The 72089-nt window shown below is 35.1% G+C and overlaps 4 protein-coding genes across 7 annotated transcripts in view; all 4 read right to left on the bottom strand.

Moving 5' to 3' along the window:
- LOC145622001 (protein ROOT HAIR DEFECTIVE 3 homolog 1-like) overlaps positions 1-10833 on the bottom strand; it is an 11070-nt gene extending 237 nt beyond the window's left edge. Inside the window, exons 1-14 of one of the 2 annotated variants that reach the window (XM_081676379.1) lie at positions 10730-10833; positions 9671-9793; positions 9176-9242; positions 4162-4267; positions 3970-4040; positions 3810-3873; positions 2058-2123; positions 1886-1936; positions 1732-1794; positions 1131-1187; positions 868-1026; positions 691-759; positions 500-591; positions 1-163 (exon numbers count right to left, since the gene is read on the bottom strand). The exon at positions 1-163 is cut by the window's left edge and continues 237 nt beyond it. In XM_081676379.1, coding sequence (XP_081532505.1) covers positions 127-163; positions 500-591; positions 691-759; positions 868-1026; positions 1131-1187; positions 1732-1794; positions 1886-1936; positions 2058-2123; positions 3810-3873; positions 3970-4040; positions 4162-4267; positions 9176-9242; positions 9671-9793; positions 10730-10757 — 1053 coding nt within the window. In that variant the 5' untranslated portion in view covers positions 10758-10833 and the 3' untranslated portion in view covers positions 1-126. Of the gene's footprint in view, positions 592-690; positions 760-867; positions 1027-1130; positions 1188-1731; positions 1795-1885; positions 1937-2057; positions 2124-3809; positions 3874-3969; positions 4041-4161; positions 4268-9175; positions 9243-9670; positions 9794-10729 lie in introns of both variants that reach the window. The other variant, XM_081676378.1, reaches the window with a different exon arrangement.
- A 19769-nt stretch (positions 10834-30602) lies between these two features.
- Positions 30603-44109, bottom strand: LOC145621998 (protein ROOT HAIR DEFECTIVE 3 homolog 1-like). Of its 2 annotated transcripts, XM_081676373.1 has the most exons (18): positions 44028-44109; positions 43868-43931; positions 42116-42181; positions 41944-41994; positions 41790-41852; positions 41186-41242; positions 40923-41081; positions 40747-40815; positions 40556-40647; positions 35115-35193; positions 34515-34680; positions 34149-34307; positions 33925-34055; positions 32743-33008; positions 31934-32027; positions 31641-31823; positions 31132-31254; positions 30603-31003 (listed from the first exon to the last, which is right to left on the bottom strand). In XM_081676373.1, coding segments are annotated over exons 1-18 (1935 nt in total). In that variant the 5' UTR covers positions 44030-44109; the 3' UTR covers positions 30603-30892. The 2 variants fall into 2 exon arrangements, with proteins under 2 accessions (XP_081532499.1, XP_081532500.1); XM_081676374.1 differs by lacking the exon at positions 31641-31823.
- A 106-nt stretch (positions 44110-44215) lies between these two features.
- LOC145621997 (protein ROOT HAIR DEFECTIVE 3-like) lies at positions 44216-50914 on the bottom strand. Its single transcript, XM_081676372.1, has 4 exons — positions 50811-50914; positions 49752-49874; positions 49257-49323; positions 44216-44327 (listed from the first exon to the last, which is right to left on the bottom strand). The coding sequence occupies exons 1-4, from the start codon at positions 50836-50838 to the stop codon at positions 44216-44218; spliced, it is 330 nt and encodes a 109-aa protein (XP_081532498.1). The 5' UTR covers positions 50839-50914.
- Positions 50915-70689: 19775 nt separating this feature from the next.
- The window catches only part of LOC145622000 (protein ROOT HAIR DEFECTIVE 3-like), a 20407-nt gene continuing 19007 nt past the window's right edge, over positions 70690-72089 (bottom strand). Inside the window, exons 19-22 of one of the 2 annotated variants that reach the window (XM_081676376.1) lie at positions 72016-72089; positions 71722-71904; positions 71213-71335; positions 70690-71084 (exon numbers count right to left, since the gene is read on the bottom strand). The exon at positions 72016-72089 is cut by the window's right edge and continues 20 nt beyond it. In XM_081676376.1, the coding sequence (XP_081532502.1) occupies positions 70974-71084; positions 71213-71335; positions 71722-71904; positions 72016-72089 (491 nt within the window). In that variant the 3' untranslated portion in view covers positions 70690-70973. The remainder of the gene's footprint in view (positions 71085-71212; positions 71336-71721; positions 71905-72015) is intronic. The other variant, XM_081676377.1, reaches the window with a different exon arrangement.

Below are 72089 nucleotides of genomic sequence, written 5' to 3'. Positions count from 1 at the left end.
GTTGGTTAGATTTTTCGTGATTATGACGCTCCTTTACTCCGTGGGGGAGGGGCACGTGCTTCCCGAGGGTCTTTTTTACACTGGTTAGCAGGAAAGGCTCGTGCACGAGGGTCTTTTTTTGGCTTTTTAAATTTTCGCTTGTGCTTTTCTTTTTTTGCTCTCACTGTCAAAAAAAAAAAAAATGGTACATTGATACTTACATCTATGACTACATTGCTTCTTTAAATATAAACCCCAAAATTAAATAAACTCAAAGGTTACATAAATAGTGTACATGTTAGACTATGAAATGAATCGTAACTAGGATGCTTCCCGACCCCCTGGTTATTGTATGGACCTTTTGATATAGACAATTGTACTAGAGTTTGTAATGTTTAGTTTACGCTAATTAAGTGCCTTTTTTACCAAAAAAAAAAAAAAATTGAATAAAAATTAAAAGTGTACAAAACCATAACATATTCAGACAAGTATAATTTTTGAGGGAAATATAGACACTAACTCGCATAAACAATGAACGATGATTGAATTGAGCTTTTCTCCAAATTTAGAGGCAAGGCCAGATTGTGAGGCTACTTTGAGTTCAAGCCAATCCTGAAAAAATGGTAACAGAAAGGCCAACGAAATTTAAGCAGAGTAGTAGACCAACAAGAAAATCGAAAGTGGGGATGTTGAGTATTTGGGTTTTTATACCTGATTTTGGGTAAACTTCCTATATTTTTCATCAGCAATTTCTTGACACCGAATATTAGACACCATGACCTGAAATTTTAAATTATTTGTACAATAACAATTACATTAATAAGTTCAACAAAAAGAATCAAATCTCGTTCACATTACTAGTTTAATTTGTTTAGCATTCATGATTACTTTGACTGCAGGAAGATTAAGGTCCTTGTTCTCCTTAATAGTTTTCCAAATATGTTGCATACTGAGAGGAAGAGATGAAGCTGGTACAACTTTATCACGGTCTTCGACAAATCCTCCGGGAGCTATTGAGTGTTTGATTTGTTGCCTCAAACTATCAACCTTGATATGCCCATTATTTACATGAACTCAATTAGACAGCTTTAATTAATAATTTTAATTAAGAAAATCAAAATACTGTACTCAACCAATAAATAATGCCACACCTTTTCTTTGAATTTCTTTGTTTCATGTTCATAGTGAGAAAGAGCAACGACTTTAATCTACAAGCAAGTCAAAGTTAATGTGTGAACAATGATACAAAAAGTCAATTTATAACACTTGATAAAAAAAAAATTAAAAAAGAAGAGTTGTATAAGTATCAAAGAAGAGTTGTATAATTATCGATCTTTTAGGAAAAATTAGAAATAATAATCCCAACTTTCATCAATTTTGCTATAATAATCCCAACTTTGGATTATTCTAGAATAATCCGAACTTTGGGAGTTATTCTTTTTCTACAATCCCTAACCGGTCAACAAAAGTCAATGACCTATTATATCAGGTCATTTGACACATGTCAAGTCCTAATTGGTCCAAATATTAAAAAAAAAAAAAAAAAACCAGCCAACCTCCCCTCCCCCCCCCCCCCAAAAAAAAAAAAAAAAAAAAAAAAAAAAAAAAGAGTAGTTGTATAAGTATCAAAGAAGAGTTGTATAATTTTTTTTTTTTTTTGACGGGAAGAGTTGTATAATTTAGCTAAATAAAATGAAAGGTTTTTGTTCAAAAAAAATAAATAAATAAAAAATGAAAGGTTTACTTACTTACCTCAAAAAGCTGACTTAAAGGAATATGTTCTTGGGTTGGTGCCTTGGAAACCGAATCCCATATCTTGCAAAATTTTTAAAAAATTATAAATAAATAATGTAAAATATAATGTCATACATTAGTAAATTTCTTTTTTTTTTTTTTTTCACATTACCTTTTGAATATTTTCTTCAATAACCGGTTTAATTGTTTCAAAAGGTGTCATCTGATATGAAAAGCCAAAAAAAAAAAAAAAATTGCTCAAAATTGCAAAGTTGTCAATAATACCTCAGCTCATATATATAATTAAATACACACTTGCGTTATATGTAAAAAGACAAACTCACCGTTGTCATATCACGTATTACAAAAATTAGAGTGATCCTACGAGCCTTGAACAATCGCCTCATGACCTTAACACCATCAAACGGCAAACGTAATGATTTTATCATGTTTAGAACCTTGAAAAACATTACTTAAGGAATACTCCATTCTAATTAAAGAACTACATACATAATTAATTAATAAAAATTTTGACAATTACCACCTTCTATTATGTCTATTTTAGCAATTACTACCTTGTATTTTTTTTTAAAAAAAAAATTACCACCTTTGTTGACCCTTATGAGGTTTTGATGATGATACTAAGAATTGAGCAAACTTCCTTTTAATAAGGATTTTCTAGTGTTGTGATGTTGGCAGGTTCAGTAAGCGTAGAGGGGTGAAGTAGGAACTGGAACAAAGAAACTTTAGAAGATCCATGAGGACAAGTAAAGAACAGAAGAAGAGTTTCAGCAATGGAACTTCCCGAAGTTTCTGACTAGGAACTTCAAACGGGTTGTAACGACCTGGTTCTGGTGTAATACTGGGGCAAGCCTCAATAATCAAGGATCAACGCAAAGATCAAGATATCAACCGAAGAAGATGGACTTCATAACTTATAGTTGTATAAAAGATAAGTTTGTTTTCGTAAGATGATGTAAACATATAAATGACTGTTATGCCTGGAACTTATTAGAAATCAGATAGAGCTTGGCAAACTAACTAATTCGTAAAAGATAAATATGAGTTTTATAAAAAAGTACTTAATTGATTTTATCTAAAATCAGGTTTAACTTGGTTTTATCTTTTTTTATAAAATCTTATCTTTTAACAAAAACGAATTTGATTAAATTTGGTTTTTATAAAAACGAATTTAAATCTGTTTGGACTCGGTTTTATAGAAGATAAGATCAGATTTGTGTTTGATCTATCTTGTTTGCGAAAACCCTAGTTTGAGAAGCTGAGGAACTCCTATAAATATATAAGTATTTCAGCTTAGCAAAGTGAGAGTTTTAAGCGTGAAAACCACTTAGTGCTTAAGAGTAAGTTTGCCAAAGGTTTAAGCTTTATCATTTTGATTTCGGGTTTCATGTGTAGCTTTCCATTTATGTGTTAGAGTGTGTCTTTGAGTTGTAATTGGTTTTGGGGTGAGATCGTGAATTCTCTTAAATTCACACAAGTGTATGAGTTTGAATTCTCTAAAATTCGAGTGAAGACTGTGAGTGCACAGAGAGTGAAAGGTACCTGAGAAGTGTCTTGGGTCACCTGGGAAGTGTCCTGGGTAAGGGGAGAAAAGGGTCCTGAGAAGTGTCTTAGGTCTGGTAGGAAGTGTCCTATCATAGAGTCAAGTGTCTGTGGTGGAACTTGCAAGCAAAGGTCTGTGTAATAGGTTGTACTAGGAGAGTTGCCTATTATAGTGAAATTTGTTTATAAGTCCCAATAGGGCCGAGGTTTTACTTCCAATTAGGCACTGGATGGTTTCCTCGTAAAACTTGATGTGTGCTTTAAGTTTTCTTTACGTTTTTATTGTTTAATTCCGCTTAAGTTCCTCGATTGGAACTTACTACTATTCACCCCCCCCTCTCGTAGTAGTTCATCTAAATTAACAACCTTCTATTTTCAAAAACATCAAAAGTTACCACCTTTTTGCCCTCCAATTATCACTTTCTGTAATGTCCATTTTAGCAATTACCACCTTCTACTTTTTTTTTGGAAAATTACCACCTTCTATTTTCAAAAACATCAAAAGTTACCACCTTAAGAGGCAGAGAAAGCACCTGAAACACAGTCTCTAGTAAAGGATTACATGCTGCATTTCTACGTCCAATGTCATTGTACCACCTAAATTTAAAGATTTAGATCAGTGGAAATAATCATGTATGTAATTAAGGAAATACAACAATAATAATAATAAAAGTAAGTATTTCACAAACTTACATGTTTATAAGCACTATATCGGAAACTGCAAGAGCAAAGAGAGCACTTTGTTTCTCAAAAGCAGTATCATCCTAGTAAATGCAAGAGAATGAGCATACTTGAGGAAAATAGGTTGTTACATGAATTTATGCCAAGAGCATCAAAGTGATTCAAAATCGATGAATGATACAACGGTGACGGCGATCCGGTTACCTCTCTTTCTTGACTGTCGGCACCCTCCACATCCATTGCTATAGTTAAGGGCTGCTCCATGCCATCACATGATCTTGCTAGCCAAATACCTTTGGTGGTCGCAGATCTGACAAGAAGAACAAACTTATATATTTTACTTTTTCGCTGTATATATAGGTACTTTACTATTATTGCTTATATGGGCATGAATCGCATGATTATATTACTAGTCAACAAACTCAGATTATACATGTACTCCCTCTGTCCCTTATTCACATGGGAAAAAAGTGGAAGGGGATGAGAATCGAGTTAGGAATGAGAAATGTGAGAGAAATAGGGAGAAAAGGAAAATAATGAGCCCAAAATGACGTCACGTGGTAATTGGGGGGCAAGAAGGTGGTAACTTTTGATGTTTTTAAAATTAGAAGGTACTAGTCAACAAACTCAGATTATATATGTACTCCCTCTGTCCCTTATTCACATGCTTATGTTTCTTTATTATGTTTTAAAGTTTTTTTTAAATTTTTTTTTAAAGTTTTTTTTAATTAAATATTTTTTTTAATAAATTAAATTATTAAATAATTAGATAATGGGACCCACTAACGGCAAAGTTGACAGAATGCTAACGGAAGTACTGATATCTATAGTTTAGTCATTTTTGAGGTGCCAATTTAAAATATAATTTTAGATGGGTAATAAAATTCAATTACTCCCATTTTCGAGGTACCAAAATCCAAATTTTCCTATTTTTAATTATATTTTACTAATTGTTAAAGCAATATTTTGAAAGTATATCCGTTGTGTGTATATATATATATATATATATATATATACATATATATATATATATATATATACATATATATATATATATATACATATATATATATATATATATATATACATATATATATACATATATAATATGTATATATATATATATACATATTATATATGTATGTATATATACATATTATATATGTATATATATATGTATATATATATATATATATATATGTATATATATATATATGTATATATGTATATATGTATATATATATATATATGTATATATATATACATATATATATATACATATATATACACATACATATACATATACATACACATATACATACATATATATACATACATACATATATACCACTACTAGAAATAGGCCTATTTCCGACGGATTGATTCCGACGGATACCTAATTCCGTCGGAAACATAGGAAATTACGACGGATTTTTATTCCGTCGGACATTTACGACGAATTATTAGGATCCGTTGGAAATCCGTCGGAGATTTCCGACGTAAAATAAATCCGTCGGAATATATAAGCTTTCCGACGGAAAATTCCGTCGGAAATGTAATTTTCCGACGGAATTAAAGTCCGTCGGAAATTTCCGATGGAATATTCCGTCGGAAAATATTTTTTAAAAAAAAATTCAAACTCTAAAAGCAGCCCTCCTTTTATTTCACCCCTTAGCCGTTTTATTTCACTTCCCCCTTTTCATTCTCTCTCCTTTCTTTTGCTGTTTCTCTCTCATCTATGGCTTCCTCATCTTCTCCCCCTTCTTTCTCACCCACGACCCTCTCCTTCGTGTACTTCCTCTCCTTCGTTCTTCCTCTACGAGCCTCTCCTTCGTACTTCCTCTCCGACCCTACGTCCTCTCCTTCGTATTTTTGATTTTATACGGTTTTAAGGTTAAATTCGACAATCAAAACTCTAGATCTAGAGTTTTTATTGTCGAATTAAGCCTTATTAACCAAAATTTGGTGAAATTCGAAGCTAATTTCATAATTAAAGGTATGCTTTGATGTTTTTAATGTTCTTTCTTTTGTTTGTTTTTTTTTTTTTTGAAATTTGGTGGTTCTGGTGGCTCGTTGGTGGTTTTAGGGTCAGTTTAAGGGTGGGTCGAGGGAGGTGGTGGTGGGTGCCGCCAAGGCTAAGGTTAGGGTTAGGGTTTGGGTGGTGAGAGAAGGTTCGTTTAGGTCTGGGTTAGGTGTTTGGGTGTTTTAGGTCGGGTCTGGGTTTGGGGGGTTTGGATCTGTGTTTGGGTCTGGGTAAGTCGGGTCTGGGTTAGGGGTTTGGGTCCGGGTAACTCGGGTCTGGGTTAGGGGTTTGGGTCTGGGTAAGTCGGGTCTGGGTTAGGGGTTTGGGTCTAGCTTAGGTTTGGTTTTGTGGTGTGGGTTAATTTAGTGGGTGGCGGTGGTGGTGGGTTGTAGTGGCGGTGGTGGCGGGTTGTAGTGGCGGTGGTGGCAGTGGGTTAGGGTTTGAGAAGGTTGGTTTGGTTGGGGTTGACAGCCTTTGTGGGTGGTTGGAGGTGGTGATTCGTCGTGCCGGTGGTGGCACGGCGTATTTTTTTAATTTCCCGAAAATAGTTTCCGACGGAATTCGCAGGTACCAGAAATTGTCTTCCGACAAAAAATTCCGTCGGAAACTCCGTCGGAATAGTGTTTCCGACGGCATTTTCGTCGGAAAAGGTGGTTTTTCCTACAACGGCTTTTCCGACAACTTTTTCCGACGGATTTTAAGGTGTTTTCGACGGAATTTTTCCGTCGGAAATGGGCCTTTTTCTAGTAGTGATACATACATACATACATACATACATACATACATATACATACATACATACATACATACATATATATACATACATACATACATATATATAAATACATAATATATATACATATACATATACATATACATATACATAAGTTGCAACATTTTGATTTTGAAATTATTTATATCCTTTCCTTTGACTAGTTTGATGATTGCTAAGCTAACATATAGATAGTTAAATTGTGGGATCTTGTTAGATTTGTCTCTATTTTAGTATCAAATGCTTATGATTTATAAGTATTGGTAATTAAATATATTAACAATTGAAATAATGTATTGACATGTATGAAAAAGAAAAGTGTTGCAAGTATTATAAAATGGAGAAAGTATATATTAGTATATCGATTGTATAGAGATGAATTGAAAAAGACTTCAACGATTATGTTCCATCTTGTTGAAGGTTAAAGGTTTTGATAATGATGAATATAAATCATCAAATTTCAACTAATGAGAGTTCTCTAAGTGTTGTGATTAGAACAGGTCAAATCTAAATTAAGAAGACATGAAGAGGTTCCAAGGAAAGGTTAAAGAATATAGAAGGAGAGTTCTCTAACAAGAACTAATTGAGTTCCCTAATAGGAACTTGAAAATAGCAAGTTAAGAACTTCAATTTGGCCTGCGTTAGAGGCAGCAAGTTTCACAAGAACTTGGCCTACAAAGTTCCAGTTGAGAACTAGAAGTAAAGTGACAGCAGGACTTAGTCATGGATTGTGTGAAGCCCAAGTATGTTGGCTTACAAGATATTGGCGAAGCAGGTTTTTATCTCTTAGATTAGCTGTAAATATGATTGTTAAGTTTATGTGTGAAAATCTATTAGAAACGTGACAAAAGGGCTTGGCAAGCTTAAAATAGGAAAGGTTAAAAAGATAAGTTTTTAAGAAAAGATTTTCTAAAGTGCTTTATTTCTTAAAAACTCAATGTCAAAAGATATTATCCTTTTCATTACTTATCTTTGATAAGTTTAACTTTTCTAAAATAGATTTTCTTTGAAATAGATTTACTTAAAACCATGTTTTGTGATTTTGGAAAAATAACTTAATTATCTTTTTAAAACCCTACTTTCTATATGAGCTAGTCTTATATAAATCGTAGTCATCACATTTCATATTTTTCAGTGAGTTTATGTATGAAGGAATCGTAGTGTGCATATTTGTGTAAGTTTGCCTAGTATATCACTTTGTCATGTTTGTTTCAGGCTTCATGCATAGCTTACCTTTCATATACTAGGGTCAATTTATTATATCAGTTGGGTTATTGGATGTGTGTGTGTGTGTATGTGTGTGTGTGTGTGTGTGTGTGAGTGAGTGAGAGAGAGATTTACTTCTTTGCATACTGAGTCGTAGGCTTCTAGGTTAAAGCTGAGAGTTAGAGTTCTCAAGGAGTACGAGTAAATCTTACTTAGGACTTAGGTTAGGTAGATTAGGGACCTACTGTGTAGCAAATTCAGTCTGAAACTTGTGAGTAAAGGTCTGAGTATAATAATATAAGTTGTAACTTGTGTGTTTACCCTATATTATATATAGTAGATTGATTTGGTTCTGGAAATCCGTAAGAGAGTCGAGGTTTTACTTCTAGTTGGACCTTGAAAGGTATCCTCGTAAAACTTTGTGTGCATTGCAAGTTCCTTTACCTTCTGTTTTACATTCCGCAAAATAAGTCATTAGGAACTCACATACAATTCGATCACCCGCTTCTTGTAGTGTTCGTCTCAACTAATAATTGGTATCTTGTTCGTATTAACTAAGCTAACATATAGATAGTTATAATGTGGGATCTTGTTAGATTTGTCTCTATTTTAGTATCAAATGATTATGATTTATAAGTATTGGTAATTAAATATATTAATAATTGAAATATTGCATTGACAACTATGAAAAAGAAATGTGTTGCAAGTACTATAAAATGAAGGAAGTATATATTAGTATGTAGATTGTGTCGAGATGAATTGAACAAGGCTTCAACGATTATGTTTCAACTAATTTAATTTTTATTCACAAAAACCAATTAAAAGCAAGTATTGTTTGTAAAAAGTGAAAACCATCAAACGTCAGCCAAGGAATGTACTTTGTATTCTCATCTTGCTAGTACTTGTAGTAAGGGACTGTTCTGATTGACTGAAATGAGCTAAACTGAACTGAACTGAAATTATTAAAGCTGAACAGAATTGAATTGAACTGAACTTAATATTTTATGAAAGAAGAAAATTAAGATAAGAACTGAACTGAATTGAATTGAATTGATTGGAGCTGAACTGAATTGAATTGAAAATAAGCTGAAGAGAACAGACCCTAAGTTAAGACACAATAAAGTATTTTCTAAGCTTTATACGAAGTATTTAGCTTTCAATTTACGGACTTTTTTCACTTTATTACCCGAAAACAGCATGAGCTTTTAATAGCTAACCTTCCTTTACGCGCATCCATCTCCTTGAAGTTGGTTCCAAATAAATGGTTCAATAGTGTACTTTTCCCTACAATACCAAACACAAGTTACAGTTAGCAAGGTACTTGTGATCGAGGAATTCCTAGTTTATCACTCAGATAAACATATTTTGTTTGTCAAATGCCAAAATTGTAAATAAATCAACAACTTTGTCAACTCAACATGATATAGCTGTAAATAAATCAACAATTGTAGGTCTCATATTTGATAAAAAGTTGTTAATTTATTTACATTTTAACCATTTGATAAACATATTTTGTTGATCAAGAAGATAAATTTGTATTTTCTCCTAAATATCCAATAAAAAAGAGACAGACAATGGACAAAATTTATTGAATTTTGTAAAAATTTTGTATTCAAAATGGTCGTTATAATAAGCACAAAAAATGCTTCATAAAAAATACTCCGTAAATGCAAATATATAAGCTAGTACAGTAATAAAAACAAAAAACGTACCACTGTTTTGTGGGCCGAAAATGGAGACTATTACATATGACCGCCCGCATGTTGCCCAGTTCACTTCTTTTCCAAAACTTTCGATTCCATTCACATTGAATGTACCATCTCCACCGATTAGCTCTATTATAATTTCAACATTTATACCAAATTGTGTTTCACTATCTTTAATTAACGTCTAACATAGAATGTCTTATATCTAGTAGTAGTATGAAATTTTTTATACGAAGTAGCATATTGAGGCGGGCAAATATAAAGCATTAACAAAGTTGTGGAAAATTGGTATTACGGAGCAACAAATAAAAATCTCAATTTTAACCTTTGTCTTTTTTGTACTCCCAACTATGTGGTGGTGCATTTCTTAAAACAGACTACTTTAACACGTGTTGATCTGTAAGTGGTCCAAAATAAACAAAAAATTAAACTAAATTAAAACTAATCTATACCCTCCTATCCAGCCCCAAGCCCCCAACACCATTCCTCCACCATGTTACCCCAAAAATCCAACCCTCCACCATGAAAACTCCCCGATCGCCCTAAATCCCCCAACTCAAAACTACCCTAACAAACCACCATCTTGAAACCAACCCAAGCCCCCTGCACCATCAAAACCAGCGGGTGCTTGGTTTAGGAAAGAGAGAGAGATAGAAATTCCTACTACAAATAAGGGGAGGGTGATTTTCGAGGTGGGGAAAGTGAAGGGGTGATTTTATGTGGGGCTGGGATGGAGGGATTGAGTATTGGAAATAGGGAGGGATCTATTTTAATTTTTTGGACCAATAAATGTACAACACATGACATTTACAAATTAACATTCTTATGTAGTAATTGCAGTTCATCTAGGTTTATAGAAAGAAAACGCATCCCTAAAATTGTAAATATAGCAAAAAAAAAAAAAAAAAAAAAAAAAAAGTCAAACAACCTGATCACGTACGATCCCATCTAAATATAATCCAATTGGGAGTCTAATTAATCACATAGTTAAGCATGCAAGAAAACAAGTACTTATGAGAATATATTACAAGAAAACAGTAAAGATAAGAGTAAAGATCAACATACGACAAGTGGCTGTAGTTGAGTTGTTCATGGCTTCCTCCTTAAACAATTCAGAAAAACTCTAAGAATGAAGAGAGAGATAAATACAATGCTCTCTATAAACTTGATCAAAGAGAGTGGATAATGGAGGGTTGGAGGAGATCGACTCCTCACTATAATTGACCAAGTCAATGATGATGCAGTCGTCGCAAACTCGCAAGTCTTTTACTACTTATGTCGACTAGTATCACCATACTACAAAATTATGCGTCTTCTTATGTGCGTATCATCCATGTCGTTTGCACCAAGGGGCCTTGCTTTGACGTTGTATCATGGTATCCATTAATTCTAATCTAGTAGGGCCGTCGTATCCCTTTTTTTTTTTTTTTTTTTCCGTATGCTTAACAATAATAATGTTAATAATGGTAATAATAATCTAGTAGGGCCGTCATATCCCTTAACTTATTGACTGTTCAATAGTGAATATTGAATAAATGAATAGTAAGAGAGATTTGTTATGAAACATCTAGATATGGATGACTATTATCTCATGTATCATCAGGAATATTCTAGAATTTGAACTTATTCAATGATGGAACCCTAGATAAAATACATGTATATATATCCCATACTATATGGAATAATATACAGAACGTAACAAATTTCTCCCATCTCTCTATATTTTCTCTTCCATATTTAGCACGTTATCAGCACCAGCTCTAGCTAAAAATCAAGACCAAGGTTTAACCTTAGACAACGATCATTTGTTAAAGACCTTGAAAGGTACGCCTACAATGTTATTCCATCATATTATTGTAGATAAATAAATTAACTTATTTCTGGTATTCCATCAAATTATTGTAGGTAAATAAGTTTGCATATAAGAATTTCTTTCAAAAAAAAAAAAAAAAAAAAAAAGTTTACATATAAGAATAAGAATACATACCCATTAGTCAAAAAGAGTAATTCAATCGCAATCATATTTGATTAGAGTAATATACTATATATTATGTACGTAGTATTATGCGCATAGTTGTTTAATATAAGGCGTCATTTATGATGTAAGATAGAGTTGAATTGTACAGATTAGATTTAGTTCTTGATAGTTGTGCTCTCGACAAATACAAGTTCATGCCCCAGATTTGCGAAATTCGTTTATCTAATGGCATGAACCGTAAATACCAAGCAAATACAAGCCCCTTAATTAGTTCAACGAAATTGACAGCTCACCAACTACTCCGTTAACTTGCAAATTGGATGGCAACTTCACGCCAAGTTAACCCTTGTTAACTATGGTTGGTTACTATACAATATACTGTAGCAAATTTTGAAATCACCATGCAAAACATTATTGCCCTGAGCTATTATAGCGATTTCCCTTTGTAGCGATTTTCAACCTATAAGAGAATGGAAATGGTACTTCCCTTCGTAGCGATTTTCAAGCTATAGTATTCTGAGTTGATTTATATTGTAAGATGATTAAAGTTACTCAATATAAATTAAGGGATGAGTGGTAAACCGGCGGTAGCAATTAGCAAGTTTCAAGTAAGTTTAACTTCCTATCTCCTTTATTGAATATAATATGGTTTGATGTATAATAAGTTTATTTATGTAAAATTACTCGATTCAACTTGTAGGCAGATCAGTGTTGAACTATATATGGATACGATTATGGATGAAGCGATAATAGAGGAAGTGTTGTTACTTCTGTTGGTGGAATTAGTTTGGGTGATGATAATCACTACTAGAAAAGTGTCGTTTTCCGACGGAAAATATTCCTTGAAACACCCTATTTTCCGTCGGAAATAGGGTTTCCGACGGAATTCTGTCGGAATATGTCGTCGGAAAACCCTTTGTAGGAAAAATGGCATTTTCCGACGAAATTTCCGTCGGAAACACATTTCCGACGAAATTTCCGACGGAAATCATGCATCGGAAGACAAATTGGGGCCCGGAAACGTCCGTCGTAAATTTCCGACGGAAAACAAATCCGTCGGAAAATTCCGACGGATTTTCTGTCGGAAACTTCTGCCAAAAAAAATAAAAAAAAACCCACCCCACCCTACCACACACCACCACCTACCACCACTTCCAACCCCCACTGCCACCCCACAAGCCAAAAATAAAAATAAAAACCCACCCCACACCACCACCCACCACCACGTCCAACCCTAACCCACCCACCACCACGACCCTAACCCAATTAACCAGATCTACCACCACCTTAACCCATTTAACCCATAAAACCCACCACATCCGACCACCGACACCACCGATCCTATCCCAGACCCAACCACATACCACCACCGACCTTATCCCACCACCATACACAACCACCGACACCATCAACACAACAAAATCGTAAATTAACCCACAAAAAACGATAATTGACCCACAAAAAACGAAAAGCACCCAAAAAAACGAAAATTTACACAACAAAATCAACACAAAAACTCAAAGAATACCTTAATTCGACATAATAAACCTCGAAATTGGGTTTAGAAGGCCAAATTCGACCACAAAAACTCTAGATCTAGAGTTATTGTGGTCGAATTTGGCCTAAAAACCTTTGTTTTCTTCGTGAGAAGAGAGAAAGGGCGAAATTTGGCCACAAAAATTGGTTGATGTTGATGCCGGCGATGGTGTGTTGATGTTGGTGTTGTTCGTTGTTCGTGGTGTTGTTGTTGGTGTTGTGCGTGGGAGGTAAAGAGGGGAAAGAAGAGGAGAGAGAAGGGGGAAGGAGAAGACGAACAGGAGAGAGAAGGGGGAAGGAGAAGACGAACAGCGAAGAGGGGGAGAACGAAGAGGAAAGAGAAGAGGAGAGAGGAAGGAGAAGAGAAGAGGAGAGAGGAAGGAGAAGTGGAAAGAGAAAGTGAAGGGGGAAAAAAGAAGGAGTGGAGGCGGAAGGTGTTATTAGGGTTTTAAAAAAAAATTTCTTTTTTTTTTAATTTGTTCCTACGGAAAATTCCGTCGGAAAGTTCCGACGGATTAAAAATCCGTCGGAAATTGTACTTTCCGACGGAATTTCCGTCGGAAAAGTCATATATTCCGACGGATTTATTTTCCGTCGGAAATTTCCGACGGATTTCCGACAGAATTATTTAATTCGTCGGAAATATCCGACGGAAAAAAAACCCGTCGGAAATTTCGTTTTTTCCGACGGAATAATGGGTCCGTCGGAAGCAGTCCGTCGGTATTAAGCTGTTTTCTTGTAGTGAATAACCCTAAATTCATATGTTTCGAATCGATTCCTGTCAGTACTGAGCCTGACAGTAACACGGTTGATTCTGTTGTTGGTGAGTCGTTGTTGCAAATCCCTGATCGTGCTGTGAGAGAAATTTCAAGTAGTAACCCTGTTGTATACTCATCTCCGATCTAGACAATTGAGACTATTGTCTCTAACAACCGGGTTAATGTTGTTACCGTTGTAGAACCACCGAGGGTGGGTATGGTTTTTGGATCCTAGCAGGATATTGTGATATATTATATACAATACGCCGAGCAAAAAGGATTCAGGGTTACTTACGTTCAAGGAAATTTTTCAAAGAAAACTAAGGAGCGTAGGGGGTCAAGATGGCGATGTGAATGCTGGGGTGCACCTAACATGAGGGCGCTAAGAGAGGCTAAGAAGAGGGCTAAAGCGATGGAAGTGTCCGGGTATGGTTGTAAGGTGAATGAGGTTATAGGACAAAATGAGCTAAAGAAGGGGAAGAGGTCCTCCAAAAGGTGTCAATATTGCGCTACGATATATGCTAGTATTAACGAGGAAAGTGAATGGGTTATAAAAGAAGTGAACAATGAAAATAAGAATCATAATCCTACCCCGAGCAAATCTAAGCTGGTGAAGGAGTATAAAATGAAGAATTACGCTTCTTCTATTCGAAAGCAGTTAGAAAACTTATGCGAACAGGGTGTACTTGTATCTCAAATTCATGGAGGTTTATCTCAACAGAGGGTGGTACCGAGTGTGAAGGAAATTCAACATGAGATGTATAAGGCGAGGAGGCTTCAAATGGAAGGCGGTGACGCTGCAGAAATGATGTGTTACTGTTAATATGCAAGCCAATAATTCAAACTTTTATCACGCTCACCGTTTGGATGCACAAGGTCACCTGAAGGACATCATCTAGGTCGATGCACGGAGTCGGAGCTGCGTATGAAGATTTTGGGGATGTTGTGTGCTTCAACGCTACTTATCTAACAAATGAATATGAACTTCCATTTGCAAACTTTGTTGGGGTGAACCATCACGGTCAGTCGATTATACTCAGCTGTGCTCGTGTTTCTCGTGAACATTGCGACACATAGTCTTGGGTATTCCGTCAGTGGGTACAATGTATGAGGAACAAGGCTCCATTGGCCATACTTACAGACCAAGCAACAGCAACGAGGAAGCCATTAGCTGAAATTGTACCAAACTCCCGCCATCAATGGTGTATATGGCACATTACGAAGAAGTTCCCAGAGAAGCTTTGAAAATGCACCTGTAAGTTATTGGTCACCGTTAGGGATGGCAATGGGTCGAATTCCGATCGGATTTTGCAAAATCCGACTCCGACCCTACAAGCTGTCGGATTTTTTATTTGCCTTCGCCTCCGACTCCGACATCTAACTCCGAGAATTCAACTCCGATCTGACTTAAATTTCTATCCTTTCTCTGCCCCGATCCAACTCCGACTCCGACTTTAAAAGTAATTTTGACCCAATTATCAATAGCAACCAATATATAATCAACTTTAAAGACCAATAAATTCATAAATTGAATGATAAACAATATATAAGTACATGAAAAAGTAAGAGTCGGATCGGATAAGTCGGATTCTAAGTAGACTCCAACTCCGACCCTCCTTTGCCTCATAGTCGGATTTTTTAAACGGAGTCGGATTCGGATACTTGTTTCTCGGATTTGGTTTGGATTTTGTTTTCTTCAGATCGGATCGGACTAGGGGCGGATTCGGACTAGTTTGTCATCCCTAGTCACCGTTGTTTCATATCTTTGACATGATTAAATAATCCTACATTTTCGCAATTATGTAGAAATAAAGATATACGTACACTATCTTACTATTTACAATTTACTGTCTGTGCACAATACGTGGCAAGTACCAGAAATTTAAGAGGTCGTTGAAAGCTGTTATATACGAGAGCTTTACTGTGGAAGAATTTGAGAAAGATTGGCTGGCAATTATCAAGCACTACAAGTTGGAAGAGAATGAACAATTTGATGATCTTTTCTAGGAGAGGCATATGTCGGGCTGGCAAAAACTGACCCGAACCGAAAACTCGACTCGAAAAAAGCGGGTTAGGGTTGAGAATTTCGACTCAAAAACTTCAATGGGTTGACACGAACTCGAACCCAAAATTAAATGGGTTAGGTTAAGTTTGAAAATCTCAACCCGAAAACAACCCACTTAACCCGAATTAAATTTCAGGTCAAAATCAGGTCAGGTCAACCCGAACCCGACCTGATAACCCGAACTATTTTAAGTAAAAAAAAAAAAATTGTAAAATGCTTTAAAAGTGTAAATTAGCCCATCCCAAATTCCTAAGAGGCTTCCACATATAAAATGAAAACCCTAAATTCTCATTTTCTACACTCATTTTCCTTCAGCCGTTTTACCCACTTCTCTCTCTTTAATTTTCTCTCTCCTCAAAAACGACACTGTAGCTTAATAAAGGGACACTCAAAAACCCTAAAATCACTTCACCATTGTTGAATCAGAGTTCTTCAAGTCTTCACAATTATTGAATTTGACTACAATTGTTATCTTCTCACTCTCATACTGTATTTTTCTTGCTTACTGTTCTTAATTTATGAGTTTATAAGAATTAATTTTGTTATTTTAAAAGTATATACAAATTGATTTATGCAAATTTATGCTGGTTTATGTAATTATACGAAATGATTTATGGATTTATGCGAATTTACGCTAGTTTATGTAACTATACGAATTGATTTACGCAAATTTATGCAAATTCATGCTGGTTTATGCAATTATACGAATTGATTTATGGATTTATGCGAATTTATGCTAGTTTTATGTAATTGTATGAATTTATTTATGGATTATACGAATTGATTTTGTTATTTTCATGCTAGTTGTTGATTTTATGTAATTATACTAATTGATGTAAGCATTTTACTAATTATACGAATTGAATTATTGATTTTGTTCTGGATTATATGAATTGATTTTTTTTGTTTATTTACAAGTATCCAATTTTTTGGATGATAAAGGAAGTAATTCTAGTTAAAGTAATTTGGCAGGAAGTAATTACATTCAACTGTACAATATTCAAGAACTTTTTTCCGGAGAGGAGGAAGAAATTGATTCAACAATGGATGGTAAGGGAAAGAGAAAAAGCCACAAAGCTTCCCCTAAAAAACCTCGTGTGCTTCTAACTGGTAAGAAATGCCAACGTTGCCTTTCTTCTGATGTTTGATTTGGGAGTTGTTTCAGTTTTTGGAAGAGCTTGATGAAAATGGTAATTTGATTTGCAAATGTAAAAAGTGTGGTGTATGCTTTAATGGTGATAGTAAGAATGGAAAAGGAAATCTTCATCGTCATCTTAAAAATTGTAAACAAAGGTCATTTAGGGATGTTCGTCAAATGATTTTAGAGAAAACATCTTCTAGTTGTAGAATGCATAAATTTGATGCTACCTATTTTTGTGAATTGTTGTGTCTTGCTATTGTTGAGCATGATCTGCCTTTTCAATTTAGTTGAAGTATAAGGGTGTTAGGAGATTATTTTCTTATCTGAATCCTAATTTCAAACTTGTCACAAGAAACACCATTAAATCTGATGTGCTTAAGAATTAAGATGCATAAAAAGGAAAAAGAGCAATTGAAAAGATTCAAAATTTCTCTTACATTGCCCCCCTCATACCAGTATTCATTTATGTGATCATGTGTATGAGTTGTTAAAGGAATAGGGTATTCAAATAAACATATTTTCAATTACATTAGATAATGCTTCTTCATTTAATGTTGTTGCTCAAAATCTTAAAGGGGAACTTGATTTGATTTGTGGTGGGGAATTTTTTCATATAAGGTGTTGTGCTCCCCCTTATAATGGTATTAATTTGATTCATTTATCTTAAAATCTTAAAATCTTACATTGCTTCCCTCATACCAGTATAGATTTGATTCATTTATCTAGTTGTTCAAGATGGTTTAAAAGAGATTAATGGGGCTGTGTGTGAGATTAGAGAGAGTGTTAAATATTGTAAGAGTTCTCAAGCTAGAAACACAGATTCTTAAGTTGTGTAGTACATGTTGAACTTCAATCAACTCGATCTTTACAACAAGATGTTCCCACTAGATGGAACTCCACGTACATGATGCTTGATAGTGCTTTGTATTTCAAAAAAGCTTTAATTCACTTTCAAAAAGTCGATGCCAACTATGTTCATTGTCCTTCCATGGAAAAATGGGGTAGAGTAGAGAAAATATGCAAGTTTTTGAAAGTTTTTCATGACGTCACACTAGCCTTTCCGGAACCAAATATCCTACTTCCAATCTTTACTTTTCTAATATTTTAAAGGTTAGACTGTTGTTAAAAACTGAAAAGAGAAGTTCAGATCTTTTTATGCAAAAAATGGCTAACAAGTTACTTGACAAATTTGGAAAGTATTAGGTTGATTTTAGTAAATTTATGGTTGTTGCTGTGGTGTTGAATCCATGATATAAGATTCAATGTGTCCAATGGGGTTACAAGATGATCTATGGGGTTGGTGTTGAATATGAGCTTGAGTTCTCTAAAGTTAGCGTTCTATAAGGGAATCATACCATTCTTATGTTGCATCTCATTCTTCATTAAGCAATGTAAATCTCAAATCTACTGATTCTGAGGTTGTGAAGGAACCTTGTGATGATTTTATGAAGGTAAATACTTCTTCCCTTATCTGTTTTATTGTATCATGAAATCTGACTTTACTTATTTTGATTTTCTTATAATCTGATTTGTAAATTTTGAGATTAATATTTATAATTTGATTTTAATATAAATTATGAGATCAATATTCTGATTTTTTTAGTTATGATCTGACTTTTATATATAATTTGATTTTGCATAGTGTGGCTGATTTCTATAATCTGATCCATACAATCTGATTTTTATAAGTTGATTATAATCTGGTTTTGTTTAAAGTTAATTATAATCTGATTATAATCTAATTTATATAATTTGATTATAATCTGTTTTATATAATCTTATTATAATCTGATTTATATAATCAGATTTATATAATCTGATTATAATCTGATTTATATAATCTGATTATATAATAATATAATTTGATATTTATGATTTGGTTTTTATAGGATTTTGATGATTTTTCTGCTGAGCAATCATCTGTGGCTATGAAATCAAAGATGGATACGTATTATGATCGAGGAGCCACTTATGCCTCGATCCAGCAACATTGATATTTTAGTTTATTTGAGAACTTGTTCAGTTCGTTACTGTAAGGAGGGTGTTCCTCTCGTAGGGGATCTTCTCCTCTAATACCCATTAGCCCTTTAAAAAAGCCTAGGACTTTACACTTGTTAAGGTGTAGTAGGATTTGAATTCCTAACTTTTTGGGGGACCTTGAATTAGAATTGATTCTGTCATTACGCTTTTTTATAAGAAACAAGTAGAAGTCGCCAATGAGTTCTAGGAAAACTCATAAATCTTGTTCATGCCTTTCTTCCATGTGGAGTTCATGGAATAATTAGCACGAATCGTAAGTTTACCCATGCCAAAATTGGTCTACATGAACTAGAAATGAGTTCAGGAGTGAGGGTACTAAAATAACGTTCCCTTTAGGGGGGAATAGCTATCCTAGCCCTAGTGCGGCCTCTACTAGCTCTTCTCTTTTTACAATTTCATCACCAAACAATATATGCAACGCGATACCTAAAACTAAGTTAGTTGATTTTATTTACACACATCAATTCATGTAGGAATTACATTGCAAAGTCGTTATTCTTTATTTAATCAAATTCGTGAATAGGTTAAAAAATAAACAATATTCGCCTTGGCTTAAGTAATCAACCAACAATTAATTATTCAATTCTAATCTTATTTAATGCAAGATACTATGTGGAATTGATTAATTAATCCTTTTAAGTTGATCAAGGAACACTAATTAATTAATTAAAGTTTTTTTAAACAATAAAGTAAAAGTGATTTATCTAAGTGCTCAGGAATTTACCACATCTCTTTGCTAGATTTCTGTTTAGAACACTTATGGACTCTTTCTTGTTCGGGAACCTCCACCGTAGTAAAAAAAATATCAAAGGGGTGAGTGCTTAGGATAAGAGGGGTTAGGTAACACAAGTTCACAAGTTTTCTGCCAGAGTTTAGGGTTAATTTCTGTGTGTTTAAGCCTCGGGTTAAGCCTCTATTTATAGGGAATGGATATGATTAGATTTTTGAACATTCTGCCGCAGCAGTTGTCGCGTGCAATTGGATGAGTTGCGCGCGGCAACCCAGTGCAAGTGATTTGGTTGCGCTGCTGTAGTCAGTGCAAATAATTGTCTTGCGCCCGTCTTTATAGAAAGATTCGAGTTTCCAATTTTTTGAAATTCTGAATCTTCTGCGAGCGTAACTCTGTTAGTTGTGCTGTGTGTCATGCACAATGGAATTAGTTGCGCGCGCCACCACAACGCGACTCCTTGAGATGCGCGCATTATTTTCTACGGCAATATTTATTTTAACCTAGGCGCTCTTAAATCCGTCATTATTGGGTTTTAAGCACGGGCTTAAGCCTAATTATGATCGGATTTAGTTAATTGGACTTTATTTGGCTGTGTTCTTGGTTTGGGCTAGTCTTTTGTGTTTTGTGGTTTAACCAGTTATCCATAAGCATTCTTCACTTCGATCCAACACGAAGATGGTTTTATTCATCGTGATTGCACTTCCTGTCGGGACAGGAGGCCAAAAGTAGATGTCTATAGTTAGCCCCCCAATTTGATTGAGTCTGGAATAGACGAGGATCAAAGTAGTCAAGGAAATAAATCCGAGACTCATTCTGTGAAGTTCTCAAAGAGTAGAGAATCTTTCAGAAATGTTAAGGATATAGAAACGATCCTCGATTCGCTAAGTGTATGAAGCAAGTAGCTATTAAGGCCAGAAAAAAGTTATTTCTAGCCTTAACTCGCTAAAGAATCTAGATTGATCCTTTGCTTTTGTAGATTGCTTTTACAAGTAAAGGTGTTCTAGGTGATGTCAAATCAAGAGAAGAGATCGGTTTAAAAAAGGAGCAAAGGGGATGATTTTCTCTAAATCATGTCATCGTTGGTCAAAAGTCCTTCGATATGTCATTGAAACTTTAGCTTGACTTTAACAAAGTAAAAAGATGAGAAAAAAGGTGTTTTTGGCAGTTGAGCCTAAACGTTTCGGCATTCGAGTGTAAATGTTTCGGCATTCGAGCCTAAATGTTTCGGCATTCGAGCCGGATGTCTAGAAGATAGAAATACATGTCTCAGGACTGGAGGAACATATCCAAATCCAGTGAGAGAGAACAAATTTAGCAACTCTCTCAGCAGTTTTGTCCACAAGATGAGTACACGTATCTCAAGACTAGGGGCACGTGACTACATAGATGTGATATCGTCTCGTCGTTCTTTATACAGGGGTGATAAGTGATATTTATGTCACTCGTAGGGGTAGTATTTAGGTTATTTTCGTGTTTATTTTCCTTATTTTTCCTTTTATTCTCTTGTTTTCTCTTTAATAAAGTTTCTAGTTTATTTTGGTAAATTTGGTGTGTTTTAGTTTATTTTCTTCATTTTATTAGTTTTAGTCCATTTTCCTATTTTATTTTATTTATTTCTATTTTATTTATTTTATTTTATTTGTCTTGGTTTTATTTTATTTCGTCCTTTTTTTATTTTCATTTTTATTTATTTCTATTTTATTTATCTTATTTTATGTCTCGATTCTCCAACTTGTATTTTTGTTTTTGTGTAAGTATGTTTTCGGGTTGAAGCACGGATTTCAAAGTCAAGTGGTTTGCATTGGATGTTCGAGACCCGAGTCAATCAAGTCAAGCTGCTGCCCATAAACCTTCACCACACCCTACCTTATCCTCCACCACAAGCCACGCACACACACACCACTCACTGTCCCCTGCTTCTCCCCTGCTCCACACACATCGCAGCCTTCACGCGCAAACTCCCCTGTTTCAACCAGCCACCACCAGCTCCACCACACTGCCCTGCTCCTTGCTTCACCCCGCAACACCACACACACACCACAGCATCAACCACCTCCAATCATCACCAGAAATTACCACCGAAACCACCACACAACACCACCAACAGCAACACCAATTACAACCAGCAGCAACCCCTGCTCCAATTCACACACCTTGCGCAACCCCAACAACCACCAACAATCACAACCACAACTCACAATCAACCAGCCGTACACAGCCACCACAATTACCTTCCCCCGCACCACCTCAACAACAACAAAACGACCACCAACAATTAGCAGCTTCAATCAACGCAACTCCAATTGCGACTACCCAGACCTTCGCGGCCGCGCAACTCTGTCAGAAGGCGCACAAATTGAGTCCAAAATCAGAGTCGAGGCAGAAGCTATCGTGCACCTCTGTGTGACGTCTGTGCGGGCGCGCAATTATGGGTTAATCACGAGCTTCTCACGCGAGTTTTAATGAAAATTTAACGGCCTTGATTGATTGAAGCTGATCGACGGTGATGATTGATGATGGTGAATGGCGGTTGAATGGTGGTGATGGTGATGAATGGAGATCAGGGAGCCGAAGAGAAGGAATGAGGGTCTGATGGTTCGTGATTTTTGGGGGAATTGGTGGGTTTTATTTTTATTTTCTTTTTCTTTTATTTTTATTTCTTTTCCTTTTCCTTTTCTTATTTTCTTTTCTCTTTTTTTTTTATTTTCTCTTTTATTTTCTTTTTATTTCCTTTTCTTTCTTTATTTATTTTCTTCTTTTATTTTTCTATTTTTCCTAGTTTTATGAAGTTAGTATAAATACCCATTTTTGGGGTAATTAGGGGAAGAACATTATTATCCATTATTCTACTCTCTAATTAGTTTTAGGGGAGCTTCTCTTTCTAGGTTTAGATTAGAATTAGAGTAGTTTAGAGAGAGAAAGTGAGGGTTTTTTCCATTGATGAACTTGGATATTGAAGAAGGAGCTTGATTGAATCTTTGCAAATATTCATCTTTAATTAATGAGCAATCTCTTACTCTCTTTCTTTGTTTTTGTATTTAGTTTTATTTGCTTATTTTGATTTTCCTTCATTGCTTGTTGATCATGTTGATTCTTGATTATTTGTTGATTAATCTTGTTATTGTCATGATTAGTGAGTAATATCCCCATTGAGGGGATGGTTGTAGTGTAGTTGGATCTTGAGCATGTTCTAGGTTTAGAGTTGATTTATTTGTGATTAAATTCTTTATATGCTTGATATTCTTTAATCTACTTGCAAAATGCATGTTGTTAGTTGATTAAAGGTGAATCTTTGCTAACAAGGAACGGAAGTTGACTTAGTTAAGGTTCATTGTTATCGATTGTTATTTGATAGTACCTCCTAGTATATGGTTCTAATGTGGAAGCATAGAGGCTATGTTAGGAGAAGCCAATTGACCCCGGAAGGCGGCTAGATTGGACCCTTTATTTCGATATTTAAGCATGTTTAGTTCATAATTAATTCAACTTCCATGCTTTTGTTTATGTTCAAGTGAATGCTATACCTAAACCATTTCCCTTAATGTTTTATTTCTTGTTTTAGCATTTTTAGACTTTAGTTGTTTATCTCCTATTCCGGACTAGCTTAATTGTCGATAACATTTGGTGGTGTTTAACCGTTCTCTGTGGTTCGACCCCTATGCTTGCCTTATACTCGTATTAGGTTTGTTTAGGTTGTATAAATTGTATTTGATCTAGGTGTAGTCGTTTGACGACGCGATTATTCCCTTGTCAAGGGGGTGGACGAACACCCTAACTGTTCGGTAAGCTAGTAAGCTTAGTAACTACCGTATTTATTTCCAATCAAGAAGTGCCTGTTCTTGATGGTTCGGCGCGCTTGTTGACTCGTGAGCTAACCCCTAAAGTAATCCTCTACCTTTCAGTTTCAAGAGGTAGATCTCGCAAAGCTTGGGCTGAAGTGAAATTTTACGCAACACCTACGCCATACAATTTTACGCTGTACGATACGCCTTGCATTTTTACACTGCATGATGACGCCTTCCTTTTTGCTTTGGATGTGAAAAAAGAAGAAAAGTCGGACATTTAAAACGTCAGCACAGTAAAATGACAAACCTGTCTATGGGAGCTTTTACGTAAAGCACCACTACGGAACGTCTTAAGACACATTTACGAAAAACGTTCAAAACGTATGCTTAGGAAGGCACAACCACACTAAAATGCGCCCTCAAAGAAGACTAGGGATATATGTTGGATATGAATCTCCATCGATAATAAAGTACTTAGAGCCTATTATGGGAGATTTATTTACGGCTCGTTTTGCATATTGCCATTTTAATGAATAAGTTTTTCCAACATTAGGGGAGAAAACAAACAGCTGGAAATGGAGATTATTTGGAATGAATTATCATTATCTTGCCTTGATCCTCTTACTAAACAATGTGAATAGGAAGTCCAAAAGATAATTCATTTACAATACTTAGCAAATTAATTGCCAGACTCATTTACTGACCAAAAGAAAGTGACAAAGTCACATATACCAGCTGAAAATGATACTATTAAGATTAATGTCCCAGAAGGACAAGGCCAAGTTGCAAATGATTTTAAAGCACACCTGAAGCGTGGTAGACCCATCGGTTCCAAAGATATAAATCCTCGAAAAAGAAAAGGAGCAACAATTGACAATGGCCAGACCGAGGAAGTTATTAACTTTGACGGATCTCCTGAAGATACCTTAGACATGATGGAAAAGGATATCCAGGTACCTGGCAATGAAGAAATTTCAACAAATTTTATCATGCTTGGAATTACATGGAACCAAAACCAAATCGACGCCGATAATGTTTTTGCAAGAAATGTAACATTAGATGTCATGAATGATGATGAGGATCATGAGCCAAAATCCATTGATGAATGTGGATAAAGAAGCAATTGGCCAAAAAAGAAAGAAGCAATTGAAACTAAATTAAAATCTCTCAAAAAATAGAGGAGTATTCGGACCTGTAATCCGTACACTTGAAGGTGTGATACTAGTGGGATATAAATGGGTCTTTGTACGAAAGAGAAATGAAAATTAAATGGTGATGTTGTAAGATATAAAGCCCGATTAGTTGCACAAGGATTCTCATAATGACCCGGTATTGATTATGAGGAGACATACTCTTCTATGGTGGATGCAACTACTTTAAGTTTTCTAATTAGTCTGGCAATAAGAGAAGGACTTGATTTACGCTTAGTGGATGTAGTCACAACGTACTTATATGGCCACTAGATAATGACATTAACATGAAACTCCCAAATGGATTTAAACAGCCAGAAGCAGCAAATTCAGGTTCTCAAGAACAATACTCAATAATATTGAATAGATTTCTATATGGATTGAAACAATTAGGGCGCTTGTGGTAAAAGCGACTAAGTGAGTACTTGTTGGAAAAAAGGGTATAAGAATGACCTTATATGCCCATGCATTTTTATAAAGAGATTTGTATCGGGATATGTCATAATTGCAGTATATGTTGGTGATTTGAATATTATTGGAACTCCCAAAGAGATTTCAATAACAATGGGGTGCTCAAAGAAAGAATTTGAAATGAAAGATCTTGGAAAAATTAAGTTTTGCTTAGGGTTACAAATTGAACATCTAAAGAATAGAATCCTTGTGCACCAGTCAACATACATAGAAAAGGTTGTTAAAAGATTTTTCATGGATCGGATACATCACATCCATTGAGTAGCCTTGTGGTTGATAGAGCACTTGATGTAGAAAATGATCCCTTTCGACCTCGGGAGAATGGCGAAGAAATTCTTGGTCCTGAAATACCATATTTAAGTGCTATATGGGCATTAATGTTTCTTACTAGTCATACACGACCTAACATATCATTTTCATTAAATTTGTTAGCAAGATTTAGCTCATGCCCCACCCGAAGGCATTGGAATGGGTTTGTTTTTCTCTAATAAATCAAAGAAGGTTTAATTGGTTTTTCAAATACAGAGTACATGTCTGACCCTCATAATGATAGATCACAAACTGGATATGTATTTTTGTGTGGAGGTACTCCTATTTCTTGGCGTTCTATAAAACAAATAATTGCAGCTACTTCTTCTAACCATGTAGAAATTTTGGTAATCCATGAGGCTAGTCGTGAATGTGTATGGTTAAGGTATGTAATTCAACATATACAAACAAATTGTGGCATAAACTTCGAGAAAGAAGTTCCAACAATTTTATATGAGGATAATGTAGCATGCATCGCCCAACTTAAGGAAGGGTATATCAAAGGTGATTGAACAAAACACATTTTACCAAAATTCTTCTACACTCATGATCTCTAGAAGAATGGTGATAAAAAAGTCCTTAAGATTTGCTCGAGTGAAAACTTGGCAGATTTGTTTACTAAGGCGCTCCCAACAGCCACATTCAAAAAGTTAGCTTACGACATTGGATTGCGTCGTCTAAAAGATCTCAAGTGATGTAGTTATGAGGGGAGTTAATGTGCGCTGCACTCTTTATTCCTTAACCATGGCTTTTTCCCACTGGGTTTTCCTGATAAGGTTTTTAACGAGGCAGCATCTTATGCGCATTATAATATGTTCTTTTGTACGGGTTTTTCTAGTAAATTTTAGCTATTGTTTTATTTAATGTTTAGTCACTCATTCAAGGGGGAGTGTTATGAAATATCTAGATGTAGATGACTATTATTCCATATGTACCATCTAGAACATTCTAAAGTTAGGTATTTAATCTTATCCGATGATGAAATCCTAGATAATATACTGTAGACACCTAAAAATGTCTCCCCAAAACCAAACCCGATGATGAACAACCTTTCACCGCCATTATAGGTCGGGTTGAGTATGTAATCTTTGGAGTGCTTAAATCCATGTTCCATTCAATATATTTCATAAATCTATCCAATTCATAGCCCATTTTCTCAAACCATAACTTATTTTCCTCTTTTCGTGCCTTTAAGCCCAAATAATTCATTTCGTGTCCTTTAAAATCATTCATTTCGTGTCCTTTTTATAAAAACGTTTAGACCAGTTTATTTTGGTCCATAATCTGGGTCCAATGATTAAATATTTGGATGGGACTTTAAAAGAGCTTTCCAATGATATATTATAAGCCCAAATCCAAGTTGTAACGAATAAGTTATGGCCAAAACACTAAACTGGATCTAAACCGAACCTAAGCCCACCTTACCTACGACCCAATGATCATGTGGAGGGTCCAAAGGATTTAATCCCACTCCTAATCCAATTAGGATTAATTGGAAGCTTCTATAAGCTTCTAAAAGATCTTAATTATTCTTTTTGAAAAGATAAGATTAAAGAGTTTGAAATAGAATAAAACTCCTTTAGTAATTTAATTCGAATTGAAAGACGTTCAAAGATTGACAGATATTATTTTCGTTCCTCACTGTTTTTATCTGATTCTTAAATAATTGGATAGCTCTTGAAATTATCTTTCCAATTATATATTATAATATTAATTCTGAGCTATAACGAAAAAGATATGAGCTAAATACGAAACTCTATCAAAAACCGACACCGTTCCCCTATTTCGGCCATATCTTTTATTCTACAAAAGATTTTAATCTGATTCTAATTGGGTTAGAAAGTAGATTTCAAGAGATTTTCAAAAATATCTTATTCATCTTATTTCAATTTCTGGATCAAAAGATATGATAAACGCAAAAACTGCTGTCTATCGCAAGAGTTTTATCCGATTCGAATTCTTATCTTTTCTTGATTCGACCCCTCTTTTTTCCCTATAAATAGAGGTCATATCTCCCCTTTTTCAATCATCAACAAGCTTGATCACCAAATCATTCTCTCTTCCTCTCTTCTACACTAAAAATCATCCTTTCTCCCTACACCAAAAATATTCTCTCCTCTCTCTCTACGTACACCAAAAATCATTCTCCTGCTCTAGCCTAAATTCTAGCCACCCTATTCTCTCATTTTATATCCCTTAAGCACTCTAAGGAGTCCATACAATACCCGAAGTTCTATAGTTAAACCAAGGCGTGAAAGGTAGAATTAACTGAGGGTTTGGACCAAATCAACTCAACCTTTTATTTAATTTAATTTCCATTTGATTTATTATTTATTGAAGTTACTAACAGTTTATTCATGATGTAGCAATTCAAGGAAACGTGAAAAGTGAGTAATTAATCACTTAATTACTCTTGTTATTATTTCTTGTTGCTATTATCATGATTAGGGTTTATTATTATTTGATTTGATTAACGATATTATTGTTGAATTGCTTCCAATATTAATGTTTGTTCTATTATTATTATGATCACCATATTGCATGTTAAAGAGAATATGTAATTGAATATCACGCCTGATAAGATATTTTGGACAACCGGTTTAGGTTCCTTTTTAATCTTGTTGTTTAATCAAGTGATCACCAATATTTTAGAATAATGTGTGCATTAATATTTAACCAATTTAGCATAATTAATAGTTTGGAGCGAATTAAATATTTTGTTTGTATGCCTTTGAGATCGCATGAATACTTTTCACAATAAGAATCGAGTAGAGGCCAATACGGGCGAATGTGACTCAATGACTCACTTCGTACAATCATCCCCGATCCTCCTTTCGTGGTTCCGAACCATATGGAGTTAGTAATCTCATGGATTATGAATGGGGTGTAACCTTCACGGGTCAATCGTTGTTGCCTTCGTTGTCCCTTTTCGTGGTTGCCTTAAATGATCCGTGAACGGTTTACAAGTTCCTTAAAAACTTGTTAGCGGCTCCCTACTTTCCTTGTCCCTAATCGTATATGTCAATTCCCACTTCCTATGAGTGCCAAGCATATTCTTAACATGCTTTAACGTAGGCGCACTTCAAACGACGCCTACATATACATGTATATATATCCCGCACTAGATGGAATAATATACAGAACGTAACAAATTTCCCTCATCTCTCTATATTTTCTCTCCCATATTTAACAAGATTATCTTTTTTATATGTTTTTTCATGCAATCAATGGTCCTAATTTACCTACAAATAATCAAGGGTATAATGTCCATTCTTATAACGGCTATTTCACCAAATGCCACTGAGAAATTTAAAAATTCACGAAATGCCATCGTACTTTTCAGAATTCACTAAATGCCACTCAGTTCTTAAGTAATTCACCGAGTGCTATTTATGACTAACGGCTGTTAACTCCGTTAGTCATTAGGGCATAATCATGACACAAGTGGACACGTGTCAGTCGGTTATTGGTTTAAAAATATAAATAAAAATAAAATTAAAAAAACTCTAAATCCTAACCCAACCCATTCCCACCACCTTAACCACCTACCAAATCCAATCATCAGCCCAAAGCCAACCGCCGAAACTCCTTGACCACCTGCTGGAACCCTCTAACCTTCCGTCGGAACCCATCGGAACCCCCTCACCTCCCGCTGGAACCCCTTGTCCCCATTAAAACCGTCGACTCCACTTAATTTCCCTTTCCTCCTCCCGAAAAACCACCACAACCACCACATTGTTTCACGCAGTACCCAAAACTCTACCTACTCGATTCCAGCACCCACATGCTGACCCATAAAACTCCGTTTAACCGATGACCCCTGCGCTGATCCCCACCCCAGCCCCCACAACCACCTCACGCACCAACACGATGCATCACCATAGCCATCGAAACCGACCATGGAAACCCATAATAGAACCTGACTATTGAAACCTTTCACCCTCAAATGGTCGAAATCGACCATGGAAATCTAGAATGGTCGATTTCTATTGCCGATTTCGTCGTTTCAAGGGTGGAGGATAGGAAGAGGGGTTTTGCGCGGTGGTTAGAAAACGTCGGGTGTTTAAATCAAAGCTCATGTTGGTGGTATTTGGGGTCGGGGAAGGTTGTGTGGGCGGTTTTGGGGGTCGGCGATGGGTCAGGTGGGATGCTAAAGGGGCGATCGGCCGTTTTTAGGTGGTTAAGGGGGTGGGTGGCCGTTTTCTGGCGAGATAAGGGGAGGGTCTAGGTTTGGCGGTGGTGGGAAGGTGGCTGGGAAAATATTGGGATTTATTTTTTTTATATATATATATTTTTTATTATTTTTTATAAATTAAAATAAATAGACCAATCATATCATGACATGTGTCAAAATTAAGCCCAAATGACTAACGGAGTTAACGACCGTTAGTCAATAATGGCACTCAGTGAATTATTTAAGAACTGAGTGGCATTTGGTGAATTTTTAAATTTCTCAGTGGCATTTGGTGAAATAGCCGTTCTTATAACTACTACATTTTTATTGTTATCATCGCAAAAATATCCAAATAACAAGGGTAGAGTGTAGATTTAAAATTGCAAATGATCAGATCTTCAGATGTGATTGAAAAAGAGTACAATGCACGAACAACTACAAAATGTTGTAGCTATTTAGAATTTTCTAATTTGTTGTAGCTATTTTAAAATCATCTAAATTGAAGGTTGTAATTAATAATGACGTGGTCTTTACATAGAGGATACTATTTAATTAATCCTCAAATTAACAAATCAACACACGGATAAAGTAATTTAATAGGCATACAATACAACAATAACAACAAAAGGTTTTGTGTGAGACCGGACACACGTGAGACCGGGTTCAATAACAAAAGTCCAATAAAAAGGCGCGGGCTAACTAAACCCGATCGCGAGGCTCGCAACACCAAAAACATGATAGTGGACTCACATGAATAAGCCTTAGTGTGAAAAATAGGTACACAATGATAATTAAAAAAGTACAGTACATATTACGGAATATGTAAATGCATAGTCTTACACTCTTATGTATATTTGTTTCATGGAATTATTTTCTATATATAGGAGTACTTCGTATTATGAATATGAATATGAATTTACTCAACAATATGTACCAATACCATTCCTCGACTACCCAAGGAATTACTGCAGATTTCCAAATCTTCCATTGTGATGATAAACAACCTTTGACTATAGAGAAGTTTAAAATTAGGGAAATCAGGTTGAGCATTCTAATTATTACTAAAAATAGGACCACCACCTAATATAGTTAATGTCACGTTTGTCACGACCTGTACTATATTAAGAGATAATTTAGCACGTCTTCGGCGTCTCTGAACCTTCTGAGGATTTAAGGAAATAAATCATGATAACTTGTTAGTAGTTAAATATAAAGACAAGAGTTAACAAACATATAAGTTTATGAAAAATAAGATTGTAGATGATCTAGTACAAGGAAATAAAATCACACCTCCCGTTTATGCTCAGTAGCCTCGGCAATAGCACCAACAATAAATGGATTTGTCTCCTTTAGGAATTTCTCCCAAAGTAATAAGCATTGCAACGGAGTTATAACTGTTTCTGATAATGGAATCTACATATATATACAAAAAGATATAATTATAACGTTGTTAGGGTTTAAGCTCCATACTTTTACTTTTAATATATATGGATTATATTAGATCTGGTGTATTTAATGTTTTGTTTCCTAATTTATGACAATCTATTATCTCTCCTTTATTTTTACTCTATTTTTCTCTCTCCTCCCTCTTACGATATCCGTATCATTGTTGAAAATCATCAAATTATATTGAGATAGGAATGTATTAGATAAAACCCGTGCGATACACGATTTATTTGAATTTTTAAACTAAAACCAATTATGTTAATACTTCGTATTAAACATATACAATCATGTGCTTCAATTCATTCATATCGTTTTCCTTTGTTTTTATACAAAGAGTAAGCTAGAAACCTAACCTTATTCCAGCTGGTTGATGTTAGAGCCTGAACCTTCTCCCAGCACTTATCATGGAATAAAGCAACTAAATATTTTTCAAGGTCCTCAAATTTATCATCCAATAAAGCAACTAAATATTTTTCAAGGTCCTCAAATTTATCATCCAACTGAATTGCAGCCAGAGCAGATAAGAGTTTAAGACACTACAAAAATATTTGGATCATAAGAAGAAAAAAAAAAAATTAGTACGTTTAACAATTTCCAAAAGATTGAGAAACTACCAAGTAAATTTCACCAAATTTCATTTACATACCGCATAATGAGCAATTTTTGTAATTGATTCAATATTTGTATTCTCAGTCCATTCCCGTTGAACATGACCCTCCAAGCTGAATAAACTTATGAATCTAAAACACAAAATAAAGAATTAAAAAATATAATACACTCTACCTCCGCCCAAAAACACTAGTAAAACTATAAGTTTAAAAATATACAAATTTATTGATATCTCACTTGATAAATTAGATTTACTTTTCCTGTAAATTTTGAGTTTTTCTAAACTATAACCTTGAGGTCGTTAAGTTTCTTTTCCTAAATTACAAGTTGCGTCTTCCAACTTAAGTTGTACAGTATTGTTTAATTAACTGTTCCCTCTAACGTTAACTCAACGTTAGTAATTGTTAAAATAAAAAAGGGGGGGGGGGGGTGGGTGGGGAATAATAAGAAATGGAGGAGAAAAAAGAAGTACATGAGAGCTTGAGAATTATATGAAAAAAAATATGCTTATTGTAATTCCTCTTACATCACTCTAAAAGTCTAACTCAATCAATTTGGATATGAAATTTCTCTCCAAAGTGGCGTAATTAACAATTAACACAACTATTGACATTAGGTTAACATTAAAGGGTACGGTTAAATAAACATCTTAATTTGGAAGACATGCACATTTTATAATTTTGAAAATACATGTGCATACCTTAAAAAAAACTCATCAACCACATAAACATAGCTTTTAGAAAAACCCTAAAAATATTTAAATGAAATTAGCTGAGTTGAATATAGGTCGAGGTGAACTGACCGTACCTAATTTTAGATAAATAAATAAATAAATAAATAAATTACCTAGCTTTCATAAGGCTCGAGATGTTTTGCGCGTGTTCCCTAGCTTTTGCCTCAACCACACTTCTTGCATAATCCTCTAGCTTTGCGCGCATGTTTTTTTGCATTTGTTCATCCAAATCAAACTGAATAAAAACTTCTGCAAGCCCAGTCTCTGCATGATGTATCTCACGTTGAAGAATTTCTTTTATTGATGGCCAGGCTTTATCATTTGTAGTATCCAACAAAACCCTACTAACGGGTCCTATGAGAGCCACACTTAACCTCGCCTACAACATCATATGTAAGACCACTTTGTTAGACACTAATCAAATACTCCCTCCGTCCCATGATATAGTTTTTGTTTGTGTTTTCTCACGATATTTAAGAAATAGGAGGAGAAAGTGAATAAAAGGTGTTAAATTTCGAAACAATATGAAATGGGCCTGGGCAACCCGAACAAGGAGGAGGAGAGTTGGGTCCACAAACAAGGCTTTGAAGCTTCCATACTAAAACCAATTGGCAATAGTAGGAGTTACTCCTCTACCTTATAAAGTGGAACCACCTCTCCTCTTTCTCCAATGTGGGACACTCATAAGTGGGCTACAATGGGATTCAACACTCCCCCTCACTTATGAGTGTCCTTAGAACTAGAGCACACCAGAAGGTACAATATAAATCCTCTTTGGGAATGAACATCCAATAGAGGCCCCTTAACCAGTGGCTTGACAAATACCCAGTTATAAATGGCCCAACAAACCTGGGCTCTGATACCATGTTAAATTTCGAAACAATATGAAATGGGCCTGGGCAACCCGAACAAGGAGGAGGAGAGTTGGGTCCACAAACAAGGCTTTGAAGCTTCCATACTAAAACCAATTGGCAATAGTAGGAGTTACTCCTCTACCTTATAAAGTGGAACCACCTCTCCTCTTTCTCCAATGTGGGACACTCATAAGTGGGCTACAATGGGATTCAACAAAAGGAACGAAAAAAAAGTACAAAGCATGTTCAAAATTCAAAACTAAATTAGGAAGTACAATGCATAAACTTAAGAAGGTGATGGTATAATGATATTTACATACTATCCAAAAGTTCCCAAAATAGGAAAACAGGAACTATATTATGGGACGAAGGAAGCACATGATCTTATTATACGTATCTATTATCTCAAAGCAAATGAGTATTGTATACAAAAACACGTACCTCATAAAGTGAAGTAACTTCAGCCAATTTGGAAAGGCGGACAGTAGCCATATAATCATAGATATCACTGACAAGCTTGGACCTTGCTCTTGATACATTACTGTTTGCGTGCCATTGTTCAACAAATGGATCTGTTGAAGCAAGATACAAAATAAATTTTGATGTGAGTTTGTGTGAAACTTTTCCGTTTGGATTGTATTCAATAAATTATAGACGGGGGTTACAAGGTATTTGATGTTGATGCTGTTGGACTGGACGAGGAGGAGCTTGCTGCTGTGCTTGGCCCAATGTAGCTGCATTGGGCTGTTGCTGCGACTGTGTGGGCGTCGGGGAGTTGCAATGAGATTGAGCATCAAAACATTGGGCCAGATTTTCAAAAAAGACTGCATACCATGTTATTAATTAAATCATGTAAGACTTAGCTTCTTAATAGATCTAATGGAGTAATTAGTTTACTTCATCAAAATTTTAGATATTGGATATTTTAAATATTTCAAGATATTACGCTTTATTCAGAAAATCATAAAATACGATCATACGAAGCTCATAAAGTTAATATTCCATTTTGTAGCTATCAAGTAAAGGTTAACCTGTACATCCTTCTGCAAAATGTGTCACACAGATATCTTTGCATCTATTGAAAGCAGCAGAAAATCCTTGTTCTTGTTTTAGAGATTCGTTGAAGAGCTCCTTAAACCTCTTCACTGAATTTAAACGTAGATGCCGCAAACTGGATTCAACAGCTGGTTCAACAAGCTAATGTAGAAAAAAAAAAAAAGGAGTATTATTATCAGTACAAAATCCTTTATTTCTAAATGGGAGAACAAATAATCTCATGATATATATGATGACCAATTTAATTAGGAGAAATTGATATATGCAATTACACAACTTTCAACTCCCCAAAATAAAATAAAAATTATACAGTATTTATTTATAATTGATATTAAGCTTGTTAAAGTGTGTTGATGTAATTGTGTCATTTACTTTATAGATATGTGAGTAATTTAATGTGCCATATTGCCCATATACCATGTGGTTGTGTGCAGTGTGCTCATGCATCTAATTTTATGTTACTACAAACAACGCCACTAATTTTTTTTTTTTTTTTTTTTTTTTAAAAAAAAAAAACACTATAAGAAAGATTCTCAAATTAACAATTGTAACAAAGATAGAAGGTTTTACTATACTTCTATCAAATCATGTTCTAATTTCTTCTTTGTCTTGGTTCGGATATCCCCATCATAATCTGCAACCTCTAAATCATACCTGAAAAACGAAAAATTCATATACTTATATAATTTAAGCATCTCCGATCCAAATTGTCATGATACATAAGATTTCAAACTAATTTTCATTATAACTAATTTGTGTTCCAATAATTAGCTATATGCTAGTTATTCAAATAAATGAGCCAGGAGAATACTTTCACAAAAAATAAAAAAAAGAGAGAGAATGAGCCAATGATATATCATTAGGGATTTTTGCAATTTTTTCCCAAGCAGTTATTTTGTCAACAAATTTGATAGAGTATAAAACATATTCCTGGGCCTCAATTATCAGCTTAACCTTTTGGTTGAGTTGGTCCACTAACATGGTATCGGAGCCCACCCCCCCCCCCCCCACTTTCAAGTAGAATATTAAGCGCAGGGTATGAGGAGGGCACATGCTGCATCCACACTTCTAGCCCAACAAGTTCTTGTGTGAGGGGGAGTGATAGAGTATAAAACATATTCCTGGGCCTCAACTATCAGCTTAAGCTTTTGGTTGAGTTGGTCCGCTAACACAATCTAATTAATTCCATAATTTAGCTGGAACAGACAAGCTAGTAGATATAGACTTTTAAATATTTTAAGTATTATTGTTCCTAAGGACCCTAACTACAACTATTGAAGATGCTCTCACTAATTAATTTTGGGGTTTTTCTAAGCTATTCCCTTAAGGTATTCGAGTTTCTAAGATGTACCCATGCTTTTTCATGTTTCTAAGTCGTGCCCTTCAACTCCTTATCAATACTAAAATGTACCCATATAATTAGTTGTTTAAAAATTATTCGAGAGTGTAATTTTGTGGCTTCAGTTTTCATTATTAGGGTTGCGGTGGCTAAGATTTATTTCTCCTACCATTTCCTTACCTTTTATCATATTTCTATTAAATTTATAGTTAACTTTAGGTTACGTGGAAGTCTCAAGGAGGGTACCATTAATTAATGGTAGTGAGTTGAGGGGTACAACTTAGAAACTTGAAATAGCATAGATACACCTTAGAAACTCGAATACCTTAGGGGTATAGCTTAGAAAAACCCTTAATTTTATAATAGTTCAATGTAAAGAATTTTGCATGTTTGTCTCATCTTCCTTGTTTCAATTATTTTGTCTTGTTAGCTTATACGGAAATAAAATATATCCGACTTTTTTTTTTTTTTTTTTTTTTTTTTTTTTTTTTTTTAAAGTTGTTAATATTTGGTTTATAACTTCTCTGTCATTTAGGGTTTTAATCGACAAGGTTGTTGTTGGGTTTTGTATTGTGTGGAGAGTGGTTCAAGAGTATGGAGGCATAAGGGAGATGCAAATGAACTGCTTGTTGGAAGAAGTTCGACCGAACAAGAACAATGGAGTTTGGGGAGTTCGGTCGAACCTTTGAAGCAGTAGCAACATCATTTTCATTTCTAGCAAAGGTGTGGTCAAACCAAGGGAGGTCCGACCGAACCACCTCAAGTTCGACTGAACACAAGGTAGGTTCGGTCGAACCCCTGCTGCTCTGTTCGACGGTTCGATTTTAGTCGATGTAAGCTGCATTTTAATCTTAGCCATTGATTACTCTTGTACTCTTAGACTATATAAACTCATGTATGTCATTTATTAGGGTATGATGTTAGATTTAAGAGAGAGAAAAAGCCTCTTGAGATTAGTTCATCTTTTTAGGGTTTAAGAGAGTGAATTAAGAGAGGTGTGAGCTTTCATGGTGTATTGAGAGCTTGTAATCATCATCATCAAGTTACTTCATCGTGGATTGGTGGGTTTTCTCCCGGCATTGGGTTTTCATGGTAAATTTGTTCTTGTTTTTCGTCTTACTTGATTTTGTTCTTTGATTATTGTTAATTGTCGTTAATCGTAAACTTAGCTAGCACATACATAATCCTTTCAGTTTTTAGCCAGTTGTCTGCCTTTGCCTCATTCTTTTTGTTTGTCGGCAGCAGCAAAACTGGTTATCATAAATTCGATGTCAGTCGCATCATATAATCATATCTTGTCTGTTTTCAAGATACAGTCTTCTGTAGCATCTCAACTAGATAGTATGCTTGCCAGCTTTTGGTGGAGATCGTCTGGTTCTCGGAAGGGTTTGGCGTTGCGCTCGGCTTCTCTACTTCACTTACCCAAAGGTTTGGGGGGTTTGGGTTTGCGCAACATTTCCATCTTTAATTCTGTCCTCCTTGCAGGTATAGAGTGGAGGATGTTTTGAAATCCTCAACTTTTGGTTTCTAAGCTCGTATTTCTCGCCCCTCATGGGGTTGTCGTGGGTTATAGATGGCTCTTTCGGCTGTTGCTTCAGGTGTATGTTGGAAAGTGGCTAAAGGTAATAGGGTCCGCATTACAGCAGGCGAGGGGTCTAGTGTTATTCAAGGATAGTTTATCTTAGTTGGATCTTCTGACTCATGTGTTTGATAAGATTGATCCGCATTCTAACAGGTGGGACTCACTACTAGAATTCGGTCAAGTTGCGACCGTTTTTTTACGACCGTCAATAAAACAATCGCAAAACTAGAAATCTGCGACCATTTTAAAGGCAATCGCAATTTTGCGACCGTATATTACCATTTACACCGTCACAAGTATATTTGAATAATTCTTTTTTAATAAATACATGTGAAAATTAATTAAAAATAATAATAAAGTAGTTGCGACCAACTAAAACAATCGCATATTACGACCGTTTTTACACACGGTCGCAAACAGTCGCTAGTTGCAACCGTTTTCAACAGTTGTAAGTAGTATTTTTCTTTTTTTTTTTTAAAAAAAAAAAGGGGATAAAAGGCCACTAACCCTAGCCTTAATTCCTTTTTAACTCTTTCAGCAGCCGCTTTTTCTCTCTTTTCTCTTTCTCTCTCCTCTCTCTCTTCTCACGTTAGTCTATCTTCATCTTCCGTTCTTTCCTTCTCTCCATTCCTCTTCTCCTCCATCATTCCTCCTCTCCTCCTTCATTATCTGAATTTTATCGCCGGAAATCAAACACACTTCAAAGAAATAGATCAAAATTCGCCCAAACATTCAACCGGCACCAACCATCACTACCATGACCACCACCGTCAAGCTTGAGCCCATCACCACGATCTCCACCGTCACAATCTTATGGCTAAACAAGTTAACGGTTTTAAGGTCAAATTTGACCATGAAAAGTCTAGATCTAGACTTTTAATAGTCGAATTTGGCCTTATTAAATCAAATTTGAGGTGAAATTCGAAGTCAACTCGAGGTTAAGGTATGTTATCATATTTATACTTGTTTGTCTGATTTTTTATTTGAATTTGTTTTGATTTTTTCTTCGAATTTCAGTATTCGAATGTTGGTTTTTGTTCATTTTGGGATTCATATTCGTTTTCATTTTATTTGTTAATGTTTGGGTTTGATTTTTGTAATTTTCGAGTTTGTTTTTCGTTTTTAATTTGGTTTTTATTTTTTTGGTTTATTTTTGGTGGAATTTAGGTTATATTTTTATGGTTGCTTAAAAACAAAAGGTTATATTTTTATGGGTTTTTTTTTTTTAATTTTTATAATTTTGATTTTCGTTTTGAATTTTGGTTTATTTGTGGGTTTAATTTTTTGGTTTTTTGGGGTAAGGTTGGAGGTGGTGGCGTAAGTGGGGGGTAGTAGTGATTAAGGGTGGGAGGTTGGCGGTAATGGGTGGGGGGGAGGGAGAGGTGGCTTAGGTAATGCTCTTGGCGGTAGGAACATGGGGTGCAGGATGTGAACAGGGGGTGCAGTTGAGGGTGCGTATGGCCTGGGTTTTGTTTGTTTCCAGTTTTCTTATTTTCTTTTCTTATTTTTTTTTTAAAATATGTAGTGATCGCCTAATGTAGTCGCAAATGGCTAATATTGCGACCACTACTATACTGGTCGTAATTAATTATATTTGCGACCGTTATTATAAAGGTTGTTGAAAATAGAGGAAACGGTCGCAAAAATATTGCGATCGTCAACCAGTTGCAATTATGACTTTTTGCGACCAAGTGAATCACGATAACCACTTTACGACCGTTGACAGCCACAATTACATTTAGCGACTGTTTTTGCTATTTTTTGCGACCGTTTATGACGGTCGTAAAAACATTAATTTTTAGTAGTGACTCCTCGAGGAGTCCATTGGTTTTTTTGATTGCCCAACTTCCGTTAGGAACCTTAGTTTAGATCATCCGCAGGAACTTATTGATGATTTTATGTATTGGAAATTCTCTAAGTATGTCTCCTTTTCTTTAAAGTCTGCCTATGCTCTTTTATTGCAGCAGACTATTAGGTGTCCTCCTTTGGGGTCCTTGCCTGATCCCTATTGGAGGAAATTTTGGGCGCTTCCCCTTCTTCAAAAATGGAAGATCTTTGGCTGAAAATTATTCAGGCCGGTGTTCTGGTAGCCTCAGTTCTAGCTATTCGCGACATTTCTATGGATTCAGTTTGCTGCTTCTGCCAGAGGGAGCAGGAGACGGTCGACCATTCGTTTCGAGACTGTGATTTCATTGCTCCTTTGTGGGTTCGCAACTCGTTTCATTTCAATATCCAGGGTCTTTTTCATCTTCCTTTTCTCCAATTGGTTTTTGTTATGGTTTCTTTATTAGCAGCTGCTAAGGACATGGAGAACCTGGCGCAGTTTTTCTCCCTTCTTTGGGCTATTTGATTGTCCTGTAATAATGTACGTTTCCAGCAACATGTTGTCTTTCTTGATGATGTTTTACTTCTTGCTTCTGGTGCAGGGGATGCAAGCTCATTCAGGATTCTCACCTTCACTCCTCTGCTTTGGGTCCTTAACCCTAGGCCAGCTGATTCGGGGTTTGCTGCCAAGCTTGCTGGGGACCTCACATCGGGGTTTGATATTTATTTGATTTGTGATGGGTCTTGGTCATCCCCCGATAACTCGGCAGATGTTGGTTAGATTTTTCGTGATTATGACGCTCCTTTACTCCGTGGGGGAGGGGCACGTGCTTCCCGAGGGTCTTTTTTACACTGGTTAGCAGGAAAGGCTCGTGCACGAGGGTCTTTTTTTGGCTTTTTAAATTTTCGCTTGTGCTTTTCTTTTTTTGCTCTCACTGTCAAAAAAAAAAAAAATGGTACATTGATACTTACATCTATGACTACATTGCTTCTTTAAATATAAACCCCAAAATTAAATAAACTCAAAGGTTACATAAATAGTGTACATGTTAGACTATGAAATGAATCGTAACTAGGATGCTTCCCGACCCCCTGGTTATTGTATGGACCTTTTGATATAGACAATTGTACTAGAGTTTGTAATGTTTAGTTTACGCTAATTAAGTGCCTTTTTTACCAAAAAAAAAAAAAATTTGAATAAAAATTAAAAGTGTACAAAACCATAACATATTCAGACAAGTATAATTTTTGAGGGAAATATAGACACTAACTCGCATAAACAATGAACGATGATTGAATTGAGCTTTTCTCCAAATTTAGAGGCAAGGCCAGATTGTGAGGCTACTTTGAGTTCAAGCCAATCCTGAAAAAATGGTAACAGAAAGGCCAACGAAATTTAAGCAGAGTAGTAGACCAACAAGAAAATCGAAAGTGGGGATGTTGAGTATTTGGGTTTTTATACCTGATTTTGGGTAAACTTCCTATATTTTTCATCAGCAATTTCTTGACACCGAATATTAGACACCATGACCTGAAATTTTAAATTATTTGTACAATAACAATTACATTAATAATTCAACAAAAAGAATCAAATCTCGTTCACATTACTAGTTTAATTTGTTTAGCATTCATGATTACTTTGACTGCAGGAAGATTAAGGTCCTTGTTCTCCTTAATAGTTTTCCAAATATGTTGCATACTGAGAGGAAGAGATGAAGCTGGTACAACTTTATCACGGTCTTCGACAAATCCTCCGGGAGCTATTGAGTGTTTGATTTGTTGCCTCAAACTATCAACCTTGATATGCCCATTATTTACATGAACTCAATTAGACAGCTTTAATTAATAATTTTAATTAAGAAAATCAAAATACTGTACTCAACCAATAAATAATGCCACACCTTTTCTTTGAATTTCTTTGTTTCATGTTCATAGTGAGAAAGAGCAACGACTTTAATCTACAAGCAAGTCAAAGTTAATGTGTGAACAATGATACAAAAAGTCAATTTATAACACTTGATAAAAAAAAAATTAAAAAAGAAGAGTTGTATAAGTATCAAAGAAGAGTTGTATAATTATCGATCTTTTAGGAAAAATTAGAAATAATAATCCCAACTTTCATCAATTTTGCTATAATAATCCCAACTTTGGATTATTCTAGAATAATCCGAACTTTGGGAGTTATTCTTTTTCTACAATCCCTAACCGGTCAACAAAAGTCAATGACCTATTATATCAGGTCATTTGACACATGTCAAGTCCTAATTGGTCCAAATATTAAAAAAAAAAAAAAAAAACCAGCCAACCTCCCCTCCCCCCCCCCCCCAACCAAAAAAAAAAAAAAAAAAAAAAAAAAAAAAAGAGTAGTTGTATAAGTATCAAAGAAGAGTTGTATAATTTTTTTTTTTTTTTGACGGGAAGAGTTGTATAATTTAGCTAAATAAAATGAAAGGTTTTTGTTCAAAAAAAATAAATAAATAAAAAATGAAAGGTTTACTTACTTACCTCAAAAAGCTGACTTAAAGGAATATGTTCTTGGGTTGGTGCCTTGGAAACCGAATCCCATATCTTGCAAAATTTTTAAAAAATTATAAATAAATAATGTAAAATATAATGTCATACATTAGTAAATTTCTTTTTTTTTTTTTTTTCACATTACCTTTTGAATATTTTCTTCAATAACCGGTTTAATTGTTTCAAAAGGTGTCATCTGATATGAAAAGCCAAAAAAAAAAAAAAAATTGCTCAAAATTGCAAAGTTGTCAATAATACCTCAGCTCATATATATAATTAAATACACACTTGCGTTATATGTAAAAAGACAAACTCACCGTTGTCATATCACGTATTACAAAAATTAGAGTGATCCTACGAGCCTTGAACAATCGCCTCATGACCTTAACACCATCAAACGGCAAACGTAATGATTTTATCATGTTTAGAACCTTGAAAAACATTACTTAAGGAATACTCCATTCTAATTAAAGAACTACATACATAATTAATTAATAAAAATTTTGACAATTACCACCTTCTATTATGTCTATTTTAGCAATTACTACCTTGTATTTTTTTTTAAAAAAAAAATTACCACCTTTGTTGACCCTTATGAGGTTTTGATGATGATACTAAGAATTGAGCAAACTTCCTTTTAATAAGGATTTTCTAGTGTTGTGATGTTGGCAGGTTCAGTAAGCGTAGAGGGGTGAAGTAGGAACTGGAACAAAGAAACTTTAGAAGATCCATGAGGACAAGTAAAGAACAGAAGAAGAGTTTCAGCAATGGAACTTCCCGAAGTTTCTGACTAGGAACTTCAAACGGGTTGTAACGACCTGGTTCTGGTGTAATGCTGGGGCAAGCCTCAATAATCAAGGATCAACGCAAAGATCAAGATATCAACCGAAGAAGATGGACTTCATAACTTATAGTTGTATAAAAGATAAGTTTGTTTTCGTAAGATGATGTAAACATATAAATGACTGTTATGCCTGGAACTTATTAGAAATCAGATAGAGCTTGGCAAACTAACTAATTCGTAAAAGATAAATATGAGTTTTATAAAAAAGTACTTAATTGATTTTATCTAAAATCAGGTTTAACTTGGTTTTATCTTTTTTTATAAAATCTTATCTTTTAACAAAAACGAATTTGATTAAATTTGGTTTTTATAAAAACGAATTTAAATCTGTTTGGACTCGGTTTTATAGAAGATAAGATCAGATTTGTGTTTGATCTATCTTGTTTGCGAAAACCCTAGTTTGAGAAGCTGAGGAACTCCTATAAATATATAAGTATTTCAGCTTAGCAAAGTGAGAGTTTTAAGCGTGAAAACCACTTAGTGCTTAAGAGTAAGTTTGCCAAAGGTTTAAGCTTTATCATTTTGATTTCGGGTTTCATGTGTAGCTTTCCATTTATGTGTTAGAGTGTGTCTTTGAGTTGTAATTGGTTTTGGGGTGAGATCGTGAATTCTCTTAAATTCACACAAGTGTATGAGTTTGAATTCTCTAAAATTCGAGTGAAGACTGTGAGTGCACAGAGAGTGAAAGGTACCTGAGAAGTGTCTTGGGTCACCTGGAAAGTGTCCTGGGTAAGGGGAGAAAAGGGTCCTGAGAAGTGTCTTAGGTCTGGTAGGAAGTGTCCTATCATAGAGTCAAGTGTCTGTGGTGGAACTTGCAAGCAAAGGTCTGTGTAATAGGTTGTACTAGGAGAGTTGCCTATTATAGTGAAATTTGTTTATAAGTCCCAATAGGGCCGAGGTTTTACTTCCAATTAGGCACTGGATGGTTTCCTCGTAAAACTTGATGTGTGCTTTAAGTTTTCTTTACGTTTTTATTGTTTAATTCCGCTTAAGTTCCTCGATTGGAACTTACTACTATTCACCCCCCCCTCTCGTAGTAGTTCATCTAAATTAACAACCTTCTATTTTCAAAAACATCAAAAGTTACCACCTTTTTGCCCTCCAATTATCACTTTCTGTAATGTCCATTTTAGCAATTACCACCTTCTACTTTTTTTTTGGAAAATTACCACCTTCTATTTTCAAAAACATCAAAAGTTACCACCTTAAGAGGCAGAGAAAGCACCTGAAACACAGTCTCTAGTAAAGGATTACATGCTGCATTTCTACGTCCAATGTCATTGTACCACCTAAATTTAAAGATTTAGATCAGTGGAAATAATCATGTATGTAATTAAGGAAATACAACAATAATAATAATAAAAGTAAGTATTTCACAAACTTACATGTTTATAAGCACTATATCGGAAACTGCAAGAGCAAAGAGAGCACTTTGTTTCTCAAAAGCAGTATCATCCTAGTAAATGCAAGAGAATGAGCATACTTGAGGAAAATAGGTTGTTACATGAATTTATGCCAAGAGCATCAAAGTGATTCAAAATCGATGAATGATACAACGGTGACGGCGATCCGGTTACCCCTCTCTTTCTTGACTGTCGGCACCCTCCACATCCATTGCTATAGTTAAGGGCTGCTCCATGCCATCACATGATCTTGCTAGCCAAATACCTTTGGTGGTCGCAGATCTGACAAGAAGAACAAACTTATATATTTTACTTTTTCGCTGTATATATAGGTACTTTACTATTATTGCTTATATGGGCATGAATCGCATGATTATATTACTAGTCAACAAACTCAGATTATACATGTACTCCCTCTGTCCCTTATTCACATGGGAAAAAAGTGGAAGGGGATGAGAATCGAGTTAGGAATGAGAAATGTGAGAGAAATAGGGAGAAAAGGAAAATAATGAGCCCAAAATGACGTCACGTGGTAATTGGGGGGCAAGAAGGTGGTAACTTTTGATGTTTTTAAAATTAGAAGGTACTAGTCAACAAACTCAGATTATATATGTACTCCCTCTGTCCCTTATTCACATGCTTATGTTTCTTTATTATGTTTTAAAGTTTTTTTTAAATTTTTTTTTAAAGTTTTTTTTAATTAAATATTTTTTTTAATAAATTAAATTATTAAATAATTAGATAATGGGACCCACTAACGGCAAAGTTGACAGAATGCTAACGGAAGTACTGATATCTATAGTTTAGTCATTTTTGAGGTGCCAATTTAAAATATAATTTTAGATGGGTAATAAAATTCACTTACTCCCATTTTCGAGGTACCAAAATCCAAATTTTCCTATTTTTAATTATATTTTACTAATTGTTAAAGCAATATTTTGAAAGTATATCCGTTGTGTGTATATATATATATATATATATATATATATATATATATATATACATATATATATATATATATATACATATATATATATATATATACATATATATATACATATATAATATGTATATATATATATACATATTATATATGTATGTATATATACATATTATATATGTATATATATATGTATATATATATATATATATATATATGTATATATATATATATGTATATATGTATATATGTATATATATATATATATGTATATATATATATATATATATATATATATATGTATATATATATATATATATACATATATATATATACATATATATACACATACATATACATATACATACACATATACATACATATATATACATACATACATATATACCACTACTAGAAATAGGCCTATTTCCGACGGATTGATTCCGACGGATACCTAATTCCGTCGGAAACATAGGAAATTACGACGGATTTTTATTCCGTCGGACATTTACGACGAATTATTAGGATCCGTTGGAAATCCGTCGGAGATTTCCGACGTAAAATAAATCCGTCGGAATATATAAGCTTTCCGACGGAAAATTCCGTCGGAAATGTAATTTTCCGACGGAATTAAAGTCCGTCGGAAATTTCCGATGGAATATTCCGTCGGAAAATATTTTTAAAAAAAAAATTCAAACTCTAAAAGCAGCCCTCCTTTTATTTCACCCCTTAGCCGTTTTATTTCACTTCCCCCTTTTCATTCTCTCTCCTTTCTTTTGCTGTTTCTCTCTCATCTATGGCTTCCTCATCTTCTCCCCCTTCTTTCTCACCCACGACCCTCTCCTTCGTGTACTTCCTCTCCTTCGTTCTTCCTCTACGAGCCTCTCCTTCGTACTTCCTCTCCGACCCTACGTCCTCTCCTTCGTATTTTTGATTTTATACGGTTTTAAGGTTAAATTCGACAATCAAAACTCTAGATCTAGAGTTTTTATTGTCGAATTAAGCCTTATTAACCAAAATTTGGTGAAATTCGAAGCTAATTTCATAATTAAAGGTATGCTTTGATGTTTTTAATGTTCTTTCTTTTGTTTGTTTTTTTTTTTTTTTGAAATTTGGTGGTTCTGGTGGCTCGTTGGTGGTTTTAGGGTCAGTTTAAGGGTGGGTCGAGGGAGGTGGTGGTGGGTGCCGCCAAGGCTAAGGTTAGGGTTAGGGTTTGGGTGGTGAGAGAAGGTTCGTTTAGGTCTGGGTTAGGTGTTTGGGTGTTTTAGGTCGGGTCTGGGTTTGGGGGGTTTGGATCTGTGTTTGGGTCTGGGTAAGTCGGGTCTGGGTTAGGGGTTTGGGTCCGGGTAACTCGGGTCTGGGTTAGGGGTTTGGGTCTGGGTAAGTCGGGTCTGGGTTAGGGGTTTGGGTCTAGCTTAGGTTTGGTTTTGTGGTGTGGGTTAATTTAGTGGGTGGCGGTGGTGGTGGGTTGTAGTGGCGGTGGTGGCGGGTTGTAGTGGCGGTGGTGGCAGTGGGTTAGGGTTTGAGAAGGTTGGTTTGGTTGGGGTTGACAGCCTTTGTGGGTGGTTGGAGGTGGTGATTCGTCGTGCCGGTGGTGGCACGGCGTATTTTTTTAATTTCCCGAAAATAGTTTCCGACGGAATTCGCAGGTACCAGAAATTGTCTTCCGACAAAAAATTCCGTCGGAAACTCCGTCGGAATAGTGTTTCCGACGGCATTTTCGTCGGAAAAGGTGGTTTTTCCTACAACGGCTTTTCCGACAACTTTTTCCGACGGATTTTAAGGTGTTTTCGACGGAATTTTTCCGTCGGAAATGGGCCTTTTTCTAGTAGTGATACATACATACATACATACATACATACATATACATACATACATACATACATACATATATATACATACATACATACATATATATAAATACATAATATATATACATATACATATACATATACATATACATAAGTTGCAACATTTTGATTTTGAAATTATTTATATCCTTTCCTTTGACTAGTTTGATGATTGCTAAGCTAACATATAGATAGTTAAATTGTGGGATCTTGTTAGATTTGTCTCTATTTTAGTATCAAATGCTTATGATTTATAAGTATTGGTAATTAAATATATTAACAATTGAAATAATGTATTGACATGTATGAAAAAGAAAAGTGTTGCAAGTATTATAAAATGGAGAAAGTATATATTAGTATATCGATTGTATAGAGATGAATTGAAAAAGACTTCAACGATTATGTTCCATCTTGTTGAAGGTTAAAGGTTTTGATAATGATGAATATAAATCATCAAATTTCAACTAATGAGAGTTCTCTAAGTGTTGTGATTAGAACAGGTCAAATCTAAATTAAGAAGACATGAAGAGGTTCCAAGGAAAGGTTAAAGAATATAGAAGGAGAGTTCTCTAACAAGAACTAATTGAGTTCCCTAATAGGAACTTGAAAATAGCAAGTTAAGAACTTCAATTTGGCCTGCGTTAGAGGCAGCAAGTTTCACAAGAACTTGGCCTACAAAGTTCCAGTTGAGAACTAGAAGTAAAGTGACAGCAGGACTTAGTCATGGATTGTGTGAAGCCCAAGTATGTTGGCTTACAAGATATTGGCGAAGCAGGTTTTTATCTCTTAGATTAGCTGTAAATATGATTGTTAAGTTTATGTGTGAAAATCTATTAGAAACGTGACAAAAGGGCTTGGCAAGCTTAAAATAGGAAAGGTTAAAAAGATAAGTTTTTAAGAAAAGATTTTCTAAAGTGCTTTATTTCTTAAAAACTCAATGTCAAAAGATATTATCCTTTTCATTACTTATCTTTGATAAGTTTAACTTTTCTAAAATAGATTTTCTTTGAAATAGATTTACTTAAAACCATGTTTTGTGATTTTGGAAAAATAACTTAATTATCTTTTTAAAACCCTACTTTCTATATGAGCTAGTCTTATATAAATCGTAGTCATCACATTTCATATTTTTCAGTGAGTTTATGTATGAAGGAATCGTAGTGTGCATATTTGTGTAAGTTTGCCTAGTATATCACTTTGTCATGTTTGTTTCAGGCTTCATGCATAGCTTACCTTTCATATACTAGGGTCAATTTATTATATCAGTTGGGTTATTGGATGTGTGTGTGTGTATGTGTGTGTGTGTGTGTGTGTGTGAGTGAGTGAGAGAGAGATTTACTTCTTTGCATACTGAGTCGTAGGCTTCTAGGTTAAAGCTGAGAGTTAGAGTTCTCAAGGAGTACGAGTAAATCTTACTTAGGACTTAGGTTAGGTAGATTAGGGACCTACTGTGTAGCAAATTCAGTCTGAAACTTGTGAGTAAAGGTCTGAGTATAATAATATAAGTTGTAACTTGTGTGTTTACCCTATATTATATATAGTAGATTGATTTGGTTCTGGAAATCCGTAAGAGAGTCGAGGTTTTACTTCTAGTTGGACCTTGAAAGGTATCCTCGTAAAACTTTGTGTGCATTGCAAGTTCCTTTACCTTCTGTTTTACATTCCGCAAAATAAGTCATTAGGAACTCACATACAATTCGATCACCCGCTTCTTGTAGTGTTTGTCTCAACTAATAATTGGTATCTTGTTCGTATTAACTAAGCTAACATATAGATAGTTATAATGTGGGATCTTGTTAGATTTGTCTCTATTTTAGTATCAAATGATTATGATTTATAAGTATTGGTAATTAAATATATTAATAATTGAAATATTGCATTGACAACTATGAAAAAGAAATGTGTTGCAAGTACTATAAAATGAAGGAAGTATATATTAGTATGTAGATTGTGTCGAGATGAATTGAACAAGGCTTCAACGATTATGTTTCAACTAATTTAATTTTTATTCACAAAAACCAATTAAAAGCAAGTATTGTTTGTAAAAAGTGAAAACCATCAAACGTCAGCCAAGGAATGTACTTTGTATTCTCATCTTGCTAGTACTTGTAGTAAGGGACTGTTCTGATTGACTGAAATGAGCTAAACTGAACTGAACTGAAATTATTAAAGCTGAACAGAATTGAATTGAACTGAACTTAATATTTTATGAAAGAAGAAAATTAAGATAAGAACTGAACTGAATTGAATTGAATTGATTGGAGCTGAACTGAATTGAATTGAAAATAAGCTGAAGAGAACAGACCCTAAGTTAAGACACAATAAAGTATTTTCTAAGCTTTATACGAAGTATTTAGCTTTCAATTTACGGACTTTTTTCACTTTATTACCCGAAAACAGCATGAGCTTTTAATAGCTAACCTTCCTTTACGCGCATCCATCTCCTTGAAGTTGGTTCCAAATAAATGGTTCAATAGTGTACTTTTCCCTACAATACCAAACACAAGTTACAGTTAGCAAGGTACTTGTGATCGAGGAATTCCTAGTTTATCACTCAGATAAACATATTTTGTTTGTCAAATGCCAAAATTGTAAATAAATCAACAACTTTGTCAACTCAACATGATATAGCTGTAAATAAATCAACAATTGTAGGTCTCATATTTGATAAAAAGTTGTTAATTTATTTACATTTTAACCATTTGATAAACATATTTTGTTGATCAAGAAGATAAATTTGTATTTTCTCCTAAATATCCAATAAAAAAGAGACAGACAATGGACAAAATTTATTGAATTTTGTAAAAATTTTGTATTCAAAATGGTCGTTATAATAAGCACAAAAAATGCTTCATAAAAAATACTCCGTAAATGCAAATATATAAGCTAGTACAGTAATAAAAACAAAAAACGTACCACTGTTTTGTGGGCCGAAAATGGAGACTATTACATATGACCGCCCGCATGTTGCCCAGTTCACTTCTTTTCCAAAACTTTCGATTCCATTCACATTGAATGTACCATCTCCACCGATTAGCTCTATTATAATTTCAACATTTATACCAAATTGTGTTTCACTATCTTTAATTAACGTCTAACATAGAATGTCTTATATCTAGTAGTAGTATGAAATTTTTTATACGAAGTAGCATATTGAGGCGGGCAAATATAAAGCATTAACAAAGTTGTGGAAAATTGGTATTACGGAGCAACAAATAAAAATCTCAATTTTAACCTTTGTCTTTTTTGTACTCCCAACTATGTGGTGGTGCATTTCTTAAAACAGACTACTTTAACACGTGTTGATCTGTAAGTGGTCCAAAATAAACAAAAAATTAAACTAAATTAAAACTAATCTATACCCTCCTATCCAGCCCCAAGCCCCCAACACCATTCCTCCACCATGTTACCCCAAAAATCCAACCCTCCACCATGAAAACTCCCCGATCGCCCTAAATCCCCCAACTCAAAACTACCCTAACAAACCACCATCTTGAAACCAACCCAAGCCCCCTGCACCATCAAAACCAGCGGGTGCTTGGTTTAGGAAAGAGAGAGAGATAGAAATTCCTACTACAAATAAGGGGAGGGTGATTTTCGAGGTGGGGAAAGTGAAGGGGTGATTTTATGTGGGGCTGGGATGGAGGGATTGAGTATTGGAAATAGGGAGGGATCTATTTTAATTTTTTGGACCAATAAATGTACAACACATGACATTTACAAATTAACATTCTTATGTAGTAATTGCAGTTCATCTAGGTTTATAGAAAGAAAACGCATCCCTAAAATTGTAAATATAGCAAAAAAAAAAAAAAAAAAAAAAAAAAAGTCAAACAACCTGATCACGTACGATCCCATCTAAATATAATCCAATTGGGAGTCTAATTAATCACATAGTTAAGCATGCAAGAAAACAAGTACTTATGAGAATATATTACAAGAAAACAGTAAAGATAAGAGTAAAGATCAACATACGACAAGTGGCTGTAGTTGAGTTGTTCATGGCTTCCTCCTTAAACAATTCAGAAAAACTCTAAGAATGAAGAGAGAGATAAATACAATGCTCTCTATAAACTTGATCAAAGAGAGTGGATAATGGAGGGTTGGAGGAGATCGACTCCTCACTATAATTGACCAAGTCAATGATGATGCAGTCGTCGCAAACTCGCAAGTCTTTTACTACTTATGTCGACTAGTATCACCATACTACAAAATTATGCGTCTTCTTATGTGCGTATCATCCATGTCGTTTGCACCAAGGGGCCTTGCTTTGACGTTGTATCATGGTATCCATTAATTCTAATCTAGTAGGGCCGTCGTATCCCTTTTTTTTTTTTTTTTTTTCCGTATGCTTAACAATAATAATGTTAATAATGGTAATAATAATCTAGTAGGGCCGTCATATCCCTTAACTTATTGACTGTTCAATAGTGAATATTGAATAAATGAATAGTAAGAGAGATTTGTTATGAAACATCTAGATATGGATGACTATTATCTCATGTATCATCAGGAATATTCTAGAATTTGAACTTATTCAATGATGGAACCCTAGATAAAATACATGTATATATATCCCATACTATATGGAATAATATACAGAACGTAACAAATTTCTCCCATCTCTCTATATTTTCTCTTCCATATTTAGCACGTTATCAGCACCAGCTCTAGCTAAAAATCAAGACCAAGGTTTAACCTTAGACAACGATCATTTGTTAAAGACCTTGAAAGGTACGCCTACAATGTTATTCCATCATATTATTGTAGATAAATAAATTAACTTATTTCTGGTATTCCATCAAATTATTGTAGGTAAATAAGTTTGCATATAAGAATTTCTTTCAAAAAAAAAAAAAAAAAAAAAAAGTTTACATATAAGAATAAGAATACATACCCATTAGTCAAAAAGAGTAATTCAATCGCAATCATATTTGATTAGAGTAATATACTATATATTATGTACGTAGTATTATGCGCATAGTTGTTTAATATAAGGCGTCATTTATGATGTAAGATAGAGTTGAATTGTACAGATTAGATTTAGTTCTTGATAGTTGTGCTCTCGACAAATACAAGTTCATGCCCCAGATTTGCGAAATTCGTTTATCTAATGGCATGAACCGTAAATACCAAGCAAATACAAGCCCCTTAATTAGTTCAACGAAATTGACAGCTCACCAACTACTCCGTTAACTTGCAAATTGGATGGCAACTTCACGCCAAGTTAACCCTTGTTAACTATGGTTGGTTACTATACAATATACTGTAGCAAATTTTGAAATCACCATGCAAAACATTATTGCCCTGAGCTATTATAGCGATTTCCCTTTGTAGCGATTTTCAACCTATAAGAGAATGGAAATGGTACTTCCCTTCGTAGCGATTTTCAAGCTATAGTATTCTGAGTTGATTTATATTGTAAGATGATTAAAGTTACTCAATATAAATTAAGGGATGAGTGGTAAACCGGCGGTAGCAATTAGCAAGTTTCAAGTAAGTTTAACTTCCTATCTCCTTTATTGAATATAATATGGTTTGATGTATAATAAGTTTATTTATGTAAAATTACTCGATTCAACTTGTAGGCAGATCAGTGTTGAACTATATATGGATACGATTATGGATGAAGCGATAATAGAGGAAGTGTTGTTACTTCTGTTGGTGGAATTAGTTTGGGTGATGATAATCACTACTAGAAAAGTGTCGTTTTCCGACGGAAAATATTCCTTGAAACACCCTATTTTCCGTCGGAAATAGGGTTTCCGACGGAATTCTGTCGGAATATGTCGTCGGAAAACCCTTTGTAGGAAAAATGGCATTTTCCGACGAAATTTCCGTCGGAAACACATTTCCGACGAAATTTCCGACGGAAATCATGCATCGGAAGACAAATTGGGGCCCGGAAACGTCCGTCGTAAATTTCCGACGGAAAACAAATCCGTCGGAAAATTCCGACGGATTTTCTGTCGGAAACTTCTGCCAAAAAAAATAAAAAAAAACCCACCCCACCCTACCACACACCACCACCTACCACCACTTCCAACCCCCACTGCCACCCCACAAGCCAAAAATAAAAATAAAAACCCACCCCACACCACCACCCACCACCACGTCCAACCCTAACCCACCCACCACCACGACCCTAACCCAATTAACCAGATCTACCACCACCTTAACCCATTTAACCCATAAAACCCACCACATCCGACCACCGACACCACCGATCCTATCCCAGACCCAACCACATACCACCACCGACCTTATCCCACCACCATACACAACCACCGACACCATCAACACAACAAAATCGTAAATTAACCCACAAAAAACGATAATTGACCCACAAAAAACGAAAAGCACCCAAAAAAACGAAAATTTACACAACAAAATCAACACAAAAACTCAAAGAATACCTTAATTCGACATAATAAACCTCGAAATTGGGTTTAGAAGGCCAAATTCGACCACAAAAACTCTAGATCTAGAGTTATTGTGGTCGAATTTGGCCTAAAAACCTTTGTTTTCTTCGTGAGAAGAGAGAAAGGGCGAAATTTGGCCACAAAAATTGGTTGATGTTGATGCCGGCGATGGTGTGTTGATGTTGGTGTTGTTCGTTGTTCGTGGTGTTGTTGTTGGTGTTGTGCGTGGGAGGTAAAGAGGGGAAAGAAGAGGAGAGAGAAGGGGGAAGGAGAAGACGAACAGGAGAGAGAAGGGGGAAGGAGAAGACGAACAGCGAAGAGGGGGAGAACGAAGAGGAAAGAGAAGAGGAGAGAGGAAGGAGAAGAGAAGAGGAGAGAGGAAGGAGAAGTGGAAAGAGAAAGTGAAGGGGGAAAAAAGAAGGAGTGGAGGCGGAAGGTGTTATTAGGGTTTTAAAAAAAAATTTCTTTTTTTTTTAATTTGTTCCTACGGAAAATTCCGTCGGAAAGTTCCGACGGATTAAAAATCCGTCGGAAATTGTACTTTCCGACGGAATTTCCGTCGGAAAAGTCATATATTCCGACGGATTTATTTTCCGTCGGAAATTTCCGACGGATTTCCGACAGAATTATTTAATTCGTCGGAAATATCCGACGGAAAAAAAACCCGTCGGAAATTTCGTTTTTTCCGACGGAATAATGGGTCCGTCGGAAGCAGTCCGTCGGTATTAAGCTGTTTTCTTGTAGTGAATAACCCTAAATTCATATGTTTCGAATCGATTCCTGTCAGTACTGAGCCTGACAGTAACACGGTTGATTCTGTTGTTGGTGAGTCGTTGTTGCAAATCCCTGATCGTGCTGTGAGAGAAATTTCAAGTAGTAACCCTGTTGTATACTCATCTCCGATCTAGACAATTGAGACTATTGTCTCTAACAACCGGGTTAATGTTGTTACCGTTGTAGAACCACCGAGGGTGGGTATGGTTTTTGGATCCTAGCAGGATATTGTGATATATTATATACAATACGCCGAGCAAAAAGGATTCAGGGTTACTTACGTTCAAGGAAATTTTTCAAAGAAAACTAAGGAGCGTAGGGGGTCAAGATGGCGATGTGAATGCTGGGGTGCACCTAACATGAGGGCGCTAAGAGAGGCTAAGAAGAGGGCTAAAGCGATGGAAGTGTCCGGGTATGGTTGTAAGGTGAATGAGGTTATAGGACAAAATGAGCTAAAGAAGGGGAAGAGGTCCTCCAAAAGGTGTCAATATTGCGCTACGATATATGCTAGTATTAACGAGGAAAGTGAATGGGTTATAAAAGAAGTGAACAATGAAAATAAGAATCATAATCCTACCCCGAGCAAATCTAAGCTGGTGAAGGAGTATAAAATGAAGAATTACGCTTCTTCTATTCGAAAGCAGTTAGAAAACTTATGCGAACAGGGTGTACTTGTATCTCAAATTCATGGAGGTTTATCTCAACAGAGGGTGGTACCGAGTGTGAAGGAAATTCAACATGAGATGTATAAGGCGAGGAGGCTTCAAATGGAAGGCGGTGACGCTGCAGAAATGATGTGTTACTGTTAATATGCAAGCCAATAATTCAAACTTTTATCACGCTCACCGTTTGGATGCACAAGGTCACCTGAAGGACATCATCTAGGTCGATGCACGGAGTCGGAGCTGCGTATGAAGATTTTGGGGATGTTGTGTGCTTCAACGCTACTTATCTAACAAATGAATATGAACTTCCATTTGCAAACTTTGTTGGGGTGAACCATCACGGTCAGTCGATTATACTCAGCTGTGCTCGTGTTTCTCGTGAACATTGCGACACATAGTCTTGGGTATTCCGTCAGTGGGTACAATGTATGAGGAACAAGGCTCCATTGGCCATACTTACAGACCAAGCAACAGCAACGAGGAAGCCATTAGCTGAAATTGTACCAAACTCCCGCCATCAATGGTGTATATGGCACATTACGAAGAAGTTCCCAGAGAAGCTTTGAAAATGCACCTGTAAGTTATTGGTCACCGTTAGGGATGGCAATGGGTCGAATTCCGATCGGATTTTGCAAAATCCGACTCCGACCCTACAAGCTGTCGGATTTTTTATTTGCCTTCGCCTCCGACTCCGACATCTAACTCCGAGAATTCAACTCCGATCTGACTTAAATTTCTATCCTTTCTCTGCCCCGATCCAACTCCGACTCCGACTTTAAAAGTAATTTTGACCCAATTATCAATAGCAACCAATATATAATCAACTTTAAAGACCAATAAATTCATAAATTGAATGATAAACAATATATAAGTACATGAAAAAGTAAGAGTCGGATCGGATAAGTCGGATTCTAAGTAGACTCCAACTCCGACCCTCCTTTGCCTCATAGTCGGATTTTTTAAACGGAGTCGGATTCGGATACTTGTTTCTCGGATTTGGTTTGGATTTTGTTTTCTTCAGATCGGATCGGACTAGGGGCGGATTCGGACTAGTTTGTCATCCCTAGTCACCGTTGTTTCATATCTTTGACATGATTAAATAATCCTACATTTTCGCAATTATGTAGAAATAAAGATATACGTACACTATCTTACTATTTACAATTTACTGTCTGTGCACAATACGTGGCAAGTACCAGAAATTTAAGAGGTCGTTGAAAGCTGTTATATACGAGAGCTTTACTGTGGAAGAATTTGAGAAAGATTGGCTGGCAATTATCAAGCACTACAAGTTGGAAGAGAATGAACAATTTGATGATCTTTTCTAGGAGAGGCATATGTCGGGCTGGCAAAAACTGACCCGAACCGAAAACTCGACTCGAAAAAAGCGGGTTAGGGTTGAGAATTTCGACTCAAAAACTTCAATGGGTTGACACGAACTCGAACCCAAAATTAAATGGGTTAGGTTAAGTTTGAAAATCTCAACCCGAAAACAACCCACTTAACCCGAATTAAATTTCAGGTCAAAATCAGGTCAGGTCAACCCGAACCCGACCTGATAACCCGAACTATTTTAAGTAAAAAAAAAAAAATTGTAAAATGCTTTAAAAGTGTAAATTAGCCCATCCCAAATTCCTAAGAGGCTTCCACATATAAAATGAAAACCCTAAATTCTCATTTTCTACACTCATTTTCCTTCAGCCGTTTTACCCACTTCTCTCTCTTTAATTTTCTCTCTCCTCAAAAACGACACTGTAGCTTAATAAAGGGACACTCAAAAACCCTAAAATCACTTCACCATTGTTGAATCAGAGTTCTTCAAGTCTTCACAATTATTGAATTTGACTACAATTGTTATCTTCTCACTCTCATACTGTATTTTTCTTGCTTACTGTTCTTAATTTATGAGTTTATAAGAATTAATTTTGTTATTTTAAAAGTATATACAAATTGATTTATGCAAATTTATGCTGGTTTATGTAATTATACGAAATGATTTATGGATTTATGCGAATTTACGCTAGTTTATGTAACTATACGAATTGATTTACGCAAATTTATGCAAATTCATGCTGGTTTATGCAATTATACGAATTGATTTATGGATTTATGCGAATTTATGCTAGTTTTATGTAATTGTATGAATTTATTTATGGATTATACGAATTGATTTTGTTATTTTCATGCTAGTTGTTGATTTTATGTAATTATACTAATTGATGTAAGCATTTTACTAATTATACGAATTGAATTATTGATTTTGTTCTGGATTATATGAATTGATTTTTTTTGTTTATTTACAAGTATCCAATTTTTTGGATGATAAAGGAAGTAATTCTAGTTAAAGTAATTTGGCAGGAAGTAATTACATTCAACTGTACAATATTCAAGAACTTTTTTCCGGAGAGGAGGAAGAAATTGATTCAACAATGGATGGTAAGGGAAAGAGAAAAAGCCACAAAGCTTCCCCTAAAAAACCTCGTGTGCTTCTAACTGGTAAGAAATGCCAACGTTGCCTTTCTTCTGATGTTTGATTTGGGAGTTGTTTCAGTTTTTGGAAGAGCTTGATGAAAATGGTAATTTGATTTGCAAATGTAAAAAGTGTGGTGTATGCTTTAATGGTGATAGTAAGAATGGAAAAGGAAATCTTCATCGTCATCTTAAAAATTGTAAACAAAGGTCATTTAGGGATGTTCGTCAAATGATTTTAGAGAAAACATCTTCTAGTTGTAGAATGCATAAATTTGATGCTACCTATTTTTGTGAATTGTTGTGTCTTGCTATTGTTGAGCATGATCTGCCTTTTCAATTTAGTTGAAGTATAAGGGTGTTAGGAGATTATTTTCTTATCTGAATCCTAATTTCAAACTTGTCACAAGAAACACCATTAAATCTGATGTGCTTAAGAATTAAGATGCATAAAAAGGAAAAAGAGCAATTGAAAAGATTCAAAATTTCTCTTACATTGCCCCCCTCATACCAGTATTCATTTATGTGATCATGTGTATGAGTTGTTAAAGGAATAGGGTATTCAAATAAACATATTTTCAATTACATTAGATAATGCTTCTTCATTTAATGTTGTTGCTCAAAATCTTAAAGGGGAACTTGATTTGATTTGTGGTGGGGAATTTTTTCATATAAGGTGTTGTGCTCCCCCTTATAATGGTATTAATTTGATTCATTTATCTTAAAATCTTAAAATCTTACATTGCTTCCCTCATACCAGTATAGATTTGATTCATTTATCTAGTTGTTCAAGATGGTTTAAAAGAGATTAATGGGGCTGTGTGTGAGATTAGAGAGAGTGTTAAATATTGTAAGAGTTCTCAAGCTAGAAACACAGATTCTTAAGTTGTGTAGTACATGTTGAACTTCAATCAACTCGATCTTTACAACAAGATGTTCCCACTAGATGGAACTCCACGTACATGATGCTTGATAGTGCTTTGTATTTCAAAAAAGCTTTAATTCACTTTCAAAAAGTCGATGCCAACTATGTTCATTGTCCTTCCATGGAAAAATGGGGTAGAGTAGAGAAAATATGCAAGTTTTTGAAAGTTTTTCATGACGTCACACTAGCCTTTCCGGAACCAAATATCCTACTTCCAATCTTTACTTTTCTAATATTTTAAAGGTTAGACTGTTGTTAAAAACTGAAAAGAGAAGTTCAGATCTTTTTATGCAAAAAATGGCTAACAAGTTACTTGACAAATTTGGAAAGTATTAGGTTGATTTTAGTAAATTTATGGTTGTTGCTGTGGTGTTGAATCCATGATATAAGATTCAATGTGTCCAATGGGGTTACAAGATGATCTATGGGGTTGGTGTTGAATATGAGCTTGAGTTCTCTAAAGTTAGCGTTCTATAAGGGAATCATACCATTCTTATGTTGCATCTCATTCTTCATTAAGCAATGTAAATCTCAAATCTACTGATTCTGAGGTTGTGAAGGAACCTTGTGATGATTTTATGAAGGTAAATACTTCTTCCCTTATCTGTTTTATTGTATCATGAAATCTGACTTTACTTATTTTGATTTTCTTATAATCTGATTTGTAAATTTTGAGATTAATATTTATAATTTGATTTTAATATAAATTATGAGATCAATATTCTGATTTTTTTAGTTATGATCTGACTTTTATATATAATTTGATTTTGCATAGTGTGGCTGATTTCTATAATCTGATCCATACAATCTGATTTTTATAAGTTGATTATAATCTGATTTTTTTTAAAGTTAATTATAATCTGATTATAATCTAATTTATATAATTTGATTATAATCTGTTTTATATAATCTTATTATAATCTGATTTATATAATCAGATTTATATAATCTGATTATAATCTGATTTATATAATCTGATTATATAATAATATAATTTGATATTTATGATTTGGTTTTTATAGGATTTTGATGATTTTTCTGCTGAGCAATCATCTGTGGCTATGAAATCAAAGATGGATACGTATTATGATCGAGGAGCCACTTATGCCTCGATCCAGCAACATTGATATTTTAGTTTATTTGAGAACTTGTTCAGTTCGTTACTGTAAGGAGGGTGTTCCTCTCGTAGGGGATCTTCTCCTCTAATACCCATTAGCCCTTTAAAAAAGCCTAGGACTTTACACTTGTTAAGGTGTAGTAGGATTTGAATTCCTAACTTTTTGGGGGACCTTGAATTAGAATTGATTCTGTCATTACGCTTTTTTATAAGAAACAAGTAGAAGTCGCCAATGAGTTCTAGGAAAACTCATAAATCTTGTTCATGCCTTTCTTCCATGTGGAGTTCATGGAATAATTAGCACGAATCGTAAGTTTACCCATGCCAAAATTGGTCTACATGAACTAGAAATGAGTTCAGGAGTGAGGGTACTAAAATAACGTTCCCTTTAGGGGGGAATAGCTATCCTAGCCCTAGTGCGGCCTCTACTAGCTCTTCTCTTTTTACAATTTCATCACCAAACAATATATGCAACGCGATACCTAAAACTAAGTTAGTTGATTTTATTTACACACATCAATTCATGTAGGAATTACATTGCAAAGTCGTTATTCTTTATTTAATCAAATTCGTGAATAGGTTAAAAAATAAACAATATTCGCCTTGGCTTAAGTAATCAACCAACAATTAATTATTCAATTCTAATCTTATTTAATGCAAGATACTATGTGGAATTGATTAATTAATCCTTTTAAGTTGATCAAGGAACACTAATTAATTAATTAAAGTTTTTTTAAACAATAAAGTAAAAGTGATTTATCTAAGTGCTCAGGAATTTACCACATCTCTTTGCTAGATTTCTGTTTAGAACACTTATGGACTCTTTCTTGTTCGGGAACCTCCACCGTAGTAAAAAAAATATCAAAGGGGTGAGTGCTTAGGATAAGAGGGGTTAGGTAACACAAGTTCACAAGTTTTCTGCCAGAGTTTAGGGTTAATTTCTGTGTGTTTAAGCCTCGGGTTAAGCCTCTATTTATAGGGAATGGATATGATTAGATTTTTGAACATTCTGCCGCAGCAGTTGTCGCGTGCAATTGGATGAGTTGCGCGCGGCAACCCAGTGCAAGTGATTTGGTTGCGCTGCTGTAGTCAGTGCAAATAATTGTCTTGCGCCCGTCTTTATAGAAAGATTCGAGTTTCCAATTTTTTGAAATTCTGAATCTTCTGCGAGCGTAACTCTGTTAGTTGTGCTGTGTGTCATGCACAATGGAATTAGTTGCGCGCGCCACCACAACGCGACTCCTTGAGATGCGCGCATTATTTTCTACGGCAATATTTATTTTAACCTAGGCGCTCTTAAATCCGTCATTATTGGGTTTTAAGCACGGGCTTAAGCCTAATTATGATCGGATTTAGTTAATTGGACTTTATTTGGCTGTGTTCTTGGTTTGGGCTAGTCTTTTGTGTTTTGTGGTTTAACCAGTTATCCATAAGCATTCTTCACTTCGATCCAACACGAAGATGGTTTTATTCATCGTGATTGCACTTCCTGTCGGGACAGGAGGCCAAAAGTAGATGTCTATAGTTAGCCCCCCAATTTGATTGAGTCTGGAATAGACGAGGATCAAAGTAGTCAAGGAAATAAATCCGAGACTCATTCTGTGAAGTTCTCAAAGAGTAGAGAATCTTTCAGAAATGTTAAGGATATAGAAACGATCCTCGATTCGCTAAGTGTATGAAGCAAGTAGCTATTAAGGCCAGAAAAAAGTTATTTCTAGCCTTAACTCGCTAAAGAATCTAGATTGATCCTTTGCTTTTGTAGATTGCTTTTACAAGTAAAGGTGTTCTAGGTGATGTCAAATCAAGAGAAGAGATCGGTTTAAAAAAGGAGCAAAGGGGATGATTTTCTCTAAATCATGTCATCGTTGGTCAAAAGTCCTTCGATATGTCATTGAAACTTTAGCTTGACTTTAACAAAGTAAAAAGATGAGAAAAAAGGTGTTTTTGGCAGTTGAGCCTAAACGTTTCGGCATTCGAGTGTAAATGTTTCGGCATTCGAGCCTAAATGTTTCGGCATTCGAGCCGGATGTCTAGAAGATAGAAATACATGTCTCAGGACTGGAGGAACATATCCAAATCCAGTGAGAGAGAACAAATTTAGCAACTCTCTCAGCAGTTTTGTCCACAAGATGAGTACACGTATCTCAAGACTAGGGGCACGTGACTACATAGATGTGATATCGTCTCGTCGTTCTTTATACAGGGGTGATAAGTGATATTTATGTCACTCGTAGGGGTAGTATTTAGGTTATTTTCGTGTTTATTTTCCTTATTTTTCCTTTTATTCTCTTGTTTTCTCTTTAATAAAGTTTCTAGTTTATTTTGGTAAATTTGGTGTGTTTTAGTTTATTTTCTTCATTTTATTAGTTTTAGTCCATTTTCCTATTTTATTTTATTTATTTCTATTTTATTTATTTTATTTTATTTGTCTTGGTTTTATTTTATTTCGTCCTTTTTTTATTTTCATTTTTATTTATTTCTATTTTATTTATCTTATTTTATGTCTCGATTCTCCAACTTGTATTTTTGTTTTTGTGTAAGTATGTTTTCGGGTTGAAGCACGGATTTCAAAGTCAAGTGGTTTGCATTGGATGTTCGAGACCCGAGTCAATCAAGTCAAGCTGCTGCCCATAAACCTTCACCACACCCTACCTTATCCTCCACCACAAGCCACGCACACACACACCACTCACTGTCCCCTGCTTCTCCCCTGCTCCACACACATCGCAGCCTTCACGCGCAAACTCCCCTGTTTCAACCAGCCACCACCAGCTCCACCACACTGCCCTGCTCCTTGCTTCACCCCGCAACACCACACACACACCACAGCATCAACCACCTCCAATCATCACCAGAAATTACCACCGAAACCACCACACAACACCACCAACAGCAACACCAATTACAACCAGCAGCAACCCCTGCTCCAATTCACACACCTTGCGCAACCCCAACAACCACCAACAATCACAACCACAACTCACAATCAACCAGCCGTACACAGCCACCACAATTACCTTCCCCCGCACCACCTCAACAACAACAAAACGACCACCAACAATTAGCAGCTTCAATCAACGCAACTCCAATTGCGACTACCCAGACCTTCGCGGCCGCGCAACTCTGTCAGAAGGCGCACAAATTGAGTCCAAAATCAGAGTCGAGGCAGAAGCTATCGTGCACCTCTGTGTGACGTCTGTGCGGGCGCGCAATTATGGGTTAATCACGAGCTTCTCACGCGAGTTTTAATGAAAATTTAACGGCCTTGATTGATTGAAGCTGATCGACGGTGATGATTGATGATGGTGAATGGCGGTTGAATGGTGGTGATGGTGATGAATGGAGATCAGGGAGCCGAAGAGAAGGAATGAGGGTCTGATGGTTCGTGATTTTTGGGGGAATTGGTGGGTTTTATTTTTATTTTCTTTTTCTTTTATTTTTATTTCTTTTCCTTTTCCTTTTCTTATTTTCTTTTCTCTTTTTTTTTTATTTTCTCTTTTATTTTCTTTTTATTTCCTTTTCTTTCTTTATTTATTTTCTTCTTTTATTTTTCTATTTTTCCTAGTTTTATGAAGTTAGTATAAATACCCATTTTTGGGGTAATTAGGGGAAGAACATTATTATCCATTATTCTACTCTCTAATTAGTTTTAGGGGAGCTTCTCTTTCTAGGTTTAGATTAGAATTAGAGTAGTTTAGAGAGAGAAAGTGAGGGTTTTTTCCATTGATGAACTTGGATATTGAAGAAGGAGCTTGATTGAATCTTTGCAAATATTCATCTTTAATTAATGAGCAATCTCTTACTCTCTTTCTTTGTTTTTGTATTTAGTTTTATTTGCTTATTTTGATTTTCCTTCATTGCTTGTTGATCATGTTGATTCTTGATTATTTGTTGATTAATCTTGTTATTGTCATGATTAGTGAGTAATATCCCCATTGAGGGGATGGTTGTAGTGTAGTTGGATCTTGAGCATGTTCTAGGTTTAGAGTTGATTTATTTGTGATTAAATTCTTTATATGCTTGATATTCTTTAATCTACTTGCAAAATGCATGTTGTTAGTTGATTAAAGGTGAATCTTTGCTAACAAGGAACGGAAGTTGACTTAGTTAAGGTTCATTGTTATCGATTGTTATTTGATAGTACCTCCTAGTATATGGTTCTAATGTGGAATCATAGAGGCTATGTTAGGAGAAGCCAATTGACCCCGGAAGGCGGCTAGATTGGACCCTTTATTTCGATATTTAAGCATGTTTAGTTCATAATTAATTCAACTTCCATGCTTTTGTTTATGTTCAAGTGAATGCTATACCTAAACCATTTCCCTTAATGTTTTATTTCTTGTTTTAGCATTTTTAGACTTTAGTTGTTTATCTCCTATTCCGGACTAGCTTAATTGTCGATAACATTTGGTGGTGTTTAACCGTTCTCTGTGGTTCGACCCCTATGCTTGCCTTATACTCGTATTAGGTTTGTTTAGGTTGTATAAATTGTATTTGATCTAGGTGTAGTCGTTTGACGACGCGATTATTCCCTTGTCAAGGGGGTGGACGAACACCCTAACTGTTCGGTAAGCTAGTAAGCTTAGTAACTACCGTATTTATTTCCAATCAAGAAGTGCCTGTTCTTGATGGTTCGGCGCGCTTGTTGACTCGTGAGCTAACCCCTAAAGTAATCCTCTACCTTTCAGTTTCAAGAGGTAGATCTCGCAAAGCTTGGGCTGAAGTGAAATTTTACGCAACACCTACGCCATACAATTTTACGCTGTACGATACGCCTTGCATTTTTACACTGCATGATGACGCCTTCCTTTTTGCTTTGGATGTGAAAAAAGAAGAAAAGTCGGACATTTAAAACGTCAGCACAGTAAAATGACAAACCTGTCTATGGGAGCTTTTACGTAAAGCACCACTACGGAACGTCTTAAGACACATTTACGAAAAACGTTCAAAACGTATGCTTAGGAAGGCACAACCACACTAAAATGCGCCCTCAAAGAAGACTAGGGATATATGTTGGATATGAATCTCCATCGATAATAAAGTACTTAGAGCCTATTATGGGAGATTTATTTACGGCTCGTTTTGCATATTGCCATTTTAATGAATAAGTTTTTCCAACATTAGGGGAGAAAACAAACAGCTGGAAATGGAGATTATTTGGAATGAATTATCATTATCTTGCCTTGATCCTCTTACTAAACAATGTGAATAGGAAGTCCAAAAGATAATTCATTTACAATACTTAGCAAATTAATTGCCAGACTCATTTACTGACCAAAAGAAAGTGACAAAGTCACATATACCAGCTGAAAATGATACTATTAAGATTAATGTCCCAGAAGGACAAGGCCAAGTTGCAAATGATTTTAAAGCACACCTGAAGCGTGGTAGACCCATCGGTTCCAAAGATATAAATCCTCGAAAAAGAAAAGGAGCAACAATTGACAATGGCCAGACCGAGGAAGTTATTAACTTTGACGGATCTCCTGAAGATACCTTAGACATGATGGAAAAGGATATCCAGGTACCTGGCAATGAAGAAATTTCAACAAATTTTATCATGCTTGGAATTACATGGAACCAAAACCAAATCGACGCCGATAATGTTTTTGCAAGAAATGTAACATTAGATGTCATGAATGATGATGAGGATCATGAGCCAAAATCCATTGATGAATGTGGATAAAGAAGCAATTGGCCAAAAAAGAAAGAAGCAATTGAAACTAAATTAAAATCTCTCAAAAAATAGAGGAGTATTCGGACCTGTAATCCGTACACTTGAAGGTGTGATACTAGTGGGATATAAATGGGTCTTTGTACGAAAGAGAAATGAAAATTAAATGGTGATGTTGTAAGATATAAAGCCCGATTAGTTGCACAAGGATTCTCATAATGACCCGGTATTGATTATGAGGAGACATACTCTTCTATGGTGGATGCAACTACTTTAAGTTTTCTAATTAGTCTGGCAATAAGAGAAGGACTTGATTTACGCTTAGTGGATGTAGTCACAACGTACTTATATGGCCACTAGATAATGACATTAACATGAAACTCCCAAATGGATTTAAACAGCCAGAAGCAGCAAATTCAGGTTCTCAAGAACAATACTCAATAATATTGAATAGATTTCTATATGGATTGAAACAATTAGGGCGCTTGTGGTAAAAGCGACTAAGTGAGTACTTGTTGGAAAAAAGGGTATAAGAATGACCTTATATGCCCATGCATTTTTATAAAGAGATTTGTATCGGGATATGTCATAATTGCAGTATATGTTGGTGATTTGAATATTATTGGAACTCCCAAAGAGATTTCAATAACAATGGGGTGCTCAAAGAAAGAATTTGAAATGAAAGATCTTGGAAAAATTAAGTTTTGCTTAGGGTTACAAATTGAACATCTAAAGAATAGAATCCTTGTGCACCAGTCAACATACATAGAAAAGGTTGTTAAAAGATTTTTCATGGATCGGATACATCACATCCATTGAGTAGCCTTGTGGTTGATAGAGCACTTGATGTAGAAAATGATCCCTTTCGACCTCGGGAGAATGGCGAAGAAATTCTTGGTCCTGAAATACCATATTTAAGTGCTATATGGGCATTAATGTTTCTTACTAGTCATACACGACCTAACATATCATTTTCATTAAATTTGTTAGCAAGATTTAGCTCATGCCCCACCCGAAGGCATTGGAATGGGTTTGTTTTTCTCTAATAAATCAAAGAAGGTTTAATTGGTTTTTCAAATACAGAGTACATGTCTGACCCTCATAATGATAGATCACAAACTGGATATGTATTTTTGTGTGGAGGTACTCCTATTTCTTGGCGTTCTATAAAACAAATAATTGCAGCTACTTCTTCTAACCATGTAGAAATTTTGGTAATCCATGAGGCTAGTCGTGAATGTGTATGGTTAAGGTATGTAATTCAACATATACAAACAAATTGTGGCATAAACTTCGAGAAAGAAGTTCCAACAATTTTATATGAGGATAATGTAGCATGCATCGCCCAACTTAAGGAAGGGTATATCAAAGGTGATTGAACAAAACACATTTTACCAAAATTCTTCTACACTCATGATCTCTAGAAGAATGGTGATAAAAAAGTCCTTAAGATTTGCTCGAGTGAAAACTTGGCAGATTTGTTTACTAAGGCGCTCCCAACAGCCACATTCAAAAAGTTAGCTTACGACATTGGATTGCGTCGTCTAAAAGATCTCAAGTGATGTAGTTATGAGGGGAGTTAATGTGCGCTGCACTCTTTATTCCTTAACCATGGCTTTTTCCCACTGGGTTTTCCTGATAAGGTTTTTAACGAGGCAGCATCTTATGCGCATTATAATATGTTCTTTTGTACGGGTTTTTCTAGTAAATTTTAGCTATTGTTTTATTTAATGTTTAGTCACTCATTCAAGGGGGAGTGTTATGAAATATCTAGATGTAGATGACTATTATTCCATATGTACCATCTAGAACATTCTAAAGTTAGGTATTTAATCTTATCCGATGATGAAATCCTAGATAATATACTGTAGACACCTAAAAATGTCTCCCCAAAACCAAACCCGATGATGAACAACCTTTCACCGCCATTATAGGTCGGGTTGAGTATGTAATCTTTGGAGTGCTTAAATCCATGTTCCATTCAATATATTTCATAAATCTATCCAATTCATAGCCCATTTTCTCAAACCATAACTTATTTTCCTCTTTTCGTGCCTTTAAGCCCAAATAATTCATTTCGTGTCCTTTAAAATCATTCATTTCGTGTCCTTTTTATAAAAACGTTTAGACCAGTTTATTTTGGTCCATAATCTGGGTCCAATGATTAAATATTTGGATGGGACTTTAAAAGAGCTTTCCAATGATATATTATAAGCCCAAATCCAAGTTGTAACGAATAAGTTATGGCCAAAACACTAAACTGGATCTAAACCGAACCTAAGCCCACCTTACCTACGACCCAATGATCATGTGGAGGGTCCAAAGGATTTAATCCCACTCCTAATCCAATTAGGATTAATTGGAAGCTTCTATAAGCTTCTAAAAGATCTTAATTATTCTTTTTGAAAAGATAAGATTAAAGAGTTTGAAATAGAATAAAACTCCTTTAGTAATTTAATTCGAATTGAAAGACGTTCAAAGATTGACAGATATTATTTTCGTTCCTCACTGTTTTTATCTGATTCTTAAATAATTGGATAGCTCTTGAAATTATCTTTCCAATTATATATTATAATATTAATTCCGAGCTATAACGAAAAAGATATGAGCTAAATACGAAACTCTATCAAAAACCGACACCGTTCCCCTATTTCGGCCATATCTTTTATTCTACAAAAGATTTTAATCTGATTCTAATTGGGTTAGAAAGTAGATTTCAAGAGCTTTTCAAAAATATCTTATTCATCTTATTTCAATTTCTGGATCAAAAGATATGATAAACGCAAAAACTGCTGTCTATCGCAAGAGTTTTATCCGATTCGAATTCTTATCTTTTCTTGATTCGACCCCTCTTTTTTCCCTATAAATAGAGGTCATATCTCCCCTTTTTCAATCATCAACAAGCTTGATCACCAAATCATTCTCTCTTCCTCTCTTCTACACTAAAAATCATCCTTTCTCCCTACACCAAAAATATTCTCTCCTCTCTCTCTACGTACACCAAAAATCATTCTCCTGCTCTAGCCTAAATTCTAGCCACCCTATTCTCTCATTTTATATCCCTTAAGCACTCTAAGGAGTCCATACAATACCCGAAGTTCTATAGTTAAACCAAGGCGTGAAAGGTAGAATTAACTGAGGGTTTGGACCAAATCAACTCAACCTTTTATTTAATTTAATTTCCATTTGATTTATTATTTATTGAAGTTACTAACAGTTTATTCATGATGTAGCAATTCAAGGAAACGTGAAAAGTGAGTAATTAATCACTTAATTACTCTTGTTATTATTTCTTGTTGCTATTATCATGATTAGGGTTTATTATTATTTGATTTGATTAACGATATTATTGTTGAATTGCTTCCAATATTAATGTTTGTTCTATTATTATTATGATCACCATATTGCATGTTAAAGAGAATATGTAATTGAATATCACGCCTGATAAGATATTTTGGACAACCGGTTTAGGTTCCTTTTTAATCTTGTTGTTTAATCAAGTGATCACCAATATTTTAGAATAATGTGTGCATTAATATTTAACCAATTTAGCATAATTAATAGTTTGGAGCGAATTAAATATTTTGTTTGTATGCCTTTGAGATCGCATGAATACTTTTCACAATAAGAATCGAGTAGAGGCCAATACGGGCGAATGTGACTCAATGACTCACTTCGTACAATCATCCCCGATCCTCCTTTCGTGGTTCCGAACCATATGGAGTTAGTAATCTCATGGATTATGAATGGGGTGTAACCTTCACGGGTCAATCGTTGTTGCCTTCGTTGTCCCTTTTCGTGGTTGCCTTAAATGATCCGTGAACGGTTTACAAGTTCCTTAAAAACTTGTTAGCGGCTCCCTACTTTCCTTGTCCCTAATCGTATATGTCAATTCCCACTTCCTATGAGTGCCAAGCATATTCTTAACATGCTTTAACGTAGGCGCACTTCAAACGACGCCTACATATACATGTATATATATCCCGCACTAGATGGAATAATATACAGAACGTAACAAATTTCCCTCATCTCTCTATATTTTCTCTCCCATATTTAACAAGATTATCTTTTTTATATGTTTTTTCATGCAATCAATGGTCCTAATTTACCTACAAATAATCAAGGGTATAATGTCCATTCTTATAACGGCTATTTCACCAAATGCCACTGAGAAATTTAAAAATTCACGAAATGCCATCGTACTTTTCAGAATTCACTAAATGCCACTCAGTTCTTAAGTAATTCACCGAGTGCTATTTATGACTAACGGCTGTTAACTCCGTTAGTCATTAGGGCATAATCATGACACAAGTGGACACGTGTCAGTCGGTTATTGGTTTAAAAATATAAATAAAAATAAAATTAAAAAAACTCTAAATCCTAACCCAACCCATTCCCACCACCTTAACCACCTACCAAATCCAATCATCAGCCCAAAGCCAACCGCCGAAACTCCTTGACCACCTGCTGGAACCCTCTAACCTTCCGTCGGAACCCATCGGAACCCCCTCACCTCCCGCTGGAACCCCTTGTCCCCATTAAAACCGTCGACTCCACTTAATTTCCCTTTCCTCCTCCCGAAAAACCACCACAACCACCACATTGTTTCACGCAGTACCCAAAACTCTACCTACTCGATTCCAGCACCCACATGCTGACCCATAAAACTCCGTTTAACCGATGACCCCTGCGCTGATCCCCACCCCAGCCCCCACAACCACCTCACGCACCAACACGATGCATCACCATAGCCATCGAAACCGACCATGGAAACCCATAATAGAACCTGACTATTGAAACCTTTCACCCTCAAATGGTCGAAATCGACCATGGAAATCTAGAATGGTCGATTTCTATTGCCGATTTCGTCGTTTCAAGGGTGGAGGATAGGAAGAGGGGTTTTGCGCGGTGGTTAGAAAACGTCGGGTGTTTAAATCAAAGCTCATGTTGGTGGTATTTGGGGTCGGGGAAGGTTGTGTGGGCGGTTTTGGGGGTCGGCGATGGGTCAGGTGGGATGCTAAAGGGGCGATCGGCCGTTTTTAGGTGGTTAAGGGGGTGGGTGGCCGTTTTCTGGCGAGATAAGGGGAGGGTCTAGGTTTGGCGGTGGTGGGAAGGTGGCTGGGAAAATATTGGGATTTATTTTTTTTATATATATATATTTTTTATTATTTTTTATAAATTAAAATAAATAGACCAATCATATCATGACATGTGTCAAAATTAAGCCCAAATGACTAACGGAGTTAACGACCGTTAGTCAATAATGGCACTCAGTGAATTATTTAAGAACTGAGTGGCATTTGGTGAATTTTTAAATTTCTCAGTGGCATTTGGTGAAATAGCCGTTCTTATAACTACTACATTTTTATTGTTATCATCGCAAAAATATCCAAATAACAAGGGTAGAGTGTAGATTTAAAATTGCAAATGATCAGATCTTCAGATGTGATTGAAAAAGAGTACAATGCACGAACAACTACAAAATGTTGTAGCTATTTAGAATTTTCTAATTTGTTGTAGCTATTTTAAAATCATCTAAATTGAAGGTTGTAATTAATAATGACGTGGTCTTTACATAGAGGATACTATTTAATTAATCCTCAAATTAACAAATCAACACACGGATAAAGTAATTTAATAGGCATACAATACAACAATAACAACAAAAGGTTTTGTGTGAGACCGGACACACGTGAGACCGGGTTCAATAACAAAAGTCCAATAAAAAGGCGCGGGCTAACTAAACCCGATCGCGAGGCTCGCAACACCAAAAACATGATAGTGGACTCACATGAATAAGCCTTAGTGTGAAAAATAGGTACACAATGATAATTAAAAAAGTACAGTACATATTACGGAATATGTAAATGCATAGTCTTACACTCTTATGTATATTTGTTTCATGGAATTATTTTCTATATATAGGAGTACTTCGTATTATGAATATGAATATGAATTTACTCAACAATATGTACCAATACCATTCCTCGACTACCCAAGGAATTACTGCAGATTTCCAAATCTTCCATTGTGATGATAAACAACCTTTGACTATAGAGAAGTTTAAAATTAGGGAAATCAGGTTGAGCATTCTAATTATTACTAAAAATAGGACCACCACCTAATATATTTAATGTCACGTTTGTCACGACCTGTACTATATTAAGAGATAATTTAGCACGTCTTCGGCGTCTCTGAACCTTCTGAGGATTTAAGGAAATAAATCATGATAACTTGTTAGTAGTTAAATATAAAGACAAGAGTTAACAAACATATAAGTTTATGAAAAATAAGATTGTAGATGATCTAGTACAAGGAAATAAAATCACACCTCCCGTTTATGCTCAGTAGCCTCGGCAATAGCACCAACAATAAATGGATTTGTCTCCTTTAGGAATTTCTCCCAAAGTAATAAGCATTGCAACGGAGTTATAACTGTTTCTGATAATGGAATCTACATATATATACAAAAAGATATAATTATAACGTTGTTAGGGTTTAAGCTCCATACTTTTACTTTTAATATATATGGATTATATTAGATCTGGTGTATTTAATGTTTTGTTTCCTAATTTATGACAATCTATTATCTCTCCTTTATTTTTACTCTATTTTTCTCTCTCCTCCCTCTTACGATATCCGTATCATTGTTGAAAATCATCAAATTATATTGAGATAGGAATGTATTAGATAAAACCCGTGCGATACACGATTTATTTGAATTTTTAAACTAAAACCAATTATGTTAATACTTCGTATTAAACATATACAATCATGTGCTTCAATTCATTCATATCGTTTTCCTTTGTTTTTATACAAAGAGTAAGCTAGAAACCTAACCTTATTCCAGCTGGTTGATGTTAGAGCCTGAACCTTCTCCCAGCACTTATCATGGAATAAAGCAACTAAATATTTTTCAAGGTCCTCAAATTTATCATCCAATAAAGCAACTAAATATTTTTCAAGGTCCTCAAATTTATCATCCAACTGAATTGCAGCCAGAGCAGATAAGAGTTTAAGACACTACAAAAATATTTGGATCATAAGAAGAAAAAAAAAAAAATTAGTACGTTTAACAATTTCCAAAAGATTGAGAAACTACCAAGTAAATTTCACCAAATTTCATTTACATACCGCATAATGAGCAATTTTTGTAATTGATTCAATATTTGTATTCTCAGTCCATTCCCGTTGAACATGACCCTCCA

Source organism: Chenopodium album, unplaced genomic scaffold, assembly GCF_948465745.1.
Source record: "Chenopodium album unplaced genomic scaffold, dcCheAlbu1.1 scaffold_36, whole genome shotgun sequence".
Lineage (NCBI taxonomy): Eukaryota > Viridiplantae > Streptophyta > Magnoliopsida > Caryophyllales > Amaranthaceae > Chenopodium > Chenopodium album.
This window is presented reverse-complemented; position numbering and strand designations above follow the sequence as displayed.

What these genes read in the sequence shown, in the direction of transcription:
- LOC145621998 (XM_081676373.1), bottom strand. An exon ending in CAAAGAAATTCAAAGAAAAG is followed by an intron (nt 41,082 to 41,185) that starts GTGTGGCATTAT and finishes GGGCATATCAAG; the next exon opens with GTTGATAGTTTGAGGCAACA. An exon ending in TTAATCTTCCTGCAGTCAAA is followed by an intron (nt 40,816 to 40,922) that starts GTAATCATGAAT and finishes TTAAAATTTCAG; the next exon opens with GTCATGGTGTCTAATATTCG.
- LOC145621997 (XM_081676372.1), bottom strand. Translation starts at nt 50,838, where the DNA reads ATGAACAACTCAACTACAGCCACTTGTC. An exon ending in TTTCGGCCCACAAAACAGTG is followed by an intron (nt 49,324 to 49,751) that starts GTACGTTTTTTG and finishes TTGGTATTGTAG; the next exon opens with GGAAAAGTACACTATTGAAC. An exon ending in ATGGATGCGCGTAAAGGAAG is followed by an intron (nt 44,328 to 49,256) that starts GTTAGCTATTAA and finishes TCTTCTTGTCAG; the next exon opens with ATCTGCGACCACCAAAGGTA.